This window comes from Notolabrus celidotus, chromosome 12 (assembly GCF_009762535.1).
Source record: "Notolabrus celidotus isolate fNotCel1 chromosome 12, fNotCel1.pri, whole genome shotgun sequence".
In the NCBI taxonomy this organism is placed as follows: domain Eukaryota; kingdom Metazoa; phylum Chordata; class Actinopteri; order Labriformes; family Labridae; genus Notolabrus; species Notolabrus celidotus.
In genome coordinates this window covers 1,857,557-1,929,645 of record NC_048283.1, presented here as the reverse complement: position 1 = coordinate 1,929,645, position 72,089 = coordinate 1,857,557, and the positions used below count along the sequence as shown (strand labels likewise).

Sequence of the window (72,089 nt, the reverse complement as noted above, 5' to 3'; positions counted from 1 at the left end):
GTCACGTGCTGAATCGTCTCCAAGTGCGCTCTTCAGGGATTAGTAGACACCATGACATTTTAAAGTGCTGCAGCGCCAACGACTCTGTCCTTTTAATTCATATTTTTAGATGATGGTTTCACACAAACTGCTGACGCTCCACAATTAAATGAGCTCAAGGCGTGTAGCTTAAGTGACACTCTCTTTATAGTGGTGCCAATATTTTAACCCCAAAGAATACTTGCACGCTCAGCAGTAGATGGACTCTCATTAGAGGAGGCGACAGCTGAGACCTCGACGTGGATTTAGAAGCTAAAAGGTCTGTTTGTACTCCGGTCGATGGTATAGCTTCAGCAAAACCTTTGACACCAGATGATAGACCATCATGGCATCCGATCATTAAGACAGAGATTACCATCAGAGGTGTTAGATGGAAGGTTCAAGGATTCTGAGAAGAGCTGGTTGGAAAAAGTGCAAAAGCAGAAAACGTGCAAGAGTGAGAGAGTAGACGATCAGGAAGTCTTGTTTCTCCAGATTGGAGTCCATAAATAGTCCCGTTTGGTGCAGAGGTGCTCCCATTATGCAATCCCCACAGCTTACATTTCCTCCTTGCACCATCTTGGAGTGAGGTAAGGGCCTGTTTGTTTGTTTGTTTGTTTATTTGGATGGATGGGTGGACCCGATCTGCCAAAGAAATAATCCCTACATAATATTCATGGTTATAAGAAGAGGCCTGGCCTTTGGATGGCAGCAGGATAACCAGATGTCACTGGCAGCCATTACAAAAGGATGAGCTCTCAAAGAACCCAGCACTACTCCCCCTCCCTCCTCCCCCTTTGAAGCTCTTCTTTTTTTTCGGCGCTCTGTGCTGAGGTGCCTGCTGGGAAAGGAGCCAGTGTTGCTTTGCTGATTCAGACAATGAATTAAATATCATATCAGCGTCGTGGCTGCTTCGCTTTAATAGACTCTGCAAGTCAATCTGCTTTAATGAAGTTCAATGTGTCTGGTCTCAGTGGTGAGTGTGTGTTGACTTCAGGGGGTTTCTGTTGCTTTGCATCATCAAATGAAGACGTTTCTGTTTGTGATTTAAGTACTATTACACCAGAGGACGTTTGTCTGTGCATCTCTGTCTTTCTGCATCTCCCTTTATTCCATAGACGACTGTCATGAGTCTTGTTTCACTCTGTCTCATCCAGAACAGCTACATAGATTGAGCAGGAAACACAGAGGCTTAGGTATAATGGCCCTGAAGGTCAGCTGCACACACATTTCACAAAATGCAAAAGCATTTCATCAAACATATAAATACTTAATGAAACACAGAAACATTTTCTTTCCCACAGCCATCAGCACACTCAATAAACAATAACAGAACGAACACTGTGCACTTTGCTGCACATAGACACTTGATAGATTTATTTATTGCACTGTGACACTTTACCTTTTAAATTGTTTATTCTATTTATTATTTAAAAGGACCATGCATATTAATTAACACTTCTGTAAATATGCCAGAGTTAGCCAAAAGGCTAGTTTACATCTGTAGTCCCTTCCCAGAGGAAAATTTTACTGCTCAAGGTTTTCTCTTCTAAGTCTCTGGAGACAAAATTGAGATTCTCACTTCAGCCTCATTCAAGTTTCAAACTGTTCTCATTAGTTTCTCCTAAAATTCACTAGGAGAAATAGTTGAGACCATGACATGAGTCTTATTTGAGACTTAAATGAGAGATCCCATTAATGGCTAATTTTCTTCTCTTTTTTAAAATATATTTTTGGCCTTTTTGCCTTTATTTGACAAGACAGCTGAAGACAGAGAGGACATGTGGGGAAAGACATGCAGGAAATGTTCAACCGGCCAGGAATTGAACCGGCGATCCCTTCGATGAGGACTGTAGCCTCTGTATGTGGGGCGCTTAGACCGCTAGGCCACCAGTGCCCAAAAGAATCCACCCCTTTAATTGTAATAATCTGGCTAAATCTGGTCAGCCCTTTTTGCGGCCCATATTTTAAATAAATGGTCTGTCATACCTGAAATCTCTATCTTTTGCAATTTCTCTCTAATCCACTAAATCTTTGTGAAGTTGTTTTGTTCCAAACAGACTTGTAAAGGAAGGACCAGACTGTGAAGTCAAAGAAGAGATCATTTCACATCTAAATAGCTGATCTTGAAGTGGTTCAAATGTTTTAATGAGAATTGTAAGTTTGTGGACAATTACATTGAAATCTTAATTTTGCAGGGCACTCTAAATGTTCATGAAAAGATGAGCTCAGGCTCTTTCTTTGCTCCATCTGAGCTCAACTTGAGACACAAAAACTGAGTCTGACAAAAACAAATGGATGAGGTTAGATTGAGACATTTGAGAGAGCTCCCTGATTTCTCCACCTGAGCTCAAAAGGAGTCACAACACTTGAGAAATACCTGAGAATCATTTCAGATTTTGACCAGCTCTCCTTTTGACCTGAAAGGGAGACTAAGCTGAGACTTTTTGCAACTTTTTTTCTGGAGGCAAGAATGAGAAACAGGAGACATAAGCTGTAGTCTCATTTTGCTTTCAAACAGATCTCATTGTTGTCTAGGAGACAGAAATGAAACACTTTTGAGATCTCCTCTCTAAATTAATTTTCCTATGGGTTGCCAGATGTTAAAATAAGATCAAGATTAAACAAAGATAAAATAGGGTAAAATAAGATCAAAATAAGAAGGTAGAGGAGAAAGCAAAACACAAACAAACAAACAAAAAAAAAAAAGAAGAGAAGAAAAGAACAAACAGCACCATATGATTAAAAATGACTATAAGCTACATAAGGACATGATATGACAGTCTTTGAGAAAGTGTCGATGGACATAAAATACATGGAGCAAGACAATCAGGTTATATGGTAAGTCCTGTCTTTATTGAATGCATGTATTTGTTTATGTCTGAGTGCATCAATTTTGATTGAGTGTCAATATTAATTTTGTTGTAGCACTAAAATGACAATAAAGGCTTCTGATTCTGATTCTGATCATGCAAAAATATTTCATGCAACTCAGAAATACTTTTTTTAACATATTTTATGAAACTTAAAAAACAATTCACTGCACACCAGAAAATGTTACTTAATGCAAAAACATAAATGCATTTCACGCAATACAAAAAAAGTACTGTCCCAAAACAGGGGCGATTCTAGGATCGGATGTTTAGGGGTGCTGAGCCGGGCAAGACACATTTCACTGTTTTGTGCATTTTAAAGCAATTTAATTCCCACATTAGTGAAAGAAAATTTTAACACATTTTTGGGAAAGTCTGTGACTAAACCATCAAATCTGATATAGGTTATTTAAATGCTGAGCCACAGTAAAAGAGGAATGGATTGGAATCATAAAAGAAACATATGGTACCCCTCTTTTCTGGGGAAAGACAACTCATTCTGATACAGCAGCTCCTCAACATAAACATAAGCAGTATGTATGTTTCTGGAGTAAACCAGCCTCCTATAGTGAGTACCAAAAATACCAAAAATTGACATTGGAGTTATTTTTTGGACTTTCATTTGAAATGCAATGCACAGCATGTAAAACGCAGTGAAGCTGCTGTATTTTTGTTGTTAGAATATTACATTTCAACCAAGTACTGTATGGTTTTGAAACTTTTCTAGCTTGTTAAAAAACGACATACAGTAAAAAAATAAAAAATCTCTCAAATTTTAGGGGTGCTGGGATTCAATTTAGAGGTGCTTCAGCGCTCCCAAACATGGGCTAGAAACGCCTATGTCCCAAAACATAAAAACATTTCACAAAAAGGTTTGCAAAGATGAGAAATATGTTTGAATTTGGTGAAATGTTTTTACATTTTTTGTTATGTTTTTTCACTTAGCCTTCAGGGCCACCGTACATAGTGAATGTGACAGGGTCAACACATCTGCAAGGATCACAAGGGCAGAAAGCTTCAGGTCAAGTGTATAGATTAAGTCTGCTCTTATTCACACCTGTATGGTGGGTCATTCCCTCTATACCAGGGGTGTCAAACTCATTTCAGTTCAGGGGCCACACACAGCCCAAATTGATCTGAAGTGGGCCGGACCAGCAAAATCATAACATAATATGTTTGTATGGTCTTTTTTGCCATGATGAATCTCCCAGTGGGCTTTTGCTCTTTAAGCACTGAGACCTGCTGCGAACACACCAAACACACAAGTTATCCATTCACCTGACACAGAGTTTAATGTTTACTGCAAAAGAACAGATAGATTATAATAATGAAGAAGGTAAAGTTCACTATTTTGGACTCCTCAGTTCCAGCATGAACAGTTTCCTTGCTGGACAGTGTTGTATGCAGCGGTGTAGTGCTAGTGTTAGTAGTTAGTGGATCATCTTATAGTGCCCAAAAAAATCTTTATGAATCTCAATCGGATTATGCAAACAGCAAGTCATTTATTTTATCACTTTGAGAAAAAAAGTCCTGAAAAAAAACAAACGCTTTTCAGCTTCTGGTTCACTCAGTCAGCACCATAGACTGTATACAATATGCTGCTCGACTGCTGTCGAGCTATTGTGATGTAAAGAGGCTGGCTGACTAGCCAACAACTACAGTGTTCCCGCCTGTCAGTCAAGTCAGCTGTGCCTCTCATTGGAAGACTCATAATCTCAATATCTTCCAAATTGCTGCATTAGAAAAAAACTCAACCCCTACAGTGTGCCGATAGAGAAATGAGCTATCCAGACTACACTGGTCTTTTGTACCAGGCTGTAAACATGTTTATTTCTACTGTAAAGATCGTCTTGAGCCAGCCTCAAGCAGATCCTCAATGAACTGCAGTTTTTAGCACTTCCACATTGGACTCATATTTTATAGACCAGAGGTTGCCGCCTGATCTCAACTGAATTTTGCAAATAGCAAGTAATCTATCTTCTCACTTTAAGAAAAAAAGGATTGTTCAGGTTTTGGTTCACTCCTATGATTTTATGTGACCCCCCCAGAGGACAAATCTGAAATAGTAGTTACTTTCATTGAAAAATCCAGTTAATGTGTTCTCTGTAATTTCTTCACTTTGCAAAGTGGTTCCGCAGGCCGGATTTGAACCTTTGGCGGGCCGGTTTTGGCCCGCGGGCCGCATGTTTGACACCCCTGGTATAGATTAAATCTGCTCTTATTCACACCTGTATGGTGGGTCATTCCCTCTATACGCACATGCCTGTGAAAATACCTGGCAGCAGAAAAAGTCCATTATTAACGGACTGTTACATCCATGCATGGGGTAAAATGTTTGAGAAGGGAGCCTTGGACACCACCTTCATTGATGCTGCTGGTTTTCCTGTGAACACATTAACCCCCTTGAGTGTCGTCATGTCTGCTGTCTTCATCCTGCACATCCAGTAGTCGCACACAGCTTGAGATCTCTGGTTTGCCCTCTAGAGATATCCTCCAGTAACATCTGTAGTGCAAAAACAACTAGGTTTGCAAATACTGCATGGCGCAGCTAAAAAGCAAGAATGTCAATACATCCATCCATCCAGTATCTTGACTGCTTATCCTGTTAGGGGTCACGGGGGGCTGGAGCCTATCCCAGCTGGCTTTGGGCGGAAGGCAGGGTACATCCTGGACAGGTCACCAACCCATCACAGGGCTGAGTATCAATACACAAAGTCCATGTGATGTCATATTTTGTGTCTGCACTCTTTTTACCCTCCTTTCTGAATGAGGTAACTGCAGGTTTGTGACAGTAGATTCTATCCCCTCTCTCATGAGTGCACTCATCACTCACCAGTTTTGTCCCATCAAATCAAGCAGAGAGGAAATTGAGCGACTTCATTTTCCACCCAAACAAACACGAAATCTCACAAACAGAGAGGGGAACAGAAGAGGACAGTCGGAGGTAACCAACCCTGCAAATGACTCCTCTCGCATGCATATGGACGTCAGCTGTTTATTTTCGTGGAGCGGAGCAGCCCCATGCTGTTGAAAACCTGGTCACGTTTCTGCCTAATCATGCAGAAACTGCTCTCTACAAATTACTCCAATTTAAGGGATCGAGGAGGGAAGCAAATTAGGGGCATGGGTACAATTTACTGCTTATACTTATAATGTAGTTTCCCTAATCGTACATGCAGGGAGGCCACTGTATGAATACATAAAGTTAATAGCTCCTTGCTGACGACTCACTACCTTCTTGTCAGTGCTGCTGTTAGTTTTAGGAATTCAACACGAGCTCATCCCAGAGGTCAAAGGTCAGGCATCTTGATTCCTCATCCTTATTTTGCTCCAGTTGGTTTCAGGCAGTGCTGACCCCTCTTGAGGGGCCAAATCTAATGAAACCCCTCTGGACTTTGTGCAGATTTCAGCTCCATATCCAAACCCTGGATGATGCTGCTTCATATGTAAATGTGCAGGTTTACCTCCGGGCTATATATACTGTCCTTCCAATGTTAACTTATTGACAAACTGTCCGTCTTACCGCTGCTTTTTTCAGGTCTAAAAAGCACATCCACATTCATACTCTCAAGGTCTTTAAAGCCTCTGGTAACCCGAATGAACAAAAACGTTCTACCTATGATATTTCAGACCTTATGTAAATACTGAAAAATATGTAAAAATATTAGAACTCAACTTTGATCCATTTTTCAAATATGTTCCATTACGTTTTTTAACAGGTTTTCACACTGGGTTTTAAGGGGGCTGGTTTAACCTGATACTTATTACGTAATAAATATCCAACCAATCAGAAATGAAACACTGAGTCATGTGCACACATGTTCAACAAAACTACTCCGCTCCTGCTCAGACCGTCTCCTGTTAGCTTGTTTGCTAATCACGTACTGCCTGAAATCTGTCTGTGTAGCTGTCTCTCTGCCCTTTGCACCGCTGTGCTCGTGTGTCCCTGTCTGCACAACCGGTTCACTAACTTTCCCCAGGACTGGTTCACTAACTTTCCCCAGGAACGGTTCACTAACTTTCCCCAGGACCGGTTCACTAACTTTCCCCAGGACCGGTTCACTAACTTTCCCCAGGACCAGTTCACTAACTTTCCCCTGGACCGGTCACTTACTCTCCCCAGGACCGGTTCACTAACTTTCCCCTGGACCGGTCACTTACTCTCCCCAGGACCAGTTCACTAACTTTCCCCTGGACCGGTCACTTACTCTCCCCAGGACCGGTTCACTAACTTTCTCCAGGACCGGTTCACTAACTTTCCCCTGGACAGGTTCATTAACTTTCCCCAGGACCGGTTCACTAACTTTCCCCAGGACCGGTTCACTAACTTTCCCCAGGACCGGTTCACTAACTTTCCCCTGGACCGGTTCACTAACTTTCCCCAGGAACAGCTCACTAACTTTCCCCAGGACCGGTTCACTAACTTTCCCCAGGAACAGCTCACTAACTTTCCCCAGGACCGGTTCACTAACTTTCCCCAGGAACAGCTCACTAACTTTCCCCAGGACCGGTTCACTAACTTTCCCCAGGACCGGTTCACTTACTCTCCCCAGGACTGGTTCTCTAACTTTCCCCAGGACCGGTTCACTAACTTTCCCCAGGAACAGCTCACTAACTTTCCCCAGGACCGGTTCACTTACTCTCCCCAGGACCGGTTCACTTACTCTCCCCAGGACCGGTTCACTAACTTTCCCCAGGACCGGTTCACTTACTCTCCCCAGGACTGGTTCAATTACTCTCCCCAGGACGGGTTCACTAACTTTCCCCAGGACCGTCTCACTAACTATCCCCAGGACCGGTTCACTTACTCTCCCCAGGACCGGTTCACTTACTCTCCCCAGGACCGGTTCACTTACTCTCCCCAGGACCGGTTCACTTACTCTCCCCAGGACCGGTTCACTTACTTTCCCCAGGACCGGTTCACTTACTTTCCCCAGGACCGGTCCACCATCTTTCCCCAAACAGCTCAGAGTTCAGACAAACAGCTCCGTCTGACACCCTGAGCCGAGCTCCTCTGCGTGTACATACTACCCTTCAGCCTCCTCTGCTCCGGGCGTCCCATGGTCCTGATGCCTCGGAGACTACGGAGTGATAAAACTAATAAACTAAGTATTGATTCTGAAGTATTTTGTGACTCAGCACTCAGAGACCATTGTAAATGAATAATTTTCAGACTCTGGAGTTTTGATGTCTTTAGATTCAGAGTCAGACGGCTCAAACATGCAGGCTGTGAACTCTCTCTTGACCTGTCAATCAAAGAGTTAGGCCACGCCCACACAGTCCTGAGAAATACTCAGAGTTTTTTCAGAGTTGTGGATGTTTATCTTCACTCAGATTTTTGTACATTTTGATATTCTATATGAATTTTAAATATTCCACTCACGTTTCCAGAGGCTTTAAAGTCTCTTGAATCTGGATGCCACTTCAAATACTCCTATGAGACATAATTCTGCATTGCATTGCGCTGACTTTTTCAAAACGTAATAACCTTTTTTCTGTTCAGTGATTGTGTCCGCCCTCCTCTCGTCCGTCCTGAGCAGTATCCCACCTGGCAGATGCTCCATGTTGCCTTGTGAAACGCGGCGCTGCCTGCTCTAATCAGAGAACCACAGGCAAATGGATGAGGATTAATTAAAAATGAACGTGAGGTTGAACCCCAATCCGGCATCGCCTGCTGGGAGCCAAATTGCAAAACTCAAAGCTTCCTGAAAATCTGCTTATGGTCTGAGAAAACAACCTCAGTGATGTGAGGAAAAGCCTTGATTGTGTGTGCGTTTTAAGTTTGAAGGAAGGAACTTTGAAACAAACCCTACAGCCTGCTATTTCACTATATGATTCACCCCTTTTCTGCAGATGTACATCAGTTGTTCTGATAAGAACACCTCTGAGCATCAGGAGTCTTGAATCATGAAGTGAATATAGTTTAAATTCTGCCAACCCCACAGACAGTTTCAGTTTTGTCTGTCTGCTCTCACCTCGGTCTCTGTTGGCCGTATTGTAGATGTCCTCGTCTGTTCCTGCTGCTCATGAATGGAGCTCTGACAGACACACACGCTTGAATCCAGCAGGAAGGTCTCTGGATGGGTGACTTTGCATTTAGCTTGGGATGCATTCACTGTGAAAGTGCTTCTGCACCCGATTGCAACAGATGAATGCTTGAATAGATTGGCAGCGGCCTTTGAGATTTGTTTGCTCCCGTTCGGTTCGTGAGTTGGGTCTGAAGCCAATGCAGCTGCGACTGAAAACCAGCAGAGCAGTGATGCTAAAAAAACTCCACAATGTAAAGCCAAACCTGATGCTATTCCGGTAAAAGTTCACTTTGTTAACTTGATTTATTTCTGATGTATCTGAAGAGAACACGCCTCAGTGTGTGCATTTAGCTGTTTAGAGGAGACCGGCACCAACGCTTTGCAACAGCAGGTTCAATCCATCACAGTTTATGTTCAAAAGCATTTTATTGACGGTGCAACTAACTTCTTTTGGAAGGCGTGTAAAATCTGCAAAGTGAGTTTTGCAGAGTGTCTGAGCTCTTGGTTCTGTGGTAAACAAGGTAAACAAAGCAATGCAGATGTTTGTTTTACTCCTCACTTGTTGGACAAGACTGAAAAAGTCTGTGCTTAAAGTTCCTGTGTGGAGGACAGGGACTGGCTTCTTACAGGCTCATTCTAAGCTAACAGAACCAAGATGATTTTTGTTATCTGTTCTGATAAATGCAGCAAAATACTACACACTGCACCTTTAAGCTTCTGATATTATTCACCCCACAAACTGATATATCCAGAGCAGACAAAACATCCCATTTCTCCTCACTGACAAAGAAACTTGGCGTGATTCTTGTAAAGTTCATCATTAAATCTTAGAGCAGCTTGTGTTGTCTCCTCTGCTGCCTGTTGACTGTCAGCCAACACTCAATCATCCTTAACAGCAGAGGAGGCTGAACCAGCATCCAGTCAATATAGCTGTAAACTGACTTTGTAAGCTGCAGAGGAGCTAATAGAGCTGCTGAGTGGTGCTGCCCTCTGTCTCCATCTCCCCTTACTGTTTGTGTCACTGTTAGAGCGCTGTTGGGTCATTTTTGAAACGAGATTCAGTTTGATAACAGCACGCAACTGTGTTCCCCTTCCTCTCCCTGAGAACAATGATGCAGCAGCGATGAAAGGTCACTGAATCCAGCTGGAGAAATCCAACCCGACTCTGGCTGTTTGCTGTCCACTCATCAGATTTCAGGGGGTTTCACGTGACGCCTGCTGTACCTTCTTCTACATACGATGGCAGGCCTCTCAAAACAGCCATAAACACTTTGACCTTTGACTCGGCCTGAGAGCACTTCTGAGGTGAAATGTGTGTGTTTGTGTTTGTGTATGTGGGACGTGAGGTCCATGTGAAGTAGGTGAGTCCTCCGCCTGCAGGAGGACGAGGTCTCTGTTGTTCTGGCTGCACAGAAAGGTCAGTCCATCGGGGGAAGCTGAACTCATAGAAGCGATGAGGAGTCACTTTGTTCTGGAGGATTCCTATTTCCAGCGCTGTCCCCGCTAAACAACCGTGTCAGGACATTCATTTTCCAGTCCGTGTGAGACCGTGATGATCCTGCAGCTGAGTCAAACTTGAAGTTAAAAGGTTTAATTTATGAGATGTTTTGCTCCACTTTGCATTTTGACGCCTCATTAACAAACAGAAGCAGTGTGTTGTTGCATCAGTGTGTGTCAGTGGGAGGAGGACGAGGGGTTTCCTGAGAGTACTCATCTTTAGAATATCCAGCTGTTGTTCAATCCAGAGATTTGGCTGACTCGTGCATATATGCCCATCCCTCTTTTTAAAGCTGTTATAGTAATGTAGTGTCCTGGAAACCTGCCAGCACTCACTCACTCACTGAATGCAGCAGGAGAAAAAAAACAACACAAATCCCCTCGGAGCCGACAGCTCGGGTGTTTTGCCTCCCATATGATTATTATTATTTGCACGTCTCTCACTCCAAGCACCCTGGATTTGTTCTAACAGTTTCTTTGTTGACAAAAAACAAACCCTGCTTCTCTGTGTATTAGTGTATCACGGTTGCAGCTGGGTTCATGGTGAAGCAGAAGACATTTATAGAGTTACAGTAGAATAACAGTAGGCTTAGTTAGAGCTGCCTCAGGTTGAGAGGAGTCCCTAGTTCTGCTGCTATAGGCTCAGACTGCAGGGGCACTGACGCACCAAGACCCCTGATCTTTATTGTCTTGCCAAAAATCAAGACTCAACATATTCAATACCAAAAAAGATCTAAATAAACAATGATAATGATGACGGCCGTCAACAAAAGGAGACCTTCAGCTGAATGTGTCGGTGTTGGTGTTGATTCATTCATTGCTTTTTCAATGTTTTTAACCGCAGGCACAAAATTCTGGGTCAACTTTTTTTTGTCAATTTTTTTTTGTTTTTGAAAAAAAAAAAAAAAAATTTTTTTAAATTGTCAAAAAATGTTTTTCAAAAAAAAAAAAATCAAAATTTTTTTTTTCAAAAATTTTTTTTTCAAAATTTTTTTTTCATTTTTTTTTTTCAAATACTTTTGTCGATTTTTTTTGTAATTTTTTTTTTATCAAATTTTTTTTATTAAATTTGTTTTCCAAAATGTATTTTTTCCCAAAAAAAATTCAACCAATCACATTGATTGTTTTTCCATCTGAGATTCACTTGATTTCTCTTTCTTTCATTAGTTTTTATTTGTTCTATCTTTTTTGCATGTGTGTGTACTTTTCAAAAGAAGAAGCTGTGATTCTCTTGATTTAGCAGCTTGTAACAGTAGTCTTCTCTCAGCCCACCGTGAATGCGTCTCTCCCTGTGTTCCGGTATTAAAAGTGACCCTGTAAACTGGAGACCTTCAGCTGAACGTGTCAGTGTTTGTGGAGTTTACACAGCTGTTGAAACACAGAGGGAGTTCCTGGGAATGCAAACTAGTTTAGTTTTTATTAAGATTTCAAAATATCCTCATCAGATATTTAATGATGGTCTAAAGACGTTTATGAGGGATGGATCCGGCTGAGAGTCTCCAGTTAACAGGGTCGCTGTTTAAACCAAAACACCGGCCGATCTCTGCCACGGCTTTTTGAGTTCAAAAGGATTTTAAAGCCGTGTTGAAACGTCTTTGCTACTCGCGCTTATCTTTTTTTTCAACATTTTTTTTTCAAATTTTTTGTTTTTCAAATTTTTGTTTTTCAAATTTTTTTGTCAAACTTTTTTTCAAATTTTTTGTCAAATTTCTTTTTTTTAATTTTTTTTTTTCAAATTTTTTTGTCAAAATTGTTTTTGTCAAAATTGTTTTTGTCAAAACATTTTTGTCAAAATTTTTGTGTCAAAATTTTTTTGTCAAAATTTTTTTGTCAAAATTTTTTTGTCAAAATTTTTTTGTCAAAATTTTTTTGTCAAATTCTTTTTGTATATATTTTTTTGTCAAATGTTTTAATCAAAAGGATTTTAAAGCCGTGTTGAAACGTCTTTGCTATTCGCTCTTATCTCCTCTCACGTGTTGATTCAGTGAATCCATCTGTGATGAAATATAGCACCATCTAAAACAGACCAGCTGAGTCTCTTCATGCTAACAGGCTAACTGTTGTGTTGACTCATGATACCTGCCTGTCCGTCTTCTTCTATGGTGTCATCTGTGATGAATGGCATTCGTCTTAGTTATACTGCCCTCTACTGGTCTGGTGGTGGAGTGCAGTATTTATTTATTTTCTCCATATGTCACTGCTGAGGTTGAAACGCAGACGACAATGGGGACAAAGGAACCTTTTAGTTCAGGGTAAAGTAGTTCTGGGGGCTAAAAGAACCAGGAACTCTTGGTCAAAATGCACCTTTATTTGAAAGTCAGTTGTTAGACTCCTGCAGTAAATATGTTGGTGATCCATAACAAGAAAAGATACAGTCAAAATTGCTCCAGAGAGAAAAGTGTGTAAATGCAAATGTGTGTGTTTGTCTCACATGGATCTCTTTAATCAGTTCAGTGATTGTTTGTTTGTTTGTTTGTTTGTTTGTAGATGTGTTTCAAAGCAGAGACAAAGCAACCTGTGCTTTTGCTCCACAGGTTCACATTCATTTATCTGTTGCACCTTTACACGTTGTCGTCTGAAAGCTTCTCGTTATTTCTGATTAATATTTATGTAGCTTAGCTTTAAAGCTGAATCGACCCTCAGGGATGAATCAAACTGTCCGAATCAGTGAATGTGATTGGATGTGACCCTGATGAGCAGCCCGGCACTCTAAGCCTCCGCCATCAGATGTGTGATAGAAAGGTTGATAGAAGTGGAAAGCTTTTGGAGTGGCTGTAAAACCAGCAGAGTGCTAAAAAAAAAAAAAAAAAAAAAAAGATCAGTCCGTTTTCCACTTTCAGAGCTCTGGTCATCATCTCTTTCGGTTTTTGACACCAACATGTTCAGAGCAGTGAGTGCACCTGAGAGAGAGAGAGAGGAGCATCACTCAGAGGGAAACAAGAAGAGCACAAGCTGCCCGATGATCAAAACGCCTCTAAATGTTCTCAGATCTCTGCAGTGAAGTTGTTGCTTTGGATATCATTAAACATGGTGACCAAAGCAGCATAAATAAGTGGAAAGTTTGTGCATGAAACAGAAATCCTCATTAAAGGAAAGTTCTGAAAAGCATCAAAGTCTCACTGCACCAAAACACCAAGAATCTGGAGACACATTTATTTATTTATTGCAGAAATGTGGATCCTATCTGGAGCATTTATGGAGATTCAACATATCAGGACTTAAACTGAGAAGAATTGCTTTCAGAATCGATATATATGACAATGTTGTGGTCCAACGATATCCAGTAGTACTCAGTTCATCATATCTGGGTCATACTTTAAAATATCTAGGCAAAAACATCTCCACATTCTGAGGTGTTTTGCACAATGTGTCAGCTCTGAAATATATCTGCTGTATATTTTATAACGTTTGCATGTTCAGTGTTGTTGTTTGAATCTGGGAGCTTTTTAGAAAAGGAAGACTCAATTGTCAAACCCGCTGCTCCTCTGAGATGTTCTCTTTCAGATTTTTCACACACTGCGTGGTGAAATATGTGTTCCCTAAAATGTACTTTAGGCAGAAAAATGCACAGTTACTGTAAACCCTCAAGAGATCCCCAGCATCTCCACAAGACTGATGCACCAAAGCACTGTAAAACAATATGGTTTAACATCATTACAGTGTTCTAGCAACTAATATGTATCACCATAATTAACAAGAAGCATGTATTTCTGCAGAAGTTAGCATAGAAATTCCTGTTTAAGAGATATTTCAACATAAAGCACGATGTCAACCTCCTGATGGAACACGAGTAAAGTCAGAGAATCATCCTCTGGGGATCATGAGTGTCTGTGTTACATTAAATGTTGTTGAGGTATGTCAGTCTTGAAGACTGAAAGACACAATATTGTCTCCTTATGTAGAACAGCACAGCTAGCATCGCTTAATATAACCATGCAAAAAGCTAGCGTTAGTTCCTTTACAGTTTTATCAGAACTTGTTAAGTAGGCAGCTACTTTTATTCAACAGATGCAAGAAATCTGAAAAAAAATGAGTAGAGTTGTTGTATCTTGGTTAAAAATCCTGGAGGTTTGTGTTGATTTTGGCGCCCCCTGTGGACAAAACAGCACTTCATGTTTCTGGTGGTTTTAAAAGAAGTTGTATTTTTTAAAAGTAGTTTTTTTAAACAAAAATGTATCCTGTATTCTTTGAGAAGTCCTATACACCACTTATCAAGAATTTATAACATTGTAAATATTAACAGAAGGCTGTTTATGCAGCATGCTGGTCACCTTTGTCTGACATTAGCCACACTGCAGCAGTTTCAGACATTAAACTTATACAAAATACAATAATACAATTAAAAGACAGCTAAAGACCCAGCTCTTTAGGAAGCACTATGCACTTAGCTAGACTGTTCTCCACTGTTGTCCCCAGTGGCAGATCATGTCTTCCAGCTACAGTTGACTCACACTGTCCGGCTCTACTCTGGGAGTCTGTGTTCAGGTCTGGAGTGACCCAGCACTTGGTACTTTGGTCATTATTGTGGTGATGTTAATTGTTGATGATGATAATGGAAGGTCTTAAATGGTTTGGTTGCTTCATTGTAGATGTTCCTTATTTACTTTTGTGCATTGCCTTTACACTGCTTGGCAGTACCTGCACCCAAATGGACTTGAAGCACTTTGTTCCTCTCACTGATCTTGTTTCCTCTTGTCTAGATCTTTGCTTGTGTTGTTCTTGTATGGACGTCGCTTTGGATAAAAGCGTCTGCTAAATGACATTGTACATTGTAAAAGAGAAAAGTGAGGAAGACAAATAAAAGGAAATAAAACCATTTGAAATAATAAAAACAAAAAAAGATAAAATACTTAAAAAAATATGAAATATAAAATATAAACAATATATTTAAAAAAATATTAAAGGTGACGTATCATGCAAAATGGACTTTTTAATGGTTCTCTACCTGAAATCTGTGTCCCTGTCTACAAACCCCCCGAGAATGAAAAAAATCCATTCTGCCCCTGTTCTGATTTCTCCACCTTTCTGTAAATGTGTGCTGAAACGAGCCGTTTCAGACTTCAGTGTTTTTGTTACGTAACAACAATATCCGGTCTGTCACGGAGTCAGAGCTCGGAGCTTGTTCAGCCCATAGACTGTATAAAATACAACTCAACCCCTCCTCCGTTTTTCATTACCTGCACACATGTGTGCTAACAAGGAGCTTAGGAGGGAGGCATGCTAGTTGTAGGCTGTCTTAATAAACACAAAGGTCGGTTTTACTCCCCACGTCTGCAGATTTGAAGATCTAGTGGATGATTTTTATTTATCATGGATAAGTGCTAGCGCTAATTAGCATAGCTACATAGCTACATGTTCATAGCTGTAGCTGTGTACCAAGACACACGTCGACATACTGACAAATAAAACAACAAGAAACACTAAATCAGTGACCAATCCTTCAGAAAGGTCCCGCTGCCTTTCTGGTAGAGGTCGGTTTTACTCCCCACGTCTGCAGATTTGAAGATCTAGTGGATGATTTTTGTCATGGTAAAGTGCTAGCGCTAGTTAGCATAGCCACATAGCTACATGTTCATAGCTGTGTACCAAGACACACGTCGACATACTGACAAATAAAACAACAAGAAACACTAAATCTGTGAGCAATGGTTCAGAAAGGTCCTGCTGCAGGCGCCTCTCCGTCAGGATCAGATTCAGGATCAGATTCAGAGGGTTGAAGTAACGCGGGTCTGTGAGCAGTCGTGTATATTCAGCCAACATGTAAACATTAGATCAACGTGCTGGAGAGCCGAGGCACATCCACTTCCTGAGGGGGCGTGGTCAGAGAGAAAACAGACTGTTCTGAGGAGGACTGAAGAAGAGGGTTCTTCAGGCAGACCAAAATCTGATTTCAAAGTGTTTTTTTGAGCATAAACTTTAAAGACATGTTTTGGGGACCTCTTAGACCAATATATGTTGATGAAAAAAGCATGATATGTCACCTTTAATGAGAACGAATTAAAATAATAAAAACATCTGGATTAAAACAATATAGAAGCATCAGTATTACTTGTATTAATATTACTAGTTTTATATCAAGATAAAAAACTCCTTCATATGGAGCTTCAAACTGAAAACCTGCAGCAACTTATGTTTATGAAAATGTTCTCTAGCCATATTTTTTCTTCAAACTTTCACTCTTCGGTCACTGAAGTTATTTTATTTAGCAGAAATAAAGTAGAACAAATCTTGTTTTCCTTTTGGGATGTCCTTAAAGCTGCTGTGAGGAACTTTTGTTTTGTATCGATTCTGGCGCCCCCTTGTGGACAAAGTGATACCTCTTATCTCTTGTCCTATACATGCAAAAGTAGTGTATTCAACAAAAACATCATCCTGTTGTCTTTAAACAGTCCACTTTATCAGGCAATGTGATTCTTTTCCATGAAAACAGTTGAATAAAGGCTGTTCATCATCTGGTCTGACACCTACCCCCTCAGGGCGGTTTCAGGCATTAAAAATGACAACAGAGAAGGTGTCAGTGTTGCTGTTGATGGTCTTGTTTCCTATTGAAGGTCATAAAGAGGCATCAGTATCATTTTCAGTCTGTTTCTAAGCCAGTTCAAAACTCCTCACAGGACCTTTAACTCCGTACTTAACTGAGGAAGTCGAATAAAATAAAATGTTCTGAACTGAAACATCTTAACAGTGAAAACAACCAGGAGGATTTTAACTTATATTTTGGGGACAGGGTCTTGGAGCTGATTTCAAAAGTCACATCATAACTTGCCTCCATCAGATCTGTGATAGACTTCAACTCGTTCCACTTCCCGCAACACGAGGATTTAAGCATCACTCGTGGCGCGGGTCCAGCTTTGGATCTGTGACTTCAGTCCCAGCTGAGCGCAGGGATGGAGACGCGGAGGGCGCAGCATCAGCACATCAGCGGTCAGAGCGCGCGCGGCAGCTTCTCCACAGCAGCTCTCACAACGAGACAGAATCACACAGAGACACAGAGGCGACCTAAATCATCCCAGCTATCAGGACAGTCCCCGGGGGGCTCGGCAGCCGGAGAGGGAAATTAATGAAGAAGGAGGGCGAAGAGGAACACTGCGCGTCTCTGCTGCTGCTGCTGCTGAGACAGATGTTGGAGAAGTCTGTTTGAATGTAGGAGGAGGAAGAAGAGGAGGAAGAGGAAGGAGAGGGAAAGTGTTCCGGAGAGAGATGAACACGTTTTTCCTGCTGGAGACGGACGATGAGAGAGAGAGAGGAGGAAGTTTTCTTGAGATCTGTCCTTCAGTGAAATCTTCAGCTGGTGAGTTTCTCTCTTTTTCACTACTTTCGACCTTTTATTCAGTTTACTCTCTATTTCACTGGAAGAAAACTAGAATATCCAAGGATTGTGTCTATTGCTGCTCACATGATTATTCACAAAAGCTGTTTGATGGTAGTTTATGGCACAGATTGAGTTTGGAGTCATTTCTTTGATGTTTAGGACTCATATTTTCCAGGTGCCACTCTTCTATCCATAAAAGTTCTACTGCAATTTGTCTATGGAACCAAATAATTACTCGTAATTGATGTTATGCTCCTCAGTGCATCTCATTTGTTATCACTAAGCCACTACGATAATCCTCAATTGTTCCCACTGGCGCGTAAAGTGTGCCAAGCGTTTTTACGCAGTGTTCGATCGGCTCGTGCTTTAATTTCCAAAGCCTATACCCTGAAAATGGGTCATGTGATTACTTAAGAACATCAATATTTAAACAAATATCTCTGAAATGTAATTGAAGACTCAGTTAAAGCTATGGAGAACAGGGGACAGAAGAGAAAGGATGCCCAAAGTTGGCTGAAATCACTTATCAGATGTTACAGATTGAGTAAAGTTTCCTTTCTTTTAAGTTGTTGGCGGATTTTCTCACTTTGACTCATGTGATAATTGTTTCTTCATATTCATAAAGTTAACAATAGAGGAAAGCAAAAGGTTTTCATGCCTACTTAAGGGAAAACTAAATCCCTGCAATGATGATTCCCCTTTCTGGAAACAGCACTGCAGTGATATCACTCACTTGTGTTGTGTCTGGTGCCGTGGTGAATTAATACTGACCTATATTGATAATTCCATTCTCTGTTTTTCATTCAATCTCTTTGAAACCTAGAGAAAAAAAACAAAAAGCCACCACTGCTTTAATATTCAGGCTGGCAGCTTTCTGTTGGTGTCAGTCTGACTTTTTTATATTGTTGATGTTTTCGGGGAGCTTCTCTGGCCTCGTGTGAGCAGTAATCCTCGGGGTAGGTTGTTCCATAAACCTAAAAAGGACTGGAGCAGACTGTGTTTTAACTGCAGGATTACAGACTCCACTAACTGCAGCTTCATTTCCCCCCCGGGACACAGTGAAGGATGTGATTTTTTTTGAATCAGGCGTTTTTTTACTCTCGACTGATAAAACTCCTTTCTGTCAACACTTTATTTTCCAGTGATGACTCACAGTGTTACATCTGATTATAATCTCAACTGCGGTCTGGTGAGATCCAGGATTGGGATCTGAGTGAGGGCTCAGAGGTTAAGTGAGCCCATGCAGCAGAAAACTGTCCTCTCTCCTCCTGTCGTAATGAGGACACTCACATCACATCAGCGCCGATGTGGCTCAGGAGGAGCAGATCGCCATCAAGGGAGCACCAAGGATTTGACGCTTGGGATTCTGCCAAATGGGCAATTTAATCAGAGGGCGTTTTATGCACAGAAAGTATGTCAGGCTCCTTGTTAGAGGATGATTTATCTGCACTGTTATATTGGGCAGCTGCTCCAGACCTCAATTGATCGCCTCAGGCTCCATGGAAGTATATGACAAGTCTTTAACTAGTTTCTTGGCCGTGCCTTGATGCAGCGGGGAATCAAAGTTCTGCGTGTCTCTGCAGTGCAGTCTGGTTTACACTGAGGGAGTCACTCATAATGGTTTTGGGCAGAAACAGAAGGTCACCAGTTCAATCCTTGCTGTTAGCTAGAGAGGTGCCTGTTTGTTTCCCAGGTGCTGTTGAGCAATGCACCAAAACCACCTTAGGGCACTCATCCATAAGCAGACCTCTCACTCTGACATCTTTCCATTGATGCATGTCTAAAGGTCTTAATTGTGTATTTCCCATGAGCACCATCACTCACTGTGGTAAAGATGTGTCTCTTGGCAAAGCGTGCATTTTGTGAAGCAATTGAGTGACTACAGATCTTCTTTTTTAACACTACTTTTCTTTGTTCAGACACTTTTATCAGGATAGGGAGTGATGAAGTATGTATTGATTTGTAGCTACATCAAATGATTAACTGCAACAAACGACTGAACTTTGTAAACTCTGATTTATCACCATTAGTTAGATTACAGAAGGTGAATCACAGCCCCGGTGTCATGATGTGCTGGACTCCAGCGGCAACATCTACTACTACTTCTCTTCTCACCACTATCATCACTCCCTCTATCTCTTATTCTCCTCTATCCCAATTTTCCAGCCCCAACTCGGTCTCAGCAGATGTGTGTCTAACATGAGTCTGGTCCTGCTCGAGGTTTCTGCCTGTTAATGGAAGTTTGTCCTTGCCACTGTAACTTGCTAAATACTGAGAGGTGCAATGCTCATAGTGGATTAAGATGAGATATGACTGAGTCTAATCCTGTCTTGATGTTGGGTCTTTGTTATAGAACATAGAGTACGGTCTAGACCTGCTCTGTTTGGAAAGAGTCTTGAGATAACGTTTGTTGTGATTTGGCGCATTACAAATAAAGATTGATTGATGTGAGCTCTGGTGTCCCAATCAAGGTCAGCATAACGTAAAGATGCACATGGTTTAACTCTGTAGTCCTCAGAGAGCAGTGAAGCATTCACACACCGTGTACATAACCATGTATGTCTGTGAAGGTTCTCAGTCATCCAGGTCATGGTAATCCAAAGCTTGATCCCTAAGGCAACTGGACTGGTAGAAATTCTTGAAGACGTCTCTTCAGTTCTGACCAGACTGAGGAAGAGCTAGAAAATATAAGCCTCTAACAGTCATGGTGTCCAGGTAGTCACAAAGGGTCCTAAGTAGGGTCGTTAGGCTAGTTCCTGGTAGTTATATTTTCTAGCTCTTCCCCAGTCTGGTCAGAACTGAAGAAGCCTTTTGGAGGAGAGGTGAAGCGTCTTCAAGAATTTCTGCCAGTCCAGATGCCTTATAGATCAAGCTTTGAATTACCATGTAGCTCTTTCAGCTAGAAAAGCCCTGGTTGTAGAGTTTCTGAAACTTCAACTGAAACGTACGTCTGTTTGATAATCCTGCTCCAGTATCAGACATGAGGATGTCAAAAGAAAATGATCTAAAGAAAGAAACCCCCCCCTGCTTGATAACTTACTTCTTCACTGGCAAACTTGAACTGAACGGAGACCCTTCAGGGTGAGGGAACGAAAATCATCTGACCTGAACACAAGCACTTAAATGCAGCATCAAAGAATAACCAATCATGTCGCTGATAATCTCATTTTACTTTGTGGGTCACGAAGAGGCATCAGTATGAGAGTGAGAGTATTTCTAATCAGTTAAGAACTCCTCACAGAGGCTTTCAGAACAAAGAAGCAATACTGAGCATTGTCACAGCCCGGCTCTGATTATGAAAGTAGTTCATCTTCATCATAAAGCGTTCAAAATGACAAGAACAAGCAGATTCAGGGTGCAGAGATGTGTGGCAGGCGAGGGTTTGCCTGAGACTGGCTCTCTTGTGTCCTACACAGGTCTGCAGCTCTGCAGAAAGAAAGCAAGCTACAGTGGAGTGCACAAAGCAAAGGGCTGCAACAGTGTCCTATTTTATGAGTTTAGGATGTGCAAAGATAACTGAACATGTGGTTAAAGTTATGAAAGGTCACAGGTTGGTCGTGAAAGAGGACCTCGTGCTACAGAAGATATGTAATTAGGGTTAAAACGAGCACTAAGATATGTACGTATGTTGTCGTATAACCGCTCTAAGTAGGTTACATAAGTAGCATGCCTTTCATGTTGCAGCAGTGGATCACTTAACTACCTAAAGAGCGTATCATAGCATGACACCGTTGAGCTTTAAGTGTCTTTAGAAGAAGGGAAATCTCAATCCTCAGACCGTTCTCTCCTGACAATCACCGCATTTGGATTTTCCTGCCCTTCATACTCCATGATCGACTTACACGCCTCTTAAAAACCGCATAAAAGCAAAGTTAAAGACAGCCTTCCGAAAACACGAAGCTCGAAGGATCCCAGCAGCAGCATCGTTTTTGAAGCGTTAAGCCTCGGCTCACGCTTCTATATATTTGATGAGTTGGCAGTGAGGCTGTGCCGGATGCATCAGGCTATCTGGAGAACCAAGATATGAAATTAACAATTTGTGAAGTCAGTTTCTACTCCAAGACAAACTGACCCCAGTTTTTTTACTCACCATATGAGGGTCAGCTCGCCTCTGCATGCTTAAATGTTTCAGAGTAGTATTGGCCGTTCATGACTCAGTCTTGAGCATATTGTTTAAAAAATATCTGTCTTTCAAAAAGCCATATGCTGCTTGCATATTCATCGTCCCATTAGCGGAAATGAGAAAACTGGCAGAGTACTTCACTGCAGTTTTGATTTCTTTCCAACTACAGCGCATTAATATCCGCCTTATAGCCAAAGATGTCTGGAAGAATATCTGAGCCTGGAGCAATGCATCCGCACAGCTCACCCTCCATGTTCTCCGTCTGAAACAGCCATGAGATTAACACCGCTGTTAGACGCTGCACTGTTCTTGTTTTGCTGACGATAAATGTCTCAGTTTTCACTTCAACTCTTTCTTCACTGGGGGTGTCTTTTCAGTTTTTTTTTTTTATGCCCTTGACTAGAAGAAGTGCTTTTGAAGGCATCTTTCCAGGGCAGAATCTGTGATGCATTGCTGTTTTTGAACCTAAAGCACACACAAGCACACTGGAGGCCATGCGGTCTTTTTGTAGATGAAAAGAAAGATCAGATGTTCAGTGTTGCTGGAGAAATGTGGTCGGGGCATGAATGAAGAGCTGAATGCCACTGGCCCCGGGGCCCCGAGTCTGCAGAAGACTTTTGTTGTTTGGCCTTAAAAGAGGCATCTTCATATTAGAGGTTTCTTTCATGCTGCGTGTTTGCTTTCATGCTGAGTTTCCTTTTCTGAGCTGCGTGTGTCCTTTCCAGTTTGTTACGTCCGTTCCATATTATTGTATGGGCTTCCTGTCTTATTATACTGTATCTGCCCATCGTCAAAGTCACTGTAATCTCTGGTTTAGCATATCTGTAGGCATTGGACATAATTGGGTGTTTGAAGTGTTCTGGTTTTACTTATTGCTCAGTCTCATCTCAGTGCTGGAAAACAATTTGTGTGGAGGGTTAAAGAGGCAGAACCATTGACTGTATATAAAGATGGATGACACATCTTCACCTTCTCCTGTTGTACAAAACTGATGCCAAAATACTCCCTGCAATGGGCTGACATGTTGTCCATTTGGGGTTAGAATCTGCACAGAAGGGATGCGCCACCCTCTCTCAATCAATCAATCAATCAATCAATCAATCTTTATTTGTATAGCGCCAAATCACAACAAACATTATCTCAAGACGCTTTTACAAACATAGGAGGTCTAGACCACTCTATGTCAAATTATGAACAGAGACCCAACACCAAGACAGGGTAAGACTCAGTCTGACCCCACCTTAATCCATCATGAGCATTGCACATCACAGTATTTAGCTAGTTACAGCGGTGAGGACAAACTTCCTTTTAACAGGCAGAAACCTCCAGCAGGACCAGACTCATGTTAGACAGCCATCAGGCCTCGACCGAGTTGGGTCTGGAAAGACAGACAGAGGGGAGTAAGAGAGAGAAGTGATAGTGATGAGACGAGTCGTAGAAGCCGTTGCCGCTGGAGTCCAGCACGTCCGCAGCAGGAGGACGTCTACGGCAGCTCAGAGGAATCTACGAGACAAGGGAGCTCAGGGACTCCAGAAAGGTCTATGGTTAGTAACTTTAATGGGACAGGAAGAGTTAAAGTAAGTGATGAAGGGGTTGGGGGGAAGGGGGGTGAGCTAGGATCCCAGTGTGTCAGTGCGCCAGTCTAGGCCTATAGCAGCATGACAAAAGCTGGTCCAAGCCTGATCCAGCTCTAACTATAAGCTTTATCAAAAAGGAAAGTTTGAAGCCTACTCTTAAAAGTGGAGAGGGTGTCTGCCTCCCGGACCCTGACTGGTAGATGATTCCAAAGGAGAGGGGCCTGCTAACAAAGCTTACAAGATTACAAGATCCCTCAGGTGGGTCCAGTCCACAGCAGGACAGATTCTCATGTTGATTTGAAACAAACACTCACAGTTATGGAAAGTCTGATGTCTCCTGTGTTAGTGTTCTTATGTCTCCTCTCCTACCCGCAGCCTTAGTTCAGGTGGCATTCACCTCTCCCCATGGTTCTGCTCTCCGGATCCAGAGCCATCTCGAGGCTTTCTCAGCTGCTTTGGAGGTGTTCTTGATGGCTCTGTTCCTTGATGTTCATGTAATGCCCAGTGCACTTAGGGCATGCATCTTGCCTTCAAGCTCTGCACCCGACAGTCGATGACCAGGTGTTCATATTTGGTCCTCTTCCTTTCATGGGCCTCCCCCAAGCAGTCCTCCCATGGCACTGTCAGCTCCATGATGATAATGCTCTTGGTCTCAGGGTGGTACTGATGATGTGTCAGGGGGAATCTCAGCTGCTTCTCCAGGTCCATGTTTGAGAAAAATGTAGGTATTTTCATCCTATAGTTTGACCCATGCCCCATTTGTTAACATGGAGGAGGCAGGCTTTATGCCACTGCAATATGACAGCCAGTAGAGGGAGCTCCAGATATTTTGGCGTCACATTTTGGGGAGCTGTTGTGTTTTTGGAGCATTTTTTATGGGCGTCATTGGCGTTAATGTGATCCCAGGACACCACGTCTGTACTTTAACAACAGTTACACTGTTTATAGATCTTTAGGTCAAAGATGTCACCTTGAAAAAGTGTCTCTTGCACCAAGAGGCTTTATTTGTAGTGATATCAACATACAATAGCCAATGGGCTCTGCTCAGATTTTGGTCTTGCACAGACTTCATGAAGAATGAGAACAAAATGCAGACACTATACGGCAGAGCAGTCCGAATTAAGGAAACTGTGTCCAAATCAAAGGTTAATAAACAGCTTTATAGTTTGGCAGCTAGTTTAGAGCCAGGAAAAGCTTATAAAACTGAGCCTCAGTCAAAAACAAAGAAAGCACCTGGCAAGTTTTCAGAACATGGATATAATACGGACCAGAGGGATTAGCTTAAAGCTCTGGCAAAGAAGGAGTAACATAGGGGAAGCGTAGTCGGTTGCATAAGGGGTAAATGAGAGAATGAGGGACAGGTGTGGCGATGGAGAGCTTGCCAAGGTGAAGGGAAAAGAGCAGGAAACTCACGGACAGGTTGGGAAGCGCAAGTCCTGAAAGCTGCAGAGGCTAAAGGAACAGTTTCATGGCTTTACGTAGACAACCAACAAAGGCTCAAGTATGTTTGAGCTCTCTGCATAGATTATCTGTCGGCCTGTCAGTCAGTGTGTACGTGGAGTCGCTCAGCTTTGTCCTCCATTAAAGCTGATGAAGATTGATCTCCTGTAGGTGGTGATCGTACTGGTTCCCAGCTGTCAGCAGTTTTCTGTTGGAGATTAAGGGCACGCAGGGCAAGGTCACTTATACCTGCCACGTGCAAAGGTAAATCAGAGACCCTGTGAAGTACTACAACTAAAAGCACAATCAAGAGGATGCAGCAAGACTCACAACCTTCCAAACCATCCGACGATTAGTGATAGACCAGGTGTGTGGTGGGCTGAATGTAGAGGAAAGCATCAGTGCCCTCAAGAACAGCCTGTCCTGTGAATCCTTGCCTTCTTTTACACTGATCATGCAAATATCAGAGCGTCTTTGAGGGGTGAAAGAAGTAATATGTAATCCAGTTCCGACCCCCTTTGGCTACAATTGGACACATCACTTCCTTTACAGCAGAAGAAGAGAACATCTTTAAATAGATTCAATAATGGCTCCATTTCTATGCATCCAATCTCTGCACCCATTCAGCCAAGGTCAATGGGGCCGGAGCCTATTTGGCATGCAACGGGCAGGAAGCAGCATCCCTGAGGAGGTGACCCGGCCCAGACAGAGCTCTGAGGATGATTTGTCATAAGAATAAAATTAATTGGTATGGTGATGTCAGAGTTATGTAACCAGGCAGTGTTAGGGATCAGATAACAGGACCAGTCTTGCCAAACGGTGGCCATTTTTCTCGGTACTAAGGTATTACAATGTCCTCTAGGTTTTAAAATGTATAAACTAAGAGAATCTGACACTTCAACATTATTTCATTGCTTCTCAAAAAGTGAGCCACTGTACAGCAAAGAGATGGTGAAAATCCAGAGGGATATTCTGCAATATTTCAAGCTACAGCAATGAATTTGATATCCAATGAGCTACTGTGACTCAACAGTTAATGCCAGTTCTTTAGATTGGAATTTAAGTCCTAATTTGGCACTATCTGGATCACAATAAACGTAATCTCAAAACTCCTTCCAAACATAGCAGGTCTAGACCGTACTCTATGTTCTATTATTAACAAAGACCCAACTTCAAGACTGGGATCAGATCCAGTCCCATCTTACAGACAGGACTCAGTCTGATCTCATCTTAATCCACCATGAGCAGAGTACTTTGCAGCATTTAGCAAGTTACAGTGGCAAGGACAAACTTCCTTTAACAGGCAGAAACCTCCAGCAGGACCAGACTCATGTTAGACACACATCTGCTGAGACCGTGTTGGAGAGAGGGATAGAGGGAGATGAAGAGAGAGAGAGATGATAGTGGGGAGATGGATAGTAGAAGTTGTAGCAGCTGGAGTCTGGCACGTCCACAGCAGCAGAGATCCAGAGGAACCTACGAGACAAGGGAGCTCAGGGACTCCAGAAAGGTCTATGGTTAGTAACTTTAATGGGACAGGAAGAGTTAAAGTAAGAGACAGGCAGAGAGAGGAGAGAGAGGGAAAGACAGGATCCCAGTGTGTCAGTCTAAGCCTATAGCAGCATAACTAAGACCTGGTCCAAGCCGGATCCAGCTCTAACTATAAGCTTTATCAAAAAGGAAAGTTTGAAGCCTACTCTTAAAAGTAGAGAGGGTGTCTGCCTCCTGGACCCTGACTGGTAGATGATTCAAAAGGAGAAGGGTCTGATAACTGAAGGCTCGACCTCCCATACTACTTTTAGAGACTTTAGGTACGATGAGCAGGCCTGCATGTTGGGAGCCTAGCAGAGCACTTTGCAGCATTTAGCAAGTTACAGTGGCAAGGACAAACTTCCTTTAACAGGCAGAAACCTCCAGCAGGACCAGACTCATGTTAGACACACATCTGCTGAGACCTACCGTGATGGAGAGAGGGATAGAGGGAGATGAAGAGAGAGAGAGATGATAGTGGGGAGACGGATAGTACTGTAGTAGTTGTAGCAGCTGGAGTCTGGCACGTCCACAGCAGCAGAGATCCAGAGGAACCTACGAGACAAGGGAGCTCAGGGATTCCAGAAAGGTCTATGGTTAGTAGCTTTACTGGGACAGACAGGATCCCAGTGTGTCAGTCTAAGCCTAGTGGTGAGATGGATAGTAGTAGTTAATAAAACTGAGGCCCTGCTCATTGGCTCCAAATCCACCCTCACCAAATCAAAAACCTTCTCCTCACCTATAAAGCTCTCCACAAACTGGCTCCCACTAACCTCTGGGACCTCCTTCCTGAATACACTCCCTCCCGCTCTCTCAGCTCAACCTCTGCTGGACTCCTAACCACACCAACATCTCGCCTCAGTACCATGGGTGCTCGAGCCTTCAGCTGCTCAGCACCCAGACTCTGGAACTCCCTCTCACCACACATAAGACAGTCAGACTCCTTAACATCATTCAAATCCCAGCTCAAAACCTACCCTTTGCTGAGACCTACCGTGTTGGAGAGAGGGATAGAGGGAGATGAAGAGAGAGAGAGATGATAGTGGGGAGACGGATAGTAGTAGTTGTAGTGCAAATATAAGGGTATCTATTGCAAGGCTTGGTAACAATGTTAGCTGTTGCCTGGCTGTAGCCAATTTGTTATCAAGTGTTGTTTTAATTTGATAAGGGCTGATGTCGCTCCAGATTTTAAAAAATATCCATGACTTCTCAAGTTGCCAATCAATATCCAGCTTTGCAATGGTAGTAAGTTGTCAGATACTCTACATATAAACAACCTGGAATAGCATTTGAGTTTCCTACCCTGCGCATTATGGTCAGAGGAAACTGCTGCATGAATGTAGCCAGTGATCCTCACATGCATTATGCACTTAACTAGGTTAGATAAGATCTGATAACCTTTACAGTCACTGTCTGTGCAAAACATAGAAAATGTAACACAGACATAAAAAACATGTACTGGAAGGACTTCCCTACTCAAGTATCCCAAATAAATACACAACAGCTGCCGGAGAGTGCAATGGCAGAGGAGACAAAGCTCCTGACAAACTTTGCTGTTCTCCAGGTCACTGATCTAAAGTGTGAAAAATGAGTACAGGTGTCACCTGGGGTCAAGTGTTATGTTGCGTTCCTTATGGGTGATGGCTTTGAACGGATGGCAGATAGTCTGTTGGCAGCGTTTGGTTTGTGGATGTCTTTGCTGTGTTTCTCAACATTTAGTTTCATGTTCAGGGTGAGTCCAAGATATTCAAAGCACTTCATCTCAGTTTTAGCATCTCAACAAAAGTGTTTTTAATGTGGAAGCATTCCTTGCAAGTGTCCATACGTTACCTGTTTCTGGAGCAGCAGTCAAAAGTGATGTTTATGTTGCAGGGCTTTAGTTTTACCTTAATGTAATGATCAAAGAATGCAGGGTATACTGTACAGACTTTATAAACACAATAGGAACAGTACAGATGAGCTGCCTACAGTTTGCTCTGCACTTCTGTTGTTCTGCTTGTAAAGGCATACGTGGCCTTGAGCTGCTAGACTAATGGAGACATTAGTGACGGTCTGCAGAGCTCCTCCCCTTTGAAGCAGCCTTATCATTTTCCACCATACTGTATGAAGAAAATACCATCCTCCATTGTTCACATGGTATTTTAACCAGTAACCACCACTGCCTTGAAAGCACTGCATTGAAGACAAACATGGTAGCATGTTTGTGCGACTCTGACATGACCAGTCATTCAGACATTTTGATGCCTGGTTGTGGAGTTTTAAAGGCTGAGGTGAGCCTGGGTCCAACACAACACCTGAGGGCTTCATTGCAGCCATTATGATCAATTTCATGGTTGAAGCTTTGAAGTTTACCACTCTTAAAACTTTCTGCACCTTTTTCTTTTAAAGTCAGTTTAAGAAAACTGCATTTCACATTAGATATGTCAGAGAATAGCTGTACGTTTCTTTTTGTTGCACTGTTATGTGTCTCCAGGGAAGGCTCTTATAGATGTCATTATTGTAAAGCAGTTTTGAGGACACCTTGGGAACTCATTATGAGGGGGCTGATGGATCTGCAACTGAAGGAAAGTTGCTCCTAAACTTAAAAGAAGGAAATATGCGTTTTGTAAAGCGAAGAACTCTTCTGCTGAGACGTGAAATAAAGCATAAGCAGCTCCGATGTTTTAATTCTGATAACTTATATAAGAAGCCTCCTCTGTTGTCCTCAGTGGTTGGGGTTCTCAGCGTGTAACCCGCAGGCTGTAAAGGTCCCAGAAGCGGTTAAAAGGCCTGGGACTAAAGGTCTGATGTAGCACTCGGGGGCGTTTTTAAGTGACTTTGTACTTGCATAAAATGTCCCTAAAATGTCACTGCTGCTATTTAGAACAGCATGGATAATTCAGCCAAATTAGGAGGGATGCAAGCATTACAGCTAAAAGAAAAATAGCATGGCTTCTCAGAGATACTTGAGCAGCAGTGGGTAAGTCAGTGTAAGTCAGTGTCTGCAGGGACTCGAGTCCGTGACCTGCCAGCTACGGGAATCCGCCAATCTCCTCCCACACATGTACAGCACCGGCACTCGTTTTTTTTTTTTTGCCTCTGCTTTCGCTCCGGCTGGCTCGGGCTCAGATGGGAAACCAGGTGGGATTGTGCATCAGCCCATCAGATTATCATGCAGGTCTGTAAGTGTGCCAAAGAGGAAAAGCTCCACCTGCACACCAGAGAGGGGAGATTATGGAGATGATCGCTTTTCTGTGAAATAGCAAAAAAAGAAAAAAAAAAAGAAAACACACACACAATAGAGATCTCTTCCCCCTCAGGCTTAACTCCTCTCCTCTTAACCTGCAGGAGTGAGAACTCAAACAGTCAGGAGAAGTACCTGAGTAGCTTTTATTAAACACAGAGGAAGAGGTTTTTGGACATGGTGCATGAGACAGCAACTGAGGACAGTCCAATCTACTTTCTCTCCATTGCATCTTCCATTTTATCCTTATTTCTTAATATTTAGGGTTCGAGCACCGCTGGTGGCGAAGGCCCTATTGTAACCCTAAGGGTTATTATTATAGGAGATTGCAGTTTTGGACCCCTGAACGTGAATGAAAGCGCAGATATTTTTGCACACTCATCGGGTCTGGTGAAAATTGCAAGTTATTATAGGTCTCGCAAAAAAATTATCAGTAGCGCCCCCTAGAGGTAAAAATAACACCCTGCGCATCAAGTTTTTTTAGCTACATGCATGAAAAAACTTACACATATTCATGGCATCAGGACGCACAAAAAAGTCAGTGGCACCCATATTTGAAACTCAACAGGAAGAGCGCCACCTAGCTTTGAACATGACAAAATGGGGCCAAAATGGGTTCGAGCAAGGGTGCATACTTTTGCTAATTTCTCCTAGAGCTTTTCTCTGATTCAGTCCAAACTAGGCTCATTCTATAGGAAACCCATTGACGATTAATACAAAGTAAAGGCATTCTGTTCAGACGAAAGTTGTGGGCGTGGCAGACTTTGGGGCGGTGCATAAAAGAAACCATCCGAAAATGGAATTTTGTGACTTTAAAATGCACGTAATCTCACCTCATCCAACACACTCGTCAGTCCTGGGAAAATTGCAACATTTTATGGGTTTCGCAGAAAAAGTCGAAAAAATGTGCTCACTAGCGCCCCCTACAGTTTTCAAAAACCCCTCCCCATAGGGGTTATTTTGAGCTACATGCTTGAAAATTTTACACATATTCATGGCATCAGGACGCACAAGAAAAGCCTCTTACACCCATATCCCAAACTCAACAGGAAGAGCACCACCTAGCTTTGAACATGAAAAATGGCGTCAAAATAAGGGTGCATACTAACGCTATTAACTTATAGAGCTTTTCTCCGATTCAGTCCAAACCAAGGGAAACCTATAGTAGACACCTTGACGAGAAAAACATTATCAGAACAAATTTTGATCAGACTAAAATTGTGGGCGTGGCAGCCGTTGAAGCGGGGCATCAAACGCACATACAGCTTTGAATGTGAAGAATGACGCCCAAATAAGGGTGCATACTTTTGAGAGCTCCTCCTAGAGTTTTTCTCCGATTCAGTCCAAACAAGACACATTCTATAGCAGACATATTGACGATTGTAAAACCATTAAAGGCATTTTGTTCAGACTAAACATGTGGGCGTGGCAGACTGTCAAGTTTGGAGGTTTTCTTGGCAATCTGCCAAAAACTTGGAACATTTGCACCACCCAAGGGGCACAGGCGGTAGATACTGTCAGATCTTGCTTTGACATCATGTGGTGGCTTATATTAGGTGGCGGTTTACATGAGGCGGTGGCTGCTGCGGGTGTGCGAGGGCCCGTTCATCGCCGCTTGCGGCTTTAATTTACCCTCTTCCCCCTCTCCCTTTTTTATCCCTCTGTTTTTCCAAATCATCACCTTACTGCCCCCCCTCTTTTTCTCACCATTCCTCTCTTTGCCTCTGCGCTCTCCCCTCCTTCTATGGTCGTATACGTGGAGCGTAGCTTTGCAAGTTAATCACCTCATGCAGGAGAAGTTGTGTTTAAAGCAACCATGTGGAACAGTCTAGCTTGGTGAACTCCCTCTGCTTCATACATGAGGTTGAAGTAGATTTCTAAAGAGGATAAAATTAACAATTTGGACATGATAGGAAGCTGTTGGAGTCTTCCAAAATGACACATCTAGCAAGAAGCATCCTAGAGCAAGAAATTAAATTGTACCGCAGTATTTCTTGGATGGAGCAAGGCTGTAGTTGTGTGCATAATGCTGTTTCATTCAGACAGCTACTGTTTTCAGAAATCTGGGTATTGCAGTAAACCGCTTAAGTGATCCTGGACTGGATTGAGCTAGCCAGGACCCTGAGTAATCAATGTCTTCAATCAATACATCAATCAGATTATATTTGTTTTGCAATTTTCATGCAACAATAATGCAACACAAAGTGTTTAACATGAGCAGAAAATCAATAGAAACAGTCCCACCCCTCACCCCTCAATCCATGCACAAGGTAAATGAGAGACTTGATGAAAACAGAGAGGAAACGCTATCATTAGATCTGACTGACTCACATCAGACTCAACGCTGGACAATAATGTCACGGTGTCAGAAAAAAACAATAATGAGGAGGACCAAAAATGCAGAGTAACATACTCAAAGACAAAATCCATGAAATACCAAAAAACACTGAGGACACAGGAATCACTGGAGCACTGGAAACGACTTCACATAGATCACACATCACACAGAGGCTGCAAACACACACTAGGTAACAAGTAACAGCCAAATTCCACCAGATCCGTGTCCAGTCCGTCTCCGATCTGTCACAGCACTGGATCAGAGAGGTTTCTATTCTAGTCAGTGTGTTAACTTCCACTGGATCCGCTCCGTTGTGTTCTGGCAGCGTCTCTGATCCGGAATGCAATGGATCAGATACACAAGACTTCTATTTTCACCGGAGGCCAGAGCACGACGCATCAATCTCAACAGAGCAGATGGAGCGGGGACAGGAAGTCAGGTTTCACCAAAACAAAATGAAAACATCCGGTTAATTTTCAGAATAAAACACTCTGTGTTATCACCAGATCGTATTTCACTTAACTACAACAACAAACCAAAGTCATGATGAGCGGAGCCAGGCCTGGAGTCAACAGGTCAGAGGTTTTCAGAGGACCAGAAAGACAACATGGATGAGGAGAGGAGGAGGAGGAGAATCTTTGATTCAGGGATTAACACAGGGAAACCTCGGTCACATGACTCCAGGGAGAAGTCACACTTTTTCTCAGATTAAAAAATCAGATTTCTGGATTTCTTGATATTTCTTGTTAAAAGTCAGAATTTAATCTTTGTCTCAGTTTTCTAAATTGAAGTCTGAATTCTGACTTTTTGCAGCAGGTTTTCTGATTAAATTCTGATTTCAAACTTTTTTCTCAGAATTCAACTTTTTTCAGAGTTCTGAGAAAAAGTCAGAATTAATCTTTTTCTCAGATTCTGAGTTTAAAAATCTGAATTTTGACATTTTTTCTCAAATTTATGTTCGAAGTCAGACATCAGAATTTATTTATTTTTCCTAAAGTGATTTGATTAAAGTCTGAATTCTGACTTTTCTTATCAGATTTATGTAGAAAAGTTATCACCAGATCGTATTTCACTTAACTACAACAACAAACCAAAGTCATGATGAGCGGAGCCAGGACCTGGAGTCAACAGGTCAGAGGTTTTCAGAGGACCAGAAAGACAACATGGATGAGGAGAGGAGGAGGAGGAGAATCCTTGATTCAGGGATTAACACAGGGAAACATCGGTCACATGACTCCAGCTGTCCGGCAGTCCAGCTGGAGCCGGATCTGGTGAAAGTCCCGTGTTAGGGGACACAGGTGAGACCAACAAGGCACAGGTGAAGACAATCATAAAGGAGGGAAAACACAGGAAGTAAACTAAACTTGAAAAACACTACAAAATAAAACAGGAAGCACAAGACAAAAACACAGACAAGGAATACACACAAGGGAAAATCAACACATGAAACAAAAGACACTAGAAACTAAATAAACCTGAACAGGGACCAGAATAACAAAAATCACTAAAAGAAAACAAAGAACAGATCAAACCTGACACAATAAAACAGTGAAATGATGTTAGAAAATAAGATGAAAGCTTAAACACTGAAAGATTCATCCTAAAGGGGGGATAAGATAATAGAAAGATAAAAGATAACTCATTAATATGAACTAAAGCAAGGCAATAACCCTGAAACAATAGTGGACTTAATTATTCAACAAACAAGTAATCAAATACATAAATAATTAAAGCTACATATGATGAAACCCATCTAACAGCCTGACTAATGCGTCAGGTCTTAAGTTACGTTCTGTGCAGCCCTCAGGTCTCCAGGTAGGCTGAGCTCACCATGGGGTGTCCTGCTCTGACATTAAAAGACCGCTACCTGAAGACCTGGGGGTTCTCGTGTGGGCGCATGTGATAAAGACCAATGACTAAGACCTGAGTTTGTCCTGGCTGAACTTTAAATGATGAATGCTTTGCCTGGGCGTTCCTCTGAGCTGGTTTGGCAACGACAGAAAAACACAATGACAGAGAAAGGTTGAGGCTCTTAAAGGGAAGTCTGGAAACACACATTTCCACTTACAGCCTGAAATAATGTGTTTCAGCAACCTCTGGCTTTTCAAATGAAGGTGAAAAAACGGATTAATTTGATGGAGTTTGATGTTTCTCAACAACCAGTAAACACCAGCAGTCTGCTGCCCCACATTTCATGAGAGCTTCATTGCATTTACAGTCAGAATGTATGTCCCTCCTGTACTTGATCCGTGTCTGACCTGCTCCAGGTCCCGAGTCCTGTTCCTCACACCACTCCGCTCCTCTTTAATGCATAACCTCCTCTCATCCCCTCTGATGTTCGTACGACGGATCCGACGCATCGCGGCTGTTAGCTGAGACGACCTAATTTGTCACATCACATAGGCGCTGCACTGAGACTAATTCCCTTCCCTCATTTATTTGTGCTATTATTAATATTGCAGACGGTGCACTTTGTGTGACGTCGCACAGAGCCTTAACTCTCTCCTCGTCAGAATGAGGAATCACAGCGGAGCGGAGTGCTTCACCAACACGCAGCCCAGAGCGAGAACGGATCTCTCACAGAGTATTTACATCCATGATGCTGTGGAAGTGGGTCACAAACACACAGCTACTTAACTGCATCTGTCTCTCTCTCTCTCTCTCTCTATCCATGTTTCATCCTTTTTTTTAAATTCTCACATGAAACAAAATCCTTTATGCCCTTTCATATGCATTTCATCGAATGAACATCTAGTTTACTGGATTCTGAATGAAGGGAGGCGATGACAAATGAACTGAAGTTTGATCAGCAGCTAGGGGAGACATCTTTGAAAGTCCCTGATGTTTTGTTGGAGGTAATGCATAGAGCAACACAAACCATGAACACTGATGCAACCAGTGAAACACTTTCTCATTCCCAACTCAACTCAATCAATCAATCAATCAATCAATCAATCAATCAATCAATCAATCTTTATTTATATAGCGCCAAATCACAACAAATGTTCTCCTCAGACTCTTTCCAAACAGAGCAGGTCTAGACCGTACTCTATGTTCTATTATTAACAAAGAGCCAACATCAAGACAGGATAAGATCAAGTCCCATCTTACAGCCAGGACTCAGTCTGATCTCATCTTACACAGGACTTCCACCAGATCCATGTCCGGTCTGTCTCCAATCTGCTGCGGTCCGGCTCTGGCTGGACCGCCGGAAAGCCAGAGTCATGTGACCGAGGTTTTCCCGCAGTAATCCCTGAATCAAGGATTCTCCTCCTCCTCCTCTCTTTATCCATGTTGTCTTTCTGGTCCTCTGAAAACCTCTGACCTGTTGACTCCAGATCTGGCTCCGCTCATCATGACGGAACGCAACAGAGTGGATCCAGTGGAAGTTAACATAATGACTGGAATAGAAACCTATCAGATCCGGCGCCGTGACGGATCGGAGATGGACCGGACAAGGATCTGGTGGTATTTGGCCATCAATCCACCATGAGCAGAGCACTTTGCAGAATTTAGCAAGTTACAGTGGCAAGGACAAACTTCCTTTAACAGGCAGAAACCTCCAGCAGGACCGGACTCATGTTAGACACACATCTGCTGAGACCTACCGTGTTGGAGAGAGAGATAGAGGGAGATGAAGAGAGAGAGAGAGATGATAGTGGGGAGACGGATAGTAGTAGTTGTAGCAGCTGGAGTCTGGCACGTCCACAGCAGCAGAGATCCAGAGGAACCTACGAGACAAGGGAGCTCAGGGACTCCAGAAAGGTCTATGGTTAGTAACTTTAATGGGACAGGAAGAGTTAAAGTAAGAGACAGGCAGAGAGGGGAGAGAGAGGGAAAGACAGGATCCCAGTGTGTCAGTCTAAGCCTATAGCAGGATAACTAAGAGCTGGTTCAAGCCTGATCCAGCTCTAACTATAAGCTTTATCAAAAAGGAAAGTTTGAAGCCTACTCTTAAAAGTAGAGAGGGTGTCTGACTCCTGGACCCTGACTGGTAGTTGATTCCAAAGGAGAGGGGCCTGATACCTGAAGGCTCTACCTCCCATACTACATTTAGAGACATCATACCTTAGAGACTAGGTACTATGAGCAGGCCTGCATGTTGGGAGCGTAGCAGAGCACTTTGCAGCATTTAGCAAGTTACAGTGGCAAGGACAAACTTCCTTTAACAGACAGAAACCTCCAGCAGGACCAGACTCATGTTAGACACACATCTGCTGAGACCGTGTTGGAGAGAGGGATAGAGGGAGATGAAGAGAGAGAGAGATGATAGTGGAGAGACGGATAGTAGTAGTTGTAGCAGCTGGAGTCTGGCACGTCCACAGCAGCAGAGATCCAGAGGAACCTGCAAGACAAGGGAGCTCAGGGACTCCAGAAAGGTCTATGGTTAGTAGCTTTAATGGGACAGACAGGATCCCAGTGTGTCAGTCTAAGCCTGGTGGTGAGATGGATAGTAGTAGTTAATAAAACTGAGGCCCTGCTCATTGGCTTCAAATCCACCCTCACTAAATCAAAAACCTTCTCCTCACCTATAAAGCTCTCCACAAACTGGCTCCCACTAACCTCTGGGACCTCCTTCATGAATACACTCCCTCCCGCTCTCTCAGCTCAACCTCTGCTGGACTCCTAACCACACCAACATCACACCTCAGTACCATGGGTGCTCGAGCCTTCAGCTGCTCAGCACCCAGACTCTGGAACTCTCTCCCCCCACACATAAGACAGTCAGACTCCTTAACATCATTCACATCCCAGCTCAAAACCCACCTTTTCAAATTAGCATATTCACTTTAACTGAACTCTGTGCACTTCACTAGTTTTTATTATATATTTATATATATTTTATATTATTATTTAGTCTGTTTTAATGTTTTAATGATGAATGTTTTTTCTTTTATTCCCTGTAAGGTGACCTTAGGTGACTTGAAAGGTGCCTCCAAATAAAATGTATTATATTATTATCATCTAGTTGTTTTATTTCAACTTGATAGGTTGCCCTGTCGCTTTAGTTTTTACCTTGGCTTCCTGCATGAAGCGTGTTGCCTGAGAAACAGCTGCAGAAAAGCTTGATTTTCATCTTAACAAATTAGAGCGTTCAGACCACTGGTGTGTAAGCATGTCCAAGCATAGCATTCAGCCAGAATAGATGAAATACATGATAAGTTGAAGGCTGTAATGACTGTTTATCAGCTTTATTTATTCGCTTTATTGACTCCCCATGCCCATAGGAAAATAAATTTAGAGAGGAGATCTCAAAAGTGTTTCATTTCTGTCTCCTAGACAACAATGAGATCTGTTTGAAAGCAAAATGAGACTATAGCTTATGTCTCCTGTTTCTCATTCTTGCCTCCAGAAAAAAAAGTTTCATAAAGTCTCAGCTTAGTCTCCCTTTCAGGTCAAAAGGAGATCTGGTCAGAATCTGAAATGATTCTCAGGTATTTCTCAAGTGTTGTGACTCCTTTTGAGCTCAGGTGGAGAAATCAGGGAGCTCTCTCAACTGTCTCAATCTAACCTCATCCATTTGTTTTTGTCAGACTCAGTTTTTGTGTCTCAAGTTGAGCTCAGATGGAGCAAAGAAAGAGCCTAAGCTCATCTTTTCACGAACACTTAAAGTGCCCTGCAAAATTAAGATTTCAATGTAATTGTCCACAAACGTACAATTCTCATTAAAACATTTGAACCACTTCAAGATCAGATATTTAGATGTGAAATGATCTCTTCTTTGACTTCACACTATGGTCCTTCCTTTACAAGTCTGTTTGGAACAAAACAACTTCACAAAGATTTAGTGGATTTGAGAGAAATTGCAAAAGATAAAGATTTCATACCAGGTATGACAGACCATTTATTTAAAATATGGGCCGCAAAAAGGGCTGACCAGATTTAGCCAGATTGTTACAATTAAAGGGGTGGATTCTTTTGGGCACTGGTGGCCTAGCGGTCTAAGCGCCCCACATACAGAGGCTACAGTCCTCGTCACAGGGGTCGCCGGTTCGATTTTGGGACGGTTGACCATTTCCTGCATGTTTTCCCCCGCTCACTACTCCCCACATTTCCTGTCTCTCTTCAGCTGTCCTGTCAAATAAAGGAAAAAAGGCCCAAAATATATTTTAAAAAAAAGAAGAAAATTAGCCATTCATGAGATCTCTCATTTAAGTCTCAAATAAGACTCATGTCATGGTCTCAACTATTTCTCCGAGTGAATTTTAGGAGAAACTAATGAGAACAATTTGAAACTTGAATGAGGCTGAAGTGAGAATCTCACTTTTGTCTCCTGAGACTTAGAAGAGAAAGCCTTGAGCAGTAAAATTTTCCTCTGGGTTTATTCTGAAGTTTTGTCTAAGAGTTATTTGGTGTTAACATTTACTTACATAGCTCTTAATTTCAGTCTCTGCTGAATTCTCATTGAATAAAAAAAGGTTGTAATACATCATGTAGGCTACAGGAAAGCTGCATTAATTATTGAATAGCATCATGTTAGTGGATAAAGTTGTGCGATCTCACTCTGGTGCCTCTATCTCTGTGCCCCTCTCTCTCTGCTCATACAGCTGTTTTTATTCAACTGAATGTAAGTCAAGGACAGTTTTCAATACAAAGGAGATCGAGACCTGAATCCAAAACATCCAATACAAGAGAACCTCCCACAAAAAATGTACGCACAGAGAGATGTGAGATGTTTTTGATGTCACTATTAAACGTGGACACCTTCATGTCTTCACTGAAAAATAAAAAACGCCTGATTTCTTTCAAAACAAAACGATTCATAACACCGGGCTGAGATAAATCTGTGTCAGTGTTTAGGCACAGAGGCAAACAATTAATATAATCCCTTTTGTCATGGACGCAAGCTCACGGTCACACAAACACACACGTTTCTTTATCTCTTCCTCTACATGTTAAACTCAGATATACAGCCACACACACACACACACACACCTGAGTCCTGAGTGATGTGACTTTGAATGTCTGAGTCTTCCTCTCAGCTTTCTAAAAACAGAGTCCAACAGGTGGTTATCGTTCGATCTTCACACAGTCCATTAAATGTTTATATAATGAGCGGTTACATTATATAATGTGGACGTGAATTCCATGAAGATTATAATGCACCACCAAAAATCAGGATTATGTGATGACAACAGATGCTCCATTTTCACCTGAGCAGTGTCCACTTTGTGTTATACATGTTCAGCTAAAGAGCCAAGATTCAGAAATGTGGAAGTAGAATTTCAACATTAGATATTGTATTATTTACAGAGAGTGAGAAGAAATAACTGGACTTTGTGATCATATGTACACCTGTAATCAATGTCTGATCACTCCTACAGACTGTCACAGGAGATTGTGACTGTTACTAATGGAAATACACTGAATAAATATATACAGCTCTGGAAAAAATTAAGGGACCACTGCAAAATTAACAGTTGCTCTGATTTTACTATTTATAGGTATGAGTAAAATGAACATTTTTGTTTTATTCTATAAACTACTGATAACATTTCTCCCAAATTCTAAATAAAAATATTGTCATTTAGAGCATTTATTTGCAGAAAATGACAGATGGTCAAAATAACAAAAAAGATGCAGTGTTTTCAGACGTCAAATAATGCAAAGAAAACAAGTTCATATTCATTTTTAAACAACACAATACTAATGTTTTAACATAGGAGGAGTTCAGAAATCAATATTTGGTGGAATAACCCTGATTTTTAATCCCAGCTTTCATGCTTCTTGGCATGCTCTCCACCAGCCTTTCACATTGCTGTTGGGTGACTTTATGCCACTCCTTGTAACGGGTGTGAGGGTGAACTCAAAAGCAGCACACTGGAGCCCGGAGGAAACAGCAGGTAATAGTCTTTACTAACCAGGTCACACAATGTCTGTTGAGATGCTGGTTTCGCTATCTAGCCTTGGAGTTCATTTTGACAGTGCCTTCAAATTTGGAAAACAAATCTCTTCTGTGGTTGAGTCCAGCTTCTTCCAGCTGAGACTCATAGCGAAGGTGAAGGCCTATCTCCCTCCTAAGGATCTAGAGAGAGTTGTACATGCCTTTATTACGTCTAGGCTTGATTCTTGTAATTCTTTGTATGTGGGCTTAGACATGTCGTCTATTCAGCGCCTGCAGCTTGTACAAAATGCTGCTGTTCGCCTCCTGACTGGCAGGAAAAAGAGGGAGCACATCACACCTGTGCTGCGTGCTCTCCACTGGCTCCCAGTCCGTCACAGGATTGATTTTAAAGTTGCACTTTTAACGTACAAGGCCCTAAATGGATTGGCACCATCCTACTCGGCTGATCTTCTCCATGATCACAACCCAACCCGAGCACTGAGGTCAACAAACCAGCTGCTCCTGGATGTGCCTAAAAGTCGCCTTAAAACCCGGGGGGACCGAGCCTTTGCAGCAGCGGCCCCCAAGCTCTGGAATAGCTTGCCACTCCAATTAAGATCGGCCCCCCAACTTTTGAATGTTTTAAAGGTGACATATCATGCAAAATGGACTTTTTAATGGTTCTCTACCTGAAATATGTGTCCCTGTCTACAAACCCCCCGAGAATGAAAAAAATCCATTCTGCCCCTGTTCTGATTTCTCCACCTTTCTGTAAATGTGTGTGAAACGAGACGTTTCAGACTTCAGTGTTTTTGTTATGTAACAACAATATCCGGTCTGTCAAGGAGTCAGAGCTCGGAGCTTGTTCAGCCCATAGACTGTATAAAATACAACTCAACCCCTCCTCCGTTTTTCATTCCCTGCACACATGTGTGCTAACAAGGAGCTTAGGAGGGAGGCATGCTAGTTGTAGGCTGTCTTAATAAACACAAAGGTCGGTTTTACTCCCCACGTCTGCAGATTTGAAGATCTAGTGGATGATTTTTATTTATCATGGATAAGTGCTAGCGCTAGTTAGCATAGCCACATAGCTACATGTCGTAGCTGTAGCTGTGTACCAAGACACACGTCGACATACTGACAAATAAAACAACAAGAAACACTAAATCTGTGACCAATCCTTCAGAAAAGGTCCTGCTGCCTTTCTGGTAGAGGTCGGTTTGACTCCACACGTCTGCAGATTTGAAGATCTAGTGGATGACTTTTATTTGTCATGGATAAGTACTAGCGCTAGTTAGCATAGCCACATAGCTACATGTTCGTAGCTGTGTACCAAGACACACGTCTCCATACTGATAAATAAAACAACAAGAAACACTAAATCTATGACCAATCCTTCAGAAAGGTCCTGCTGCAGGCGCCTCTCCGTCAGGATCAGATTCAGAGGGTTGAAGTAACGCGGGTCTGTGAGCAGCCGTGTATATTCAGCCAACATGTAAACATTAGATCAACGTGCTGGACAGCCGAGGCCACACCCACTTCCTGAGGGGGCGTGGTCAGAGAGAAAACAGACTGTTCTGAGGAGGACTGAAGAAGAGGGCTTTTCAGGCAGACCAACATCTGATTTCAAAGTGTTTTTTTGAGCATAAACTTTAAAGACATGTTTTGGGGACCTCTAAGACCAATATATATTGATGAAAAAAACGTGATGTGTCACCTTTAAATCTTTGTTGAAGACCCATCTCTTCTCTTTGGTCTTCTCCTCGTGAAGAGGACAGTAAAGCCTGTTATGTTGTTGTTTATTGTTGTCTTTATGTACTTTGGCCAACACTGGCTGTTTTTAAATGTGCTGTATAAATAAAGTTGACTCTGGTTTTAAGACAACCCCTCATTTTAAAAGACTTATTCTTAGAAACATAGACTTCATGCCTTCCTGTGATATCACATTTCTTGTTTGATGTCTCTGCTGCACTCATAACCATTTACTTTAAAAGAAGGCATCATGAATCCACCTCAGTTTTTGGTTAGTTTGTCCTACTTGTGAGCTTCTCCATCTTTCATTCGCTGGTACTGTAGCGGTGAGTGACGCTGGCCTCAGTCATGAGATGCTCAATTGCTTTACAGATAAATGGCGCCGTCTTGTAACAAATATTGACATTTGATTACCAAACCCTGAATGTAAGACAGTCCCTCATATTCAGGCAGGTTTGGAGGAGGAGAAATACATCTTATGTTTGTCAGTCCTGTGTTTTTCTTACTAAAGCTCTGGAGTGTATTTTTTCATTTTCTCAGAAGTGGACTCAACCTTCTTTGGACAATAAGTGCAAACTGAGTCTAAGCCTTAAGGCTCCGAAGTGGCAATTACCACCAGCATTGGTTGACAGCTGAGAGCTGGTATGCCAAAAACAGGGGCTGGCATTAATCTTGGAGTGCAGTGGATCAGTTTTAATTCACAGCAGAGCAAAGCTGTCATAACGAAGCAGAGGAGAGCAACACTTCAATTTAGAATAGAGGAAAATCCACCCTGAGTTCACTCCTCCTCCACAGTCTTTAACTCTTCCTTGTGCTCTGCTAGCATGCTCTGCTTGAAACCTCCCACAAAGCATCTGTTATCAATCAGTAATCAATCTGTCACCTCCTCCCGACAAGCAACACTTCAGGAGGACACATCCGGCTCTTCAGTTCGTATTCCACTCAAGTGGATCTTGGCTCTGAAATGCTGGATGTTACTCTGAGTTTATTATATTGTGAAAGCTGCTGACTTGTTGACATCAAACTAAATGCATGAGCGGTTGAGTGTTCGGTTAAAAACGGGGTCTGGCCAGTGTCAGCTGTCTCTTTCATTTGTGTATCTGTGGTCATGTCATGAGTTTGGATCTGAGTGTGGACTTTATTTAACTTGTGTTTCTGGAACCGATGCTTGTACTGGGAAAAAGTTTTGTGTGCTCTCTCCCTTGCATTTCAAACATTTTGTTGGACCTGGACATCGCTCATGACATGATCTTGTTTACAAGCCTCCCCCCCCCCGGACAAACCCAAAGGGGAAAGACCGGGAGTCCTTTGTTTTCCAGCTATGCGCCCGACAGCTGCTCTGCCAGCAAACCTTTTAATATTTGCTGCTTGCATGCAGGAGGTCTCAGGGGCCGTCACACTGCAGCAGGTGCCAGAAGCTCATAAAAAAAAAGCAACACACATAAACACACAACTCCACTGAAACACACTTTTAACAATTTGAGCACACACACACACACACTCACACAGAAAACACTCAGTGCAAAGACACGCTCACGCTCTGTGATCCCCTCGCTGTTGTTCTGTTCCAGCCGCTTTAATTGGGGATTTGAGCCAGGCTCTTGTCTTTCTCACCGTGACGGGCTAAAAATAACTCTTTGACAGAAGTGTCAGAAAACCCAGCCGGGGTACGACTGTGCATTCTGCAGCCTGGCACAAGGGATGCAAACTCCAAATGAAGCTAAGTCTGTCACCCTGCTGCCTATATGTGGACTCTTATTATGCTTCTGTTTCATGCACCTGTTGCAAAGAAACTTTCTCCTCATGTTTGTCTGTGTAATTGCACGCTGTCCTTCAGATTTACTCCAGGTCCCCCCCCCAGAAAACAGGAAGACAATTTCATATCTCTAATAGAGCCGAGCACAAAGAGAGTTTCTGTCAAAGGCAGTAAAACCATGACCCAGTCGAGAAAGAGTTGAAGTCAATTGAGAGGCATTGCCTCTTCTGTGCCTTCCGGCCTTGTAACAGCAAGATAATGACATGTGTCACTGCAGCGCTTTGTTGAAGCAGACGTGCTCCTGAAAGCAGTTTGGTGAATGGCATGAACATTAAATCTTCCATCAGAGCCGAGCAGCTGAGTGGTAACATTTCTGGAGTGCAGCACGGACATCAAACAGACACAGCATGCAGACTGAAGCTGTTCAGAGACCATCCTCCAGGCCAGCATCCAGGCCATGTAGAGCAAAGTCTCATGTAGATGATAGTTTGTATTTTAAAACAATTCAGATGTCAAATTTTCTCATTTAGACATCTTAAATACTGATTACTTATTTCTCTAAGTCTGAGGTTCACTTTAAGTAAATCCACAGCGTCTTTTTCTCTGCTTACACCAAGCGTTGGTCTGCTCTGGTCCAGGGATCAATTATTGAAGGCTGTGGGTGCTGAGTGTCGACCTATTTATGATGGTGAGGTTTGAGGGTCTGCTGAAGATGTTAAGTCTCTAAAAAAAACAGCACTTACTTACCCTGCAGAGCTGTTATTTAACATTACATGCATATCTTGACTGATTTTGTGTATTAGCGCTAAAGCTAACAGTGGTATTGATTGCCAGTTGTTTTGTGTGCATTTGAAATGAGAACTTTAGATTTTTTGGGACTTATTTGGGGATAATTTGTCTTTCTTCTAAATCAGGGGACTCAGACGTATAAAGCTGGACAATGATCACCGTCAGAGGCACTGTTAGATGTCAAACAAAACATGATCTTCTTTGCGTAGTCAAAACTGAGAAATTAGCTCATTTGTTTGAGGTTTTTCTTGTAAGTAAGTAAATGAGTAAGGTTTACTTATAGAGCACCTCTCAACAGCAGAGGTCACAAGGTGCTTTACAACAACAACAGCAACAACAATGTTAAAAGGCAAAATAGAGGTTGCATTAAATACAAATGCATGACATAACAACAGACAGAATAAACAAAGGCAAATCTAACAGATAGGTCTTCAACTTCTTTAAACCTGTCAACAGTGTCCACAGTTCTTAGTTCCAAAGTTTAGGACCAACAACCTGGAAAGCGTAGTCCCCTTTGGTTTTGAGCCTGGTACGAGGCACAACCAATAAAACCCCTGATCAGAGAACCTCAGAATCCTGCTGGAGTTATAAGGCTTCAGCAGCTCCCTGATATAGACTGGAGCCTGACCAGTGAGCGCTCTGTACACAACAACAAGAATTTTAAACTGTAGATTAAATTGTGAATGTGCATGTTTATTCAACTAAACTAAAGCCATCAACCTTGCTAGTCATCACCAGAACTACTAGTTGGTTAAAGGAGTTCTTTGTTATTTTGATATTGTAGGCCTGACATGCCACTCATATGTTGAGTTGTCAATCGGCAACCTCCGGCCACAAGAATTGAAGCCAATGCTGAAGTGTTAAAAACTGCAGTTCATCAAGTGTCCACTTGAGGCTGGCTGCAGAAACACCGAAACCACATACACACCCATTCAAAGAAGCCGATCTTTACAGCAGAAATAAACATGTTTACAGCCTGGTTCAAAAAACACGAGTGTAGTCTGGATAGCTCAAAACAGCACTTCAGGAACAGATGGGGGACGTCATGGATTCTACATCCATTATTTATACAGTCTATGCTTGTGGTGCTAGCTCTGCTAACCTTAGCCACACTCAATGAACTCATTTGACATAGTTTACCCTCAGACTCTGTGATGTCTGTGTTACCTGGGTTCAATAAATTCAGCTCAGTTTTGACAGTTTTGGGAGTTTCTAGGAAATTAGTCACATCTCTGGTGTTTATGTTTATTTTAATTGGTAACACTTTATATTAACTACACACTTTTAAGCATTAATTAAGCATTAATTAATACTTAACTCATCATGTGTAAAGCATTGTTCATACATTAATACTCATTTATATATCATGTACAAACACCGTTATAAATGTTTTATTATTCATGAATATGACTCTCTATAATGTGTTAACTTACTCTTTGTTCATACTTTATAAATGATGGATTCACCAAATACAAATGAGCTATTACGGTCATTATAAAGCAGTTATAAACACATTTACAGGTTATGATTCTAACATTTAGTAAGGGTTAGTGAACACCTTATTACATAGCAAATTATGATTAATCAAGGTAGTAACAAAGGACTTATAAGCTGCTTGTTCATGGTTTTGTGAGCTGATCTAAAGTGAGGACTTTTTATGCTTTACAAAGAATTCATTAATGAGATTTAAGACCAGCAGCACCTTAAAACACAGAATCCAAGTTATTGTTCAGTTTTGCAGCTGCATTTTAACTTGTGTTTACAAATGGTTTCATACAGCCAGAGTTTAAATGTTACTGTGTCTTTTTATATATTTGATTTGTCATATTTTATTTGAGTTTTTCCACTGTGAGTACTTTAAGTTTGAGAGATTTCTTTTTCAGTTGCAGAGTATTTTAAGTTCATATGAAGAGTTTATACAGAGGTTGTTTCCTTTTAATAAATACAAGTTTAAGTCCATGTGTTGTGTCTGTTTCCTTATTCTGTTTAATCAGTATCTGTGACTTCTGTGTTTTAAGGTGCTGCTGGTCTTAAATCTCATTAATGAATTCTTTGTAAAGCATAAAAAGTCCTCACTTTAGATCAGCTCACAAAACCATGAACAAGCAGCTTATAAGTCCTTTGTGACTACCTTAATTAATCATAACTTGCTATGTAATAAGGTGTTCACTAACCCTTAATAAATGTTAGAATCATAACCTGTAAATGTGCTTATAACTGCTTTATAATGACCATAATAGCTCATTTGTAATTGGTGAATCCATCATTTATAAAGTATGAACAAAGAGTTAGTTAACACATTATAGAGAGTCATATTCATGAATAATAAAACATTTATAACTGTGTTTGTACATGATATATAAATGAGTATTAATGTATGAACAATGCTTTACAGATGATGAGTTAAGTATTAACTAATGCTTAATTAATGCTTGAAAGTGTGTAGTTAATATAAAGTGTTCCCTTTTAATTCAGATGTTAGTGAGTTAAAAGGAAGACTTACTATGTGTGCCTCTAACAAACCAAATAGAAATCATGTGATTGTTTTGTGTTTAAATCTTCATTAGATAAAAATAATTCCCTCATTATCTGAACCAGCGGGGGGGGGGAACATAAAGCAACAGAGGAGTGTTAAGTAATGAATAAGTCTGCAGCTGTGAGCAGTCTCTGAAGAAAGTCCTAATTTTAACACGGAGGGTGACAACTGTCCACACATTGATGTAAGGCGATAAGGGCCTGGGCTGAGAGCTTTGATGAGTTTTCTCTGATGACGGAGGAGAGGGAGCAAACGGGGCACAGAGTGAGCGTTGATTTATTTCAAAGAATACAAAGCGGAGCCGGGAGTTCACCCAAAGGACGGCCGGACTCTGCCAGAGCATTGTCTGCAGAGAGGTTACATCCGGTTGGCTTTGTGAAGGTTTGTTAGATAAGAGTCAGCTCCTGTTGGATTCTTTTTTTTTAAGTCACTCAAAAACGGTTTAAAGAGAGACTCCAATTGGCTGCTTCATGTCAGTCAATCAGGATCTACCTGCCCCATGTCAGCAAATCTAATCAATCAGACGGACTTCAGTCAGTTACCAAACGCTGTTATTCAACGGTTGGATAACAGGGTGGAGTTTTTCAGATGTTGCTGCAAGATTTATGGAGAGTGGGGAGTAAAATTCAGCTCCCGATGGTTCGACGCTCTTCCTCGAAAAGATGTTATAACCGCTGATCCCTGCAGACCAACTACCAACGAATATCATCTTTATTTAACGCAATTAAACAGGAATGGTTCATGAAATCGTCAGACATGACTGGGAGGGAGAGAAAGAAGCAGGGCGCCAAGTTTGGTTAGCAAAGACTTGTGATTTCATGATGTATTTATTAAAGTGGGATGTGCAAATTAACCAAAAATAAGGCTATCATGAGAGTTTGGTATAATTTGGAGGAAAGGCAAACAAACAAGTCTCTTGATTTTTGGAGATTGCAACAAAAAGAAGTGCAGCACTTTGAATTATGCAGCATATATCTCAATAATTACAATTAACAGTCCACTTTGTCATGATGTATTTATTAAAGTGGGATGTGCAAATTTACACAAGACTGGCATGTACAAAAAAGCCAAAAACAAGGCTATCATGAGAGTTTGGTATAATTTGGAGGAAAGGCAAACACACAAGTCTCTTGATTTTTGGAGATTGCAACAAAAAGAAGTGCAGCACTTTGAATTATGCAGCATATATCTCAATAATTACAATTAACAGTCCACTCATTTTCTATTTCTGACATGCAGCAGCTTGTAAACATGTCCTGGATGCATCCCACATTCAAAGTGTGTGTGAGTTTCTTCAATTTGAAAGCGCATCATTAATAGAAACACCGCTCATGTGCGTGATAGAAAATAGTTAGCATAATTAACACTGTAACTCGACCCTCATGTGACTACGCTCCACGCAGGGTGAGAAATACATGTGGAAAGCACAAATGCATTCACGGCCCTCACTCTTTCATTTGACTGACGGGGTCGGTCCTGGTTGGTGACCTCCGGGGTCGGGACCTTTGGCTGGACTTCGGCTTTACGATGTGTGCAGAGGCGCTTAAGAGGAGTGATGCTGGTCTCTGATTGGCTGGAGGGCCCAGCAACTGACAGACCACACCCGGGGGATATCGGACACACCTGCCAGACTCTGTCTCTCATCAGGTGGCTCACGGGATAAACACTTTTATATTGTGGGCTCCGCTCGTGTATTAAAGACTGTGCATGTACAGATGAGTGCACAGCCTCGTGACTTAGACCCTCTTGGTCAAACACTACTGCAGCACAAGTGGAAGCTACTCTGTCAGATTGGTACTTAAGTTTAAGTTCTGGAGTGCTTGCTTTTAAAAATACATTTCAAAAACATCTCATATCTCACAATGCATGAGTGCAGTCATGAAAACCTGGCTGCACATTCTTCTTTACATTTTTAAACTCACATGCTGCAGATTTACAGATTTGAAGCTCCAAAACAATAAGAGCTATAACAGGAACACTCAAGCATAGAATAAGAACTGTTCAATTGGAATAAAACTAATGTTTAGCTTCAGATCTCAACATTCCTTCTCAGGTTAGGCATTGAAATGATGTAAGTGGTAAACAGCAAACTTTTAAAAGTGTATGAATCATTCTTCATTTTAAAAAACAACACACATGAGCAGGAAAATCTGGCCATGCATGCTCAGGTGGTGAATCGTCATGCTTCTCTGCCGTAGCTTTCATTATCACCTCCAAATGAACCGCTTGATCTGAGTGATGTTTGCTCTGCGTTTTGCATTCAATCATGGAGATGCACGACATACAAGCACAGCAGCACGACTACACACGGATCTTGGAATAGAACATTTAATTAATGAGCTGACTTCAGAGAAAAAGTAGCCACCAATGAGAACATTCATAGAAATTCAGTGGAGTCAAAAGTATATCTGTCTTTCAAATGTCATGGAGCACAAGTTATACTTCTCCCCAAACAATAATACTTATGCAAAATACAGATACCCAAATTATGTAGTATGCAATGCGCAGTACTCAAGTAACTTTACTTCATTACTGTCTACCTCTGGTAAAGATCCAGCAAGGGATTAGAGCTGAAAATGAGCAAAATATGTAAACTTTGTGCAACACATCAGGTTTCATACTTTGCATTGGACTTATGTTTAGTTGCATTATCTGTATATATTCAATTCAAATTAAATGCATGCCAAAGAAAGTGAAAGTTTTGCAGCAATACTTGCAGCCAATAACTAATTCTTCACATTTGGTTTCCATCCAAGAAAGATTTGCCTGAAAAACTGCCTGACAGAGCCAAGTTTAGCAAAACTAAGCCATCAAAATGAATACTTTTGTTTAATTCAAGGGCTCAATTTGTATTAAAGTGCCTATAAAACTTTGCAATGTCATTATAGTACCAGATTATGAGCTATTACACAATACAAGAACAGCTATAGTAATAATAATACCACAACATGCATAAAAGAGGTGCATTAAAATCTTTGTTAAATATGCAATAAACATGCATTCATTCACTTTTGCATAACAAATCAAAATAAAAGATAATAAAAGTCTTCAAATATGTCATGTAATTGTTACCACCCCCAAATTATGTTTCATTATTATCACATTTAAAGGCTGAGTGTTAACTAGTCAACATTAAAGTAAAGATTTACCTTCAAAAACAGAAAGTGAATCCAGAGTTTTTACTACCCTGGTCAGACAAACTCCCCCCTAATGAATAGTTAATGCCTGAAGTCCAGCATGTGATAAAACCCAGAACCAGTGTGTGTGTGTGTCTGCAGTCTGATGTATCAGTCTAACAGCAGTCCTGGGAGTCTAGGAGCACAAGTGTTGGCTGGGACTCAGTGCTCCCACAGCCAGCCAGTATAAGAGCTGTTTGCATAAAGAGCAGCGATGAGACAGAGGCGCTGCAGCTCTGGGACCGTCCACAACTCTGCCACTCTGCAGCGAGGGCGAGTCCACACACTGGGAACTGTTCAGCTGTGGAGAGGAAAGCCACTACTGCAGGTCAGGCTGAATATCTGATAGAAAAGTATGAAGGTAGTGTGGACGTATTTTAAGATTTAAAATGTGATATCTTTACTTTGCTGTGTGTGAGTGCAGGCTCTGTGCAGCTGCTGTATTTCAAGTTGTTGCTTTTGAGTGTAGTTGTGTTTAGTAGATATGCTGTTGCAGGTCTCAGTGACGGTTGCAGGAAATACATAAATATATCAAATACTTATCTGGCAAATGTTCATGCAAGTGTCAAAACAAGACAAAGAGGATCATAATTTATGTGATATTTCACCTCAAGACAATTCACTTCAGCAGACCTCCTCTGTGTTCTTTCTGCAACACTGTGAGGGTTTGTTTTTACTCTCATCAAGTGTTAGCTCATCACTATCGACACCATTACTGTTTATTTTGAAAGGTCAGTTTTGATTTGTCTCTCCAGGTTTAGGATTTAAGATTTCAAAAGGTTTAACATATTTTTTTTGGGACTGAAACATGTTACATTTCCTTCTCCTTTTTCAAACTATCACATCATTTCAGCATTTCACTTTAAACCCTAAATCTGGATCATCCTAATGAATCATTAATACAGAAGGAAGTCAGTCTTGGGAAAGCTGGTTAGTTATAACTCCAACTTGAATTTATAAAAGGTGTTTTTTGCACATTAGAAATGAGATTAAGATCAGCAACTTTGCATAGAAATATTTGACATAATTGTGTATGAGTATGAAGCAAAATAAAAGTTGTGTTTTTTAATTACTTTCAATTCTCTGCATTCTTTTGAACTTTAAATCTCTTTCAAAACACATTTTAACAATGTGCTTTTACAGGAGATGTCACCTGAGCTTGTTTTAACCCAGACATTTGTATTATTTTTTAAGGTTGTATTACTAATACGAGTAATACGACCTTAAATTTATTTATAATTTTATAATTTTAAATATTTTTTATATTTTCATATGTTTATATTTTAATATAAAATACAGGATAATATATATATATTTTAATTAATCATATTTCTGATTGTTTAAACTTTTAATCCTTTGTTGTTTTTATTATTTTTTAGGCAGGATTTTATCATTTTTTAATAATTTTAATAATTTGTTTTTATATATTTTATATGTTTTTTTTCATCTCTTATTTATTTATATTTTCTAGTTCTAATTTTTAATTGTTTTTAATATTTTATCTTTTGTTTGTTTTATTTCCTTTTATTTCTCTTCCACACATTTCTCTTTTACTGTCTTTTAGTTTCTTTCTTATTTGTAACCCTGTTTTGAAAAGTGCAATATAAATAAATTATTATTATTATTATTATTTGAAAGATTTGAATATCATCCCATAGAAACAAAACCAGAGATGTTTCTAATTTAAGAAGTTCTGTACATTGAGGGATTTTTGTGTGACACTGAACAAAGCACAGAAAAACAAACCATGTGAAGTCACTGTGAGGACTCTCACTGACTTTGAAACAGTGTCACTCTGATGCTGACCTACAAAGTAAATGAGATTATCAGCAACAAGATTGGTTATTTTTTTATTCTGAATTTTAGTGCCTGTGTTCTAGTCGGATTATCTGTGAACAAAGTCGAGTTGATATACGTCACTCGCCCTGAAGTGTCTGTGTTTGGAGCTCTGCTGGTCACTCGGTCGCTTTCTCTGGCTCTGCCTAAATCCAGATGACCGACCAAGAGGGCAAAGATCTCTTCCCACTGAGGCCTCGTCTGAGATGGGCACTAAGACCCATGCTGTCTCTTCTGTGGTCTTAAGTTCTGTTAATGGTACTCCTCCAGTCTTTAAAGGTGACATATCATGCAAAATTGACTTTTTAATGGTTCTTTACCTGAAATATGTGTCCCTGTCTACAAACCCCCCGAGAATGAAAAAAATCCATTCTGCCCCTGTTCTGATTTCTCCACCTTTCTGTAAATGTGTGTGAAACGAGCCGTTTCAGACTTCCGTGTTTTTGTTACGTAACAACAATATCCGGTCTGTCACGGAGTCAGAGCTCGGAGCTTGTTCAGCCCATAGACTGTATAAAATAATACTGAATCCCCTCCTCCGTTTTTCATTACCTGCACAATTGTGTGCTAACAAGGAGCTTAGGAGGGAGGCATGCTAGTTGTAGGCTGTCTTAATAAACACAAAGGTCGGTTTTACTCCCCACGTCTGCAGATTTGAAGATCTAGTGGATGATTTTTATTTATCATGGATAAGTGCTAGCGCTAGTTAGCATAGCCACATAGCTACATGTTCGTAGCTGTAGCTGTAGCTGTAGCTGTAGCTGTAGCTGTAGCTGTGTACCAAGACACACGTCGACATACTGACAAATAAAACAACAAGAAACACTAAATCTGTGACCAATCCTTCATAAAAGGTCCCGCTGCCTTTCTGGCAGAGGTCGGTTTTACTCCCCACGTCTGCAGATTTGAAGATCTAGTGGATGATTTTTATTTATCATGGATAAGTGCTAGAGCTAGTTAGCATAGCCACATAGCTACATGTTCGTAGCTGTGTACCAAGACACACGTCTACATACTGATAAATAAAACAACGAGAAACACTAAATCTGTGACCAATCCTTCAGAAAGGTCCTGCTACAGGCGCCTCTCCGTCAGGATCAGATTCAGAGGGTTGAAGTAACGTGATCTCTGAGCAGCCGTGTATATTCAGCCAACATGTAAACATTAGATCAACGTGCTGGACGGCCGAGGCACATCCACTTCCTGAGGGGGCGTGGTCAGAGGGAAAACAGAGTGTTCTGAGGAGGACTGAAGAAGAGGACTTTTCAGGCAGACCAAAATCTGATTTCAAAGTGTTTTTTTTGAGCATAAACTTTAAAGACATGTTTTGGGGACCTCTTAGACCAATATATATTGATGAAAAAAGCGTGATATGTCCCCTTTAAGAGGATAAGTAAGTGAGACTTCTGGGGTTTTTGTTGTCTGCTGGACAGAGCTGTAGGCTGGTCTTATAAGCTGTGACACCCGCTCCACACTGCTGCATAAAAAATGTGCACTTTTGCTGTGCTTGCCTTCATTTCAAGTGACAAATATAAAAACACAAACCCAGGGAGGGGCTGAAGCTGGTTACGCAACACTAGCAGCAGTTTGTGACCGTGTTGTTGTCAGGAGACGTTTTGGACAGGATGAGTTAATCGGCATCTCCTACAACAGTTAATTCAAGTCACATGGAACAATTAGAGACGTCTGCCTTCTCTTTTATTTGTGTTCCCTGAATCTCTTTTCTCCATGAGACCAGCTGGTACCACATGAATCATTCACATCCAGGAAGAGAAGCTTGCTCAGAAAGTTTTTCAAGCTGGTTTTTAATTCATCAGGTTTTTCTTAGCTTTCCATTAGAGGGGACACATACAAGTTTTAACACCAAGCTGAGGACTGTGTTTTTCTTATTTCAGTCTCCTTTTCTAAATTTGCTTTTTTATGTTTCTGTGAAAAATTGGAGTCTAGTTCAGCGACCGTGGCACATTTCCTCCCTCTCTGTGGGGGCTGATAACCACATAGCTGTTTTTGTTTTTGGTATCCTCACAGAAAAACATGGTTTCTCAGGTTGTGTTAAGTCTTGTTTTCTTTGCTCTGTTCTTTCCAGGACTCTCCAAAGGGAATGTTACTGACTGAAAAACATCTCTGCAGAGGACTTAACTCAAGTCTGACTCTAACTTGACGGCCACTGGTTATGAAAATCTGCACTCTGAGACTGAAACGGTAAATCTAACGACTAATCATATCTTCCTTTAGGTTTCACTGTATTTATTTCAAGTGGATTCACTCTTTTCTGTCTCTGTGTCTCCTCCCAGGCTGGGGGTAAGATGTTTGTGGAGTCAGTGGTCCGATGGGGCGCGTGGAGCATCCTGCTCCAGTTTGGACTGGGTGCATCTGCAGGGAGCTGTCCTCCACGCTGTGTGTGTCGACCTGAGACCAAAGAAGTGATCTGCTCTGGCAAACACTCCAGCTCAGTGCCAGAGGGCTTTCCCAGCGATGCCAGGCGTTTGGATTTATCCCACAATAAGATTAAGACCATCGGGCGCCGCCAGTTCTCCGGTCTCCCGCAGCTCCAAGAGTTGGATCTGAGTGATAATCTCATCTCCATGATTGAGGTGGAGGCTTTCCAAGGCCTGCAGAATCTCAGGACGCTTCGAATAAAGAATAACCGACTCAAGATCATCCCGGTTGGGGTGTTTTCTGGCCTCTCCAGTCTGCGCTTTCTGGATTTGAGCCAGAATGAGATCCTGGTCTTCCTGGACTACACCTTCAGGGAGATGGGGAACCTGCAAACGCTGGAAGCCGAGGAGAATGACTTGGTATTTATCTCCCAGCGGGCTTTCTTTGGTCTGCAGAGCCTGCAGGAGCTCAACATAGACCGCAGCAACCTGACCTCGGTTCCCACTGAAGCATTTTCCCAGCTTCAGAGTCTGGTGCGTCTCCGCATGCTGCGCCTCACGATCACATCGCTGTCCAACAACGCTTTCAGACGACTCCACCGCCTGCGTAGCCTTGTGATCGCAAACTGGCCAGCGTTGGACACTGTAGCTAGCAACAGCCTGATTGGTCTAAACCTGACCTCCCTTGTCATCAGCAGCTGCAATCTCAGTGTGATCCCTTACGCAGCACTTCGTCACTTAGTGTACCTGCGCTACCTGGACCTGTCCTACAACCCCATCACTATTGTCCAAGGTAACCTCCTGGGAGACCTCCTGAGGCTCCAGGAGTTACACCTCGCAGGGGGGAGCCTGCTGCGGATAGAGCCAGGGGCCTTTAGGGGGCTGGCGTACTTCCGCATGCTTAATGTGACATCCAATCAGCTCGCTACTTTGGAGGAGAGTGTGTTTCACTCTGTGGGGAACCTTCAGGTGTTGCGGTTGGATGGGAACCCCCTAGCATGTGACTGCCGCCTCCTTTGGGTTGTCCGCCGCAGATTGCGTTTGAACTTTGATGGACATCAGCCCACGTGTTCGTCGCCCGACACGGTGAGACAGCGTGAATTCAGAGACTTCTCAGAGAAGGAGCTCCCGAGGCTGTTCACCTGTCGGCCCGCTCGCATCATGGACCGCAGGCCTCAGGAGGCAAGAGTGGAGGAGGGCACTACGGTTCTCTTTTCCTGTAAAGCTGAGGGGGATCCAGCTCCAGATATCACCTGGATTTCCTCACACAGAAACGTGGTTTCTCAAACGGGGCGGATCAGAGTTTTGCAAAACGGCACCCTGGAAGTGCGTTTTGCTCAGGTTCAGGACAGCGGCACGTATCAGTGCCTGGCGGGGAACGCAGCGGGCAATGAGAGCCTGACTGTCGGTCTGTACGTGAAGGGGCTCCCTCGGAACAGAACCATCCCCTTCCTCGCAGAAGAGGCCTGGGCCGAGCCTTCGAACCCCCAAGCAGCCAACTCCTCAGCCCAAATGGCCAAGCCGTACCCCTTTGACGCAAAGACCCTCATCATCGCCACCACCATGGGCTTCCTGTCCTTCCTCAGCTCCGTGGCCATATGTTTTGTCTTCATGTTCTTCTGGAGCCAGAGCAAAGGACAGATCAAGCACACGGCAACTATTGACTTTGTTCCCCGGTCTTCCATGGGCGGAGGAGGGGACGGAGGCGACGGTGGCCGGTTCACCATGAAGCTGATTTAAAGCCAGTGATGAGAAGAATGGAGTATTCTTACTGACTGTGAGCCGTCTGCTCTCTGGAGCCGTACTGGGACTCTTAAGGACTCAGAGAGCCCCTTTGGACGGGAGATCAGAACTGGTTTGTTCTCTTCTAAATTTAGAGTGGAAAGTTTCATCTCAGCACCCACTTTGCTGTGTTATCTAACTAATGAATATGTCACGATCCTGGAATAGAAGGATGTAAGAAGATTGTCGGCGGGCCTGTCTCACGGTTCGTGTGCGTTTGTTTCCAACAACTTTCAGACTGTAAAAGGAGATGACCGCTCGGCGAGCGCAGGAGGAGTTTTCTATGTAGCATGCTCTTGTTAAATACTCTTTAAGTTCACATAGTTTGGGTTTACACACGAGGGCAGTTTGGGTTTGCCACATTTATTAAAGTTTCTGCATCGCTGAAACACATCAGGTGCTTGTTCACCCATTACTGTACGAGTGTGCTCTGCTTTTATGACTTCAATTGCCAATACAAGGCTAAAAACAATTGCCCTCTTGACCCTCCTGATGCTATTTCTGCTTACCCACAGGGGATCATGTCAAAGACTGCTAATTCAGCATTGGCTGTAAGACTTTAACATGTGAGACTACAGAGCTTTTGATACCTGCAATAATTAAACGGAACAAATAAATTCTGACTCTCAGCTTTCTGGTTCTTTGACATTTGAAGCTGCATCTGAAACATGCACTCGATTATGAGTGTTGCTTACTTTAGATAATCCTGCGGCAGTGTAGATGGATTGAGAGCGTAGCATAATGTATATAGGAATGTTCCCATTACATGCTTTAAACCAGTGCTTTAAGTGGGCCGTTACGCGCCAGTTCACAGGGACCACCACTTCTAAATTTAACCCCTTTGGTGCACTGGGACTTTTTCAGCTTACTGGGACTTCCTACCAGCTGCCAGTACCCTTTCCTGTCCTCTCCATGATACAGTTTCTCTTGGGGATTCATGAAAGCAACTAAAATACATCACCTATGGCATGCTATGTGAGGCTTTTGTCCTTCTGCAGACATCACGCTGCCAGTTTTCCCTGGAGAGTAACCTCAAATTTGAGCGTTGGATAAATGAGGAAAATCAGAGTAAAAGAAGACGCAATGAGGTCGGCATGTCTCCAAAAGCACAGGAATAGAGGAAGTTTATTCAATAAATGTGGGTTTTGAACAGCATTTTTTTCTGGTGTCTTTATTAACTATATAAATTACATTATAATGACATGCCAACAAGTAAACAAGGGGTGTGGTGCCACTTTTCCTTCTGCTTAAAGGCAAAGACCATCTTTGGGGTTGCCAGACTCTCCTGAATTTATTTTGAATGTGCTGAATGAGACACGTGGTATCAATGGAAAGCTGAGAATGTCCACTGTAGATTCATTTTTAAAGCTTGTTGATAGGATTAGCAGTTCAAAAGTTATCAAACATTTAAGAACAAGTAGCCACCGGCAGCTGTCTAGATCATTGAGGGTTGAAGTCCCTTGAAAAAAGTCAGCTGGGACCAAAATGGACCACTTACCCCTTTTTGACCGAGGCAGCTTCAGGGCCAGTTTGGAGCCGGTGCTCAATTGGGAACCAGTTTTCGTGTTTCCACTGAGTGAACTGGCTCCAGGTTGGAAAAACTGGTTCCAGAGCGGCTCCAGCTCTTTGCTGGTCTAGAACCGCGAACCGTTTACGTCAGGGGCGAGGGGCGGGGTTTGCATTGATCAAAAACTCAAACCAAACGTGTGTCCTCCATTGTCCTGCAGCCAAAAAATAAAAGAGACTAATGGATTCCAAGGCAAAGCAGCAGTCAGCCGAGGAGACAAGCTGCCGTTGTCCGCCATCGTTGTTCTTGTGAGGGAAAGTTCGTGCTAGCGCTGCTGGGAAAAGCGGTCACGTAAACCTGACGTCATGATGTGCCTCTTCCACGGACTTGAGTGGGCGGACAAACAATGGGTGCCATGTTGGTTCTCGAGTTCAACCAGCTCCGAACCAGCGAGAGCACCAGCCCGGAAATACAACCCGGTTCATGTTGGTCGAACAGAGGTATGAGCAGGGCGTAAAATTAACACCCGCCAAGCACCAATGGCGAGTAAAAAATTAGTTTGGCGTGTAAAACAAAAACACACACCTGCCAGTGGCTGATGGAACATTTTGTATTGCATGTGAGGTTTTGTTTTCATACTTTCCCCCATTTCTGCCTGTATTGTGTTGTGATTTGGTACGTCGGGAGCGGCGTGACGTCAGCTACTGGAGTTCTGTTCATTCCCTTTGCTTGAAGAAGAACGGCGGGAAGAACGTTCTTCTGAGGAAGATGTGGCGACACATTCCCGGCGTGACGCCACCACAAACAAAAAGGATAAACAAAGAGGCGGGAGACGATCAAGAAGAGGAACAGACAGCTGAATGGAGTGATGTCACTATAAGACGTTTCAAAAACAACCTGAAAATTGACGAGGCTGTTACTATTATAAATCAAATAAGGCATTGTTTTTTTATTTGGACGGTGAAAAATATTTTTGGAGGTCACTAGCCAATGGCCAATGAGCTAAAAAGTTAATTTTACACCCTGGGTAAGAGTGTTTCTTGTAACATAATATTTCCCTGCTTGTTATCACATCAGAAGATGCTGTGATTCCTTTTTTTATGCATTAAAAAATCCACTTTTGTATTTCATCACCCACACACACACACACACACACACACACTGGAAATATGTGCCTCAGTACCATTCTCACCACTGCCAGAGAGAATGTTCACCTGATCATGGTTACCTTGTAAATATTTAGGTCAAGGGCGTCCGTATGCGCTGGCTTAATTCTATCATTTTATCTAGTTCTGGGGATTAGTGTCACTCAAACATGCCACTCTTGTTGTGCAAAAAAGGTAACCGTGCAGAGATGCAGAGATGAAAACGATGCACTCAAACAAGCATCGTGTGATTTGTTTATTTTACAGCCGTGTTCATAAATGACTTGTTTTTTCATTTCAACTGTATTAAACGCCAACATTCAAACGTTCATTGTGTGCGTGATGATTCCTCTGAGTTGTGTCTTGGGATGTTTGGAGCAGAAAAACAACCCAATCTTGAAAGCGCTCACCTGAAATCACTCCATTGTTGGGAAACTGGCAAGAAGAGGACACATCAAGGCAAGGCAAGGCAAGGCAAGGCAAGGCAAGGCAAGGCAAGGCAAGGCAAGGCAAGGCAAGGCAAGGCAAGGCAAGGCAAGGCAAGGCAAGGCAAGGCAAGGCAAGGCAAGGCAAGGCAAGGCAAGGCAAGGCAAGGCAAGGCAAGGCAGCTTCATTTGTATAGTGCATTTCATACACAAAGGGCAACTCAATGTGCTTTACATTAAAACATTAGAAGCATTGGAAACATTCAGACAGGCATAAAAGAGCACAATTAAAATGACAAATATGATAAAACAGAAAAGGAAAATTAGAAATATATTAAAAATTACATTAAAATTTTAATTTAAAGTGAGTTAAAATTAGCTAAGATAGGAAGGCAGTGGCAAATAAAAAAGTCTTAGTCTTTGATTTAAAAGAGGTGAGAGTTGGAGCAGACCTGCAGCTTTCAGGGAGTGTGTTCCAGATATGTGGAGCATAATGACTAAACGCTGCTTCACCATGTTTCCTTCTGACTCTAGGGACTGAAAGCAGACCAGTACCTGATGACCTCAGAGGTCCACATGGTTCATAAAGTAGCAGCAGATCAGCCTAAACCATTCAGTGCTTTATAAACCATCAGCAGGATTTTAAAGTCTATTCTCTGACAGACAGGAAGCCAGTGTAGGGATCTAAGAACTGGAGTGATGTGGTCTACTTTGTTGGTCCTTGTTAGGACTCGAGCAGCAGCATTCTGTATGAGCTGCAGCCGTCTGATGGACTTTTTAGGGAGTCCTGTAAAGACCCCGTTACAGTAGTCTAGTCTGCTAAAGATAAATGCATGGACCAGTTTGTCTGCATCCTGCTGAGACATAAGTCCTGATCGTGCTGAATCTATGTGCTGTACATTCACTGGGAGGCTTCTGTGTTCACTTCTTACAGAGAGTGGCCTTGTTGCCTCTCTGTAAGACAACAAAGCTACAGCTGGCAGCCGGCCACACAAGAGTACGATGGAGGATTATGTATGCAGAGGAATACCACCGTGACTGTGTCTGCTTTCTCTCTGAACCATGTCTCTGAACCTCATTAGACATTTACTGACACGTCCTCCTGTCATCCTGCTCTGTTGATCCGCCGTCACAAACAGAAAAATGCACTTAAAGAGTGATAAATCAAACAACCCACGATTACGCTCGCTTCGGCTTAGCACAGTTTGAAGAGTTGCCGTGCTCTGAGTGGATTCACTGAACAGAAATTCATTTTGTCCGTCCAATGCAGTTGCCCGGACTAACCCAAAGAGAAAAAAAAGGAAAAAAAAAACCTGATAATCACGTGTACTAGCAGAGATTTAAACCCCTTTGGATTACCTCTGCATGTCTCAATCTGTTATATAGGTCTGTCTGGCGGGTGCTATCCCCCCCCCCGGCCCAGCGCGGCCTGTCACATTATCTATTTTAATACAACTATTTGCTCCCATTGGACAGAAAGCCAAAGGGGCAGATTAAAGTGGTGTTTATAAGCCACTCCCTCTCCTCTGACTGACATGCACACACCAACACCGAGAACATTACGGTCTCGTCACATCTGCTGTCAGATTAGTTTCACAGGCTCCTCTTCAGGTTTGAAGACGGGGGAGATTGTGTTTTTATCAGTTTATGTTTCAGGCGTTTGGTTGACACTGAGTGACAGGGGAACAGGCTCAGATGATGAAGTCAACTAAACAACAAGCTGCTAACAGAAATGATAGCAAAGCTTGAATTTGTGTTGCTTTGGTTTCTGTTTAAAAGAGGAGAGTCTCTGAAAACTGAAGTGTGTGGAGAAGCTGCTGGCATCAGTGGAAACAGCAGAGAGCTCTTCCATCTTCTGCAACAAAAAGAAACTACAAAGAAAGCTCTGCACATGTCTGAGTGTAGGCATGGTGGTTTATAGTGTAACATGTAAGCTAACACAACAGCCTTTGCATACAATAGATACACAGATGTACAGTCATGGCCAAAAGTTTTGAGAATGACACAACTATTAATTTTCACAAAGTCTGCTGCTTCAGTTTTTATAATGGCAATTTGCATATACTCCAGAATGTTATGAGGAGTGATCAGCTCAACTGCAATTAATTGCAAAGTCCCTCTTTGCCTTGAAAATGAACTTTATCACCAAAAACACATTTCCACTGCATTTCAGCCCTGCCACAAAAGGACCAGCTAACATCATTTCAATGACACACAGGTGTCACACACATTAACACAGGTGTGGGTGTTGATGAGGACAAGGCTGGCGATCAATCTGTCATGATTGAGTGACTGGACACTTTAAAAGGAAGATGGTGCATGACACCATTGTTCCTCATCTGTTAGCCATGGTTACCTGCAAGGAAACACGTGCAGCCATCATTGCATTGCACAAAAAGGGCCTAACAGGGAAGTTTATAGCAGCGAGTAAGATTGCACCTCAGTCAACCGTCTATCGAATTATCAAGAACTTCAAGGAGAGAGGTTCAATTGTTGCCAAACAGGCTCCAGGGTGCCCAAGAAAGTCCAGCAAGCGCCAGGACCGTCTCCTGAAGGTGTTACAGCTGCGGGATCGGGCCACCACCAGTGCAGAGCTTGCTCAGGAATGGCAGCAGGCAGGTGTGAGTGCATCTGCACGCACAGTGAGGCGAAGACTTTTGGAGGAAGGCCTGGTGTCAAGGAGGGCAGCAAAGAAGCCACTTCTCTCCAGTAAAAACATCAGGGACAGACTGATATTCTGCAGAAGGTACAGGGACTGGACTGCTGAGGACTGGGGTAAAGTCATTTTCTCTGGTGAATGCCCTTTCCGATTGTTTGGGGCATCTGGAGGAAGGCTTGTTCGGAGAAGACGAGGTGAGCGCTACCATCAGTCCTGTCTCTTGCCAACAGTGAAGCATCCTGAGACCATTCATGTGTGGGGTTGCTTTTCGGTCAAGGGAGTGGGCTCTCTCACAATCTTGCCTAAAAACACAGCCATGAATAAAGAATGGTACCAGAACGTCCTCCGAGAGCAACTTCTCCCAACCATCCAAGGGCAGTTTGGTGATGAAGAATGCCTTTTCCAGCATGATGGAGCACCTTGCCATAAAGCAAAAGTCATAACAAAATGGCTCGGGGAACAAAACATTAAGATTTTGGGCCCTTGGCCAGGAAACTCCCCAGATCTTAATCCCATTGAGAACTTGTGGTCAATCCTCAAGAGGCGGGTGGACAAGGCAAGGCAAGGCAAGGCAGCTTTATTTGTATAGCGCATTTCATACACGAGGGCAACTCAATGTGCTTTACATTAACACATTAAAAGCATTGGAGACATTCAGACAGGCATAAAAGAACATAATTAAAATGACAAATATGATAAAACAGAAAAGAAAAGGAAAATTAGAAATATATTAAATATTACATTAAAATTTTAATTTAAAGTGGGTTAAATTAATCTAAGATAGGAAGGCAGAGGTAAATAAAAAAGTCTTAATCTTTGATTTAAAAGAGGTGAGAGTTTGAGCAGACCTACAGCTTTCAGGGAGTGTGTTCCAGATATGTGGTGCATAATGACTAAACGCTGCTTCACCATGTTTCCTTCTGACTCTAGGAACTGAAAGCAGACCAGTACCTGATGACCTCAGAGGTCGAGGTGGTTCATAAAGTAGTAGCAGATCAGCCTAAACCACTCAGTGCTTTATAAACCATCAGCAGGATTTTAAAGTCTATTCTCTGACAGACAGGAAGCCAGTGTAGAGATCTAAGAACTGGAGTGATGTGGTCTACTTTGTTGGTCCTTGTTAGGACTCGAGCAGCAGCATTCTGTATGAGCTGCAGCCGTCTGATGGACTTTTTAGGGAGTCCTGTAAAGACCCCGTTACAGTAGTCTAGTCTGCTAAAGATAAATGCATGGAGGAGTTTTTCTGCATCCTGCTGAGACATAAGTCCTTTAATCCTTGATATATTCTTAAGGTGATAGTAGGCTGACTTTGTAATTGTCTTAATGTGGCTGCTGAAATTAAGGTCTGAGTCTATGACTACACCAAGGTTTCTGGCTTGGTTTGAACATTTCATCATTGCAGATTGGAGCTGAGCAGTAACCTTTAACCTTTCTTCCTCCAAAAACAATCATTTCAGTTTTTTCTTTGTTTAACTGAAGAAAGTTCTGGCTCGTCCAGTCATTGATTTGTTCAATGCATTTACTCAGTGTTTGTATGGGACTATAATCCCCTGGTGATATGGTGATGTAAATGTGTGTCATCTGCATAGCTATGGTATTTTATTTTGCTGTTTCTTATTATCTGACCTAAGGGGAGCATGTAGATGTTGAATAGTAGAGGCCCCAGAATGGATCCTTGAGGTACTCCACATACGATTTTCATCCGTTCAGATGTGTATTTACCTATAGACACAAAATAGTCCCGGTCATTTAAATAGGACTTAAGCCAATTTAGTACTGCACCAGAGATTCCCACCCAGTTTTCAAGTCTGTCCAGTAGTATCTTGTGGTCAACTGTGTCAAAAGCAGCACTGAGATCAAGTGATACCAAAACTGAGACAATCAAAAACCCACAAATTCTGACAAACTCCAAGCATTGATTATGCAAGAATGGACTGCCATCAGTCAGGATTTGGTCCAGAAGTTGATTGACAGCATGCCAGGGAGAATTGCAGAGGTCTTGAAAAAGAAGGGTCAACACTGCAAATATTGACTTATTGCATGAATTCTGTGTAATTCTCAATAAAAGCTTTTGATACTTATGAAATGCTTCTAATTGTATTTCATTATACCATAGAAACATCTGACAAAAACACCTAAAAACCCTGAAGCAGCAGACTTTGTGAAAATGTAATATTTGTGTCATTCTTAAAACTTTTGGCCATGACTGTACACACACAATATAATATATAAAATATATGAGTGCTGCTTTCTCTTTGCAGTTTTTGGTCTCATAAAGGTTCGCATTTTATTTACAGTGTTGAGAAGTATCACCCAACCTATCTCCACTTACCAAGGGTGCATCATTTCTGATACCTGATAGGATCAAGTGGCGACTTCAAGTGTGGAAAAATGAAGCTAATGCAGAAGTACAATAAACGGGGAGCCAGTATATATACTTCATTATCCAGTAGTATACTGAGAAAATCGCCAAATCATGATAGGTGAGTAGAAACCTGGCCCCATTGGGAAATTAAAGAATGGAGGAAATGCCTTAGATTTTCAGTTTCTTTATTAATGCTATTCAAGAGTTTTTCATGTTTTTAGTTTTTGCAGAAATTTCATTTATACACAATAAAATTAAATGCAAACCCCAACTGCATCAAGCTGTCTGTTCATCTTCAGTCTTCAGCCATAAATGTATAGATCAGGAGTAAAAGTCTTTTCTCTTTCAGTCTTCAAAATGTCTCACTTAACCCTGAAGCGGCTCTCACTGTCTCCATTTACCTCGCTCTCTCTGATCTGAAACCGACCCGTATGGATGATCTCTGCAGCCAGTCAGTGAGGAGATGAAGTGTGACGAGAGGTCCTTACACCAGACGATGAAAGAGAAGAGAGGGAGAGAGAGGGAGAGAAAACCTTTCAAGCTGAATTACCCTCATGGCTCTGTATCTCCACTCATGTTCTGAAAAGCTGTAATAACTGTTCAAGCTTCTCAGATGGAGAGTTCTCTTTTCTCGTGTGAGCGCTGAGACTAGCTGCACTGTATGGCTCATCATAAACCAGAAGTAGAAGCGTTTGCTGGATGATTAGTGCTTTTAATGAAGCTAAACGTGGTGACAGAGGAAAGTCTTCAATAAAAGCCTGCTCCTCTTTAACGTGTGATACCGTAAAACCTGGTCTCCCTCCTCCTATCAGCCTCAGTCTTTTCTGTTATGACTTTATTTGTGATTTCTGAAAGGCTGTTAATATTTGGGCACTCTAATATATTGCAGCAATGATAAAGCTGGGCGTAGGTAGCCTCAGTCAGGATGTTGGTGCCAAACAATCCAACAAAATTGGAGTCCAGCGTCTTGCCATAGGACAGTTGGACAGTGGGACAGTAGTGGCCTGGTTTTTAAACCAGCCTGAGGATATAGTGGGTGGAACAGATGTCTGCAGAAGAATCTGAACACAAGGGAGAAATGTGAGGCGCCTGAAGCAGTTCAGTTTGCAGCTTGTTGTTGGCTTGGTATTGATTTGTTACGGCTCTATGCATATAAAATGTCTTGTAGAGAAAGAGATAGGCACACTTAATTAGATAAGAACTCCCAGAACCCTTAGACTATTATCCGATGATCATTTGGTATTCTATGTTTTCCCATGATGAGGTTTCATGCATCTAAATGCAGGTAACATGCCATTTGTAGGCTTTGCGTCTTCTACGATCTGGGCTCTGTTTTTGCGGTCACATTTAAGGTTTTGCATGAAGGGAGAACAAAGTCAAACAAAAGGCTCATATGAGAGTCCAACAAAACAAAGAGAATACTACGAGGAACATCCACAAAGGGAACAAGGATTAATGCATTTGACAAACAAACTGGCATAGAAGAGAAGGAAAGAGGAGACTGAGTACACATGAGGTAATCTGACACAGGTAGAAAGAACAAGGGTGGGGCACACAACCACACAGGCAAACAGCTGCAATGCAACCACCTTCATTCAAATCAGCTACACCGTATTTCAATCAGGAGAGACACAATTTGAAGATTGAATGTTATTTATTACAACTTAATGAATAATGAAACTTGAGGACTCTATGAGGATTATTTTGTGAGTGTAGGATGTGTGAATTTGGCAGCAGGAGAAATCCCCCCTAGAGTCCAGACTCTGGTGATGGTGATTGATGAATACTAATGATTGAAGACTTGCAGAGACCAGGTGCAGTTGGGGAGGTGGAGGGGTGTGCGCCATCAATGCAAGAAGGAACTAGTTGGAGAGAGAGACACATTTAAAAAGACAGCAGAGAGTTGATAGGCTGATGATAAGGGCGTGCCACTGAGCTATTGGATGACAGCCGCCGCTGATTAACCAATGACAGCTCTGGAGTGTGCAGCTGGAAGCAGGTGAGCTATTGAATGAGGGAGAGGAGAGTTAAACAACTGCTGGCCAATATGTTCCCATTCTAGTCAATGCTCTTGTGCACACAGGGCGCTCGGCAGTGCGTCTCAGCTCCATCTCAGGAGGGTGTCCCAGCGCCGCTCCACCAGAGATATGCTTCATGTCTTTTTTTTTTTAACTTAGTTTTTATTCATTTTTTTAATCAACAGTACAATGTGAAAAATATATATATATATTTTTTTCTTTTTCCAGCTGTATTGTTACATTCAGGCATTATGACAGAAATAGATAACACAAATAAAATACACCAAAATGTCCACTCCAGAGAATATACATACAAACAGGTATAGAATAAATGTTCATAAAAGTAAAGGAGAAATGAAAATCATAATTATTAAATATTGTAATCATAAAGAAATAAATTCTAATCCACTCAGATATATCACGTGTCAAAGTACAGGTGCAAAGTCAAACCCAGGAAAAAATAATGCATGATCTTGGTCAGCGCCTAAATTAAACATCACTCTCTATTGCAGGCATGTCCAAAGTACGGCCCGGGGGCCAATCGCGGCCCAAGGTCCATTTATTTATGGCCCCAAGCTTCCATTATATTATAGCAAAGAAATTAATCACATTCTGAATCATAAGCACTGGGAATTCTGCAAGATGGCAATAAAGAAGTAACACAAGAACTCTTAAAGCTGACAGGTTTTCAAATTAATGTTTTTATCATGATGTGAAAATGTTTTTGATGAACACAAAGTTCAGAAGACACAAAAGAGGACACAAGACAAGATCAAAATTATGAAAATTTGCAGAAAAGGCAAAATTTGGTGCATTAAAATTTTTAAAAATAATTATTTTGTTCTAAAAATGTTGTCTGCTGGTCAGAAAAGTCTAAAAAAACAACATGAAAAAGAAGTGTGATGAAATCCAGTCATAGAAAAATAATGAGAATATTTTCCCACATTGCCCAACCCTAATGAAAAACATTTTCCTCCAGAAGAACATAAAGTTTGCCAATGTTTATGTAGCTTGTGGAGAACCGAGGAATACCTAGTTACTGATTTATTAAGGAAAAAAAAAGTTATTAAATAGAGTTCATATATAGCTTTTATGATAACTAAGTCTCAGTAGGAGCCACTGGCCCTGAGGAATTCTGACAGCATCAAATGTGGCCCTCTTTGAAAAAAGTTTGGACACCCCTGCTCTATTGCATTAGTAAAGCCAGTACAGGTCTCCATCTTGTTGTGCTTTTAGTCTATTTTCGATGGAACCCGTGCCCAGCATGCATCAATCTGCACAGAAAAGACCGACCTGGACAGGAAGTCAGGCACAAGGATCGCATGCAATGTCCGCCAATTTCAAAATAAAACACCATATACGGACTCCAGACTGTTTGGGGGCGGCAGTAGCTCAGTCCATAGGGACTTGACTTGGGAACTGAAGGGTCGCTGGTTCAAGTCCCAGCATGGATGAAGTTTGGCAAGTGGACTGGTGGCTGGAGAGGTGCTGGTTCTCATGCCTGGGCAATGCTGAGGTGCCCTTGAGCAAGGCACCGAACCCCCAACTGCCTGGGGTGCGCTGGTTGATGGCAGCATCCTCACTCTGACATCTCTCCCTAAGTGCCTGTCCACTGCATGTGTGTGCATTGTATGTAAATACCAAAAACTGTGCATGTAGCATGACCGAAAATAACATAAGTGAAAAAATGTAATTCCCCCCTGGGGATTAATAAAGTAAGTTCTTCTTCTTAAAGATTGTATAGATCAGAAATACTCATCATCACATATCAGTGATCCAGGTCGACCTCAACAGGACTTTAAGATGATAACTGTGTCAGAAGGTAACAGGACAACAACATAGTAGAGCAGAATTATTCATATTAAAATCATCTAAACCTGCAAAAACTAAACTTTACAGTTATGCAGCATACTCAGATGATTAAAGCACAAAAATAATGGATTACTATCCAAATGATTCAACCACAGAAAGGCTCTGTAACCTGTTGTTTGTATGCAGTTCTCTCTTTGCTGGACCCAGCTGATCCTGGCTGCTCTGAGCTGGCGCTACGCTCCAAAAACACTGTGCAGCCAAAACACAATGCGGCGCATCCTTAGTGAATTGGGGGTTCGTTTTTATGTAATCAGAGACAGCCTTTAGTGGACACTCGTGGAATTGCACTTTTTTCTCTTCTGCATTGGCTTCATGTTTTAACAGTGGAGGCTGACGCTTGATTCACATGAGAGAATCTTCGTATCGTTGAAAAGAGAGGATGTAAGGTGACAAATTTAGAGGTCTGTCAGTCCTGGGAGATATGCAAGCATGCTGACCTTTGTTAGGAAGCATCCTCCAAACTTTACTCTCCTCAGCCTGAGTGAAGCTGGACTTTTGATCTGTGTGTGTGTGTTTTGGCATCTCGTCTCTCGGTCTAGAAATCCTTCCTATCAAAGGGTGAAGTGGAGCTTGTGAAGGACCGGGGAATTGCTGCAGCGTCAGCAGCACTAACAGATGTGTTATTAACCTCATCTGTGATGATGAGCCTTCCAAGAAAAAATTAGACTGCAGATACAGGCAGCCAAAGTTAACGACCTTTGTAGTTTGGTGGGCTCAGCTGAGGAGTTCAGGGATACTTCATGGTCGACCTGGAGCCTGCCTGAGGGATTATTCAGCTCAGGATCCCCCTTGCTCAGCAGGCCCACAATGCACCTGCACTCTGTATTAGTGATAGGAAGTGGATGAACTGATGGATGTGAACCACGGGATCTCTCAAGGTTGGTAAAGATCATTCTTTGTGTGCCATGCCCTGTTTTTTTTCCCTTCGCTTCGCTGAATCAGTGAATGTTTACATGGAAACTCCTCCACAAAACAATTTGTTTTAATCCTCTTTGGAGTGTCAAGGTCAGAACCAAATTTCATGTCCATCAAATTTACCATCCGTCCAGTGGCTTTCATGAGAACATTACACTTAGTACGTCAGAGTCAGGCTGACAGGGATGCCTCCACAGAGCCAAACTGTAATGTGTTACTGAATTAACAATCATTGCATTGTTGCATCCTGAAGTTCACTTATCTATCAGGTTTCACCAGCAAGGGGTGCTAAACCTGCAAATTAACAAGCAGAACAATGTGCATCATCTATCTCTCAGTGTTTTTAAGTGAATCAGTGTAAGAACAGATCATCTTGTGAGTCTTTAACTTGACAGAGTTTGGATAAAAGAAGAAGATTGCTTGGAAGGAGGTCGTTCCTGATACTGTCTAAGAGCGTTTAAGAACACATTAGCTGCAGAAAAACTCAAATCTTCCTGAGCGTATTTGTCCAATTCTTTAAAAAATAGTGCATGACATATTATGAACCATATTCACTTGATAAGTTATGATATAAAATCTTATTTCAAGATATGAAAAGCAAAAAATAAGGTTTGAATTGCTTGTAACGAGTGAAAACTGTTGCAAGGGTAGCAAGTCAACTTCACTTGTTAGGTTTCTTAGAATAAAATATTACGTCTTATTTTGAGATGTGATTTTTTTGTTCTTATTCTTCATGTATTACAGACACTTAATGAATTATGTTTTGCTTATATTTTTAAGAATGTTATATTTGGACGTTTTGGTTGAATGTGGCTTAAAGTCCAAACTCCACTGACTGACTGTCTAATACCGCATAGACTTTAAGATCCTTCTGCTCACATTCAAAGCTCTCCATAACCTATCACCTCTATACCAGTGGCGGCTGGTGGAGTTTTCTCCAGGGGGGGCTATAACTCCAAAATAGTACATGTTTGCTTGCTTTTTGGTAAATGTCTGGGGTATCACACCAGTGTATTTACATACACGAAAACAGCAAAAGCAACATTGTAATGTCATGTACTGTTCTAACTTTTGTACATACATTTTGCTCTTCTTTCCTTGAGAGAAATACATTTCTCAATGACTCTATGGTTAAAGTCAGGGATGCTTTTGACAAGTTTCTTCTCCATAGAGAGCACGGCCAATGCATTGAGACGATCCTGTGACATTGTGTTCCTGAGGAAAGTCTTGATTCTCTTCAGTGTTGAGAAGCACCTCTCAGATTCAGCAAGATTCATTTGATTGTCTTGCTGCATCACCTGTAATAGATAAGTGACCATGGTGATGGTGTCTCGTGACTGTAGTCTTCATGCTGCCACTGGTGCAGTTGGCTAAATAGCTACAGCAGATCATTGATAAGATTTCTGTTTACCATTTGTATAAGCTGTGTAAGCTAATCATTGTCTCAGTACCTATTGAAAGAGGTTTAGATATTATTCATGCATCACCAATTAATGTGTGTGTAGTAATGACATTACATGCTCGCCAGCAGAGGGCACTGTTACACTGTGTATAATGCTTATTAACAAATAATCTGTCAAATAATAGCATTACTATTCCTGCCAGTTTAACTTTTCTGAAAAGTGCTTTAAATCAGTGATACCTGTCTTTATCCATGCTGGGTCACATCCTGATGTTTGGAAAAGGAGGCAGGGAAAGCAGACTAACGCATTAGCATCACTGCATGTAGTTAGCCTTGTTGCTAAACCAGGTCCTGGAAACAGACCGGGTGTGTTGTCTCCCTCTGTCTTTGGACTGATGATTAATGTTGATGTTCGGCTGATCAGGTCCACGCTCTTTCACGTGGAGCTTCTCCTGATATGTTCTCCTCTCAAAAGGTGATGTTTTGAGTGACTTCACTGAGTTATTTACTTTCTCTCCCTCCGTTTTGCGTCTCTGTCCGATCGTCTCCTACTCCCACGGCTCGAGCTGTCACTCAGCCGCGCTTGATGACAGACGGCTGTGACGTCAGCCCCATGACAGGAGGGTGGTGGTTTGTAAATCAAGCTGCATTCAGCTCTGGGCGCAGGGAAGGTGCGCCCCGACACGGCCCTATCTCTTGTATTGAAGAGGAGCTACTGCGCATATACAACTTTTAACGAGAGTCTATGGCCAAAGATTTCTGCGCCCCGGGGGAAAACCGGAGAAAACCAGTCTATGGGGAAAACCCATGGGAACATACGTCACCAATCAGACAACACAGATGAACGAAACAGCTTTGCTAATAATTATTTAACTATACAATATTAATCTTGCTCATTTTAAAATATATATACATACAGTTCAGAATATTATTTTATTATTTCAATTTTTCTTTTTTTTTTTAATGTCTTGTGGTGGGTGGTGGGGCGGCGCCCTAGCGCCCCTATTGGCCAGCCGCCACTGCTCTATACCTCTCTGAACTCCTTCAAACATACACACCTACCCACACTCTCAGATCCTCTTCCTCCATGCCCCTCACTGTACCCCATGCTCGCTTAACCTCTATGAGATCTCAAGCTTTCAGCCGTGCAGCCCCTAATCTCTGGAACTCCTTACCACTAACCATCCGTAACTCAGACTCGCTTCCAAATTTCCAATACCGCCTCAAAACCCTCTTTTTTATTGTTTGTTTTATCGAGTGCTTTTTTTCATATTAAGTGTGTTTTTATTATTGTTACATTAGTAAGTTGGTCTTCCGAGTCCTGAAAGGCGCCCAGAAATAAAATGTGTTTTTATTATTATTATTATTAAAGTAAGTGAGATACTTTGACATACAATTGGACAAATAGGATTCATTAGATTTGAGGTTTTGACGTGTTTAAGCTGGAATTAATGTGCAGTATTTCCAGTTTGACTGTATGAATGTGTAACCATTAATTTTCAAATAGTGCCCTATTACCCCTCTAGAACTCTACGCTCCCAACATGCAGGCTTGCTAGTTGTACCTAAAGTCTCTAAAAGTAGTATGGGAGGTAGAGCCTTCAGTTATCAGGCCCCTCTCCTTTGGAATCATGTACCAGTCAGGGTCCGGGAGGCAGACACCCTCTCTACTTTTAAGAGTAGGCTTCAAACTTTCTTTTTTGATAAAGCTTATAGTTAGAGCTGGATCAGGCTTGGACCAGCTTTTGTCATGCTGCTATAGGCCTAGACTGCCGGGGGAACTGGCACACTGACACACTGGGATCCTAGCTCACCCCCTTCCCCCCAACCCCTTCATCACTTACTTTAACTCTGCCTGTCCCATTAAAGTTACTAACCATAGACCTTTCTGGAGTCCCTGAGCTCCCTTGTCTCGTAGATTCCTCTGAGCTGCCGTAGACGTCCTCCTGCTGCGGACGATCTGGACTCCAGCTGATACGGACGTGCTGGACT

The 72,089-nt window shown here is 42.1% G+C and overlaps 1 protein-coding gene across 2 annotated transcripts; it reads left to right on the top strand.

Annotated features, from left to right (window-relative positions):
* The first annotated feature begins 17,669 nt into the window (after positions 1–17,669).
* lingo4b (leucine rich repeat and Ig domain containing 4b) lies at positions 17,670–56,419 on the top strand. 2 transcript variants are annotated; one of them, XM_034698757.1, is made up of 3 exons: positions 17,670–17,708; positions 53,717–53,832; positions 53,925–56,419. In XM_034698757.1, the coding sequence occupies exon 3, from the start codon at positions 53,937–53,939 to the stop codon at positions 55,746–55,748; it is 1,812 nt and encodes a 603-aa protein (XP_034554648.1). In that variant the 5' UTR covers positions 17,670–17,708; positions 53,717–53,832; positions 53,925–53,936; the 3' UTR covers positions 55,749–56,419. The 2 variants fall into 2 exon arrangements, with proteins under 2 accessions (XP_034554648.1, XP_034554647.1); XM_034698756.1 differs by lacking the exon at positions 17,670–17,708 and having other exon boundaries at positions 53,382–53,832.
* The last annotated feature ends 15,670 nt before the right edge of the window (positions 56,420–72,089 follow it).

What these genes read in the sequence shown, in the direction of transcription:
- lingo4b (XM_034698757.1), top strand. Translation starts at nt 53,937, where the DNA reads ATGTTTGTGGAGTCAGTGGTCCGATGGGGCGCGTGGAGCATCCTGCTC.